Here is a 72,089-nt window from a genome sequence, read left to right as displayed (position 1 = left end):
CCAGAGATCACTTGAAGAAATCGGTATTGTTAACTTGTGAGTCCACTTGAGATGTTTGATCCGACATGTTTACGATGGTAATGCCAATCTTTGTCTGCGAATGTGATGGTGATGCTGACATTGTTTTTGAGCATTGTTATGGCAGATCGTTCGATGTTTGTGAGGTTGTGTAGCTTGTAGTGATATATATTGTTTTGCCTGTCGTGTTACATGTATAAATCGATGTGTCTGTTACATCCATGTTTTTGTGATCCATTATGTTATGTCAGGATGTGTATAACGTTTTGGTGTGGGATCGTGTTCGGGGAGATCTCTGTTGGGTTTTCTAGTTTTCGCGTTGTTATTCTATCTATATCTTTTTCTTTGTCAAAATATAAGTCCAAAAAACAGAAGTTTTGGAAAGGCCAATAACTGTCAGAACGTAGTGATAACTTCTCTTCCGATGAATTATAGTTAAACAAGTTGGCGTTTGTGGTATTTTGAAAAGGATCGTTGATGTTTTGTATTTGACGGCCATCAGGTGAAACGCTGAACATAATGGGTGCATCCATGTCGGTGATTTATTGCAAGAAAGTCTTTTATTTATTTTATCGTTTGTTAATTTTAATTATATAGTATATGATGTTTAAGGCGTCTAGGACTTCTTAGGGGAGTAGATCTCGCAGGTGGAAAGCAGTGATGTTGCAAGATATAGAACGACTGTGTCGTTTGATGTCTGCTGTTTTGGTGTGAAGATTGCGTAACTGGAAATAAGTGGAATTACATATGTGTTGGGCTTAAGTGTTTTAGGTGGATTTGGGTTTCCGTAGAAATGATTATTTATTCTGAGGCCTTTAGTTATGAAGTTGCCGTACGTACTCTACTTTGCCTGGGATTAATAAAGCAATTGAGTGGAGGTAGTTTCCAAAACTTTCAATCATTCAATACATGAAGATTTGCTTAGAATTTTAAAGCAAGAAATAACTTTCGATTAGACACATTAAATGATTCTTTTATTGCCTGGCATTATTTTTATTGTTATATTTATAATTTTTATTATTATATTTATAATTTTTTTTGTTATATTTATTATTTTTAGTTTTATATTTATTATTTTTATTGTTATATTTATTATTTTTATTGTCATATTTATTATTTTTATTGTTATATTTATTATTTTTATTGTTATATTTATTATTTACATTGTTATATTTATAATTTTTATTGTTATATTTATTATTTTTATTGTTAAATTTATTATTTTATTGATATATTTATTATTTGTGTTGTTATATTTATTATTTATATTGTTATATTTATAATTTTTATTGTTATATTTATTATTTTTATTGTTATATTTATTATTTTTAATGGTATAATTATGATTTTTATTGTTATATTTATTATTTTTATTGTTATATTTATTATTTGTAATGGTATAATTATTATTTTTATTGTTATATTTATTATTTTTATTGTTATATTTATTATTTTTAATGGTATATTTATTATTTTCATTGTTATATTTATTATTTTTATTGTTATATTTATTATTTTTAATGGTATAATTATTATTTTTATTGTTATTTTTTATTATTTTTAATGGTATATTTATTATTTTCATTGTCATATTTATTATTTTATTGTTATATTTATTATTATTATTAAATTTATTATTGTTATTGTTATATTTATTATTTTTATTGTAATATTTATTATTTTTAATGGTATATTTATTATTTTTATTGTTTTATTTATTATTTTATTGTTATATTTATTATTTTATTATTAAATGTATAATTTTATTGTTATATTTATTATTTTTATTGTTATATTTATTATTTTGATTGTTATATTTTTTATTTTTATTATTAAATTTATTATTTTATTGTTATATTTATTATTTTTATTCTTATATTTATTATTTTATTGTCATATCAAATATAATTATCATTTCATGTCTACACACATATAATAGTATAAGATAATATATAATATTATATATATATATATATATATATATTATTTTTCGAACGAAACAAATAGTTGTTGACATTCAAAGTATGCATAGCGTTACTCAAAGCAACTTATAACCGTTAGATTTTAAATGATAGGATGTCATTATAATATGAGAAGACTTTTTCTGTTCTCTTTTGGTATAATTATAATCGGTGAATATAATTATAATCGGTGAAATTCAAAATATTAGATATGTATTAAAGGAAATGCTTTGTCTATATTTATTTATTGTTTTGTTTTTATTATATATGTATATATGTATTACACGTGTGTGTATCTGCGTACATTATATATATATATATATATATATATATATATATATATATGACGCACATAAACAGATACAAATATTAATTAATAAATCTATATACATATATATTACACAGCACCTTCTCATTGGCTATACCTTCTTCTCCTATCACTTCCGATTCTGTACACGCTCATTCCCTTCATTACACTTTCATTACTTCATTACACGAATAAATAAATATATGAATAATTATATATATTAATATATATAAATATATATATGGATAAATACATGAATATACAGGGTGTGCATAAAGTCCGTGTGCACTTTTAAAAAAAATATAACTTTATTTGTATTTGCAATAGAAATGATCTGTAAAATGGATTTGAAAGAAGTAAATCTATTTTTTTAAGCTTTTATTGAAATTTTATTTCACTTTTCACATGCCTTCCATCATTAGCAATACAAAGGGTAATACGATTTTGCAGTTCACGAAAAACATTTGCCAAATGATTTATAGTAATGCCTGAAATCATATTAGTTATTCTAGCTTTCAAATCTTCCAATGAACTAGGGTTGGTTGCATACACAATTGTTTTCACATGTCCCCACAAAAAATCTAATGGGGTCAAATCTGGCGAACGTGGAGGCCAATAAAATGGACCACCCCTTCCGATCCATCTGTTAGGAAATTCCTGATTTAGAAACTGTCTAATACGCCGAGCAAAGTGACAAGGAGCTCCATCTTGTTGAAACACTGTATCATCTTTTAAGTTTAATTGTTCAAGTTGCGGAATAAAGTAATTTTGCAACATATCTAAGTAGCTGTCATTGTTAATAACACGATCTTCTTATGGCCCTATGATTCGATTTATTCCCAAAGCACACCACACATTAACTTTAAGAGAGTCCCTTTCCTTTTCAACAGTTTCATTTGCGTTTTCAGTTCCCCAAATTCGGCAATTATGCCTGTTGACCTTGCCACTAATGTGAAATGTTGCTTCATCAGAAAACAGTAAATTACTCACAAATGCATCATCATTGCAAAGGTTTTCATTGAACTGGTGACAAAAAAAGTTAGCCATGCATAATAATCCTCTTCTAACAACTGTTGGCGTAATTGAATTTTGTAAGCTTTCATATGAACTTTTGCCCGCAGAATCTTATGCGCAGTAGACTTTGGCAGCCCGAGCTTCAATGATGCCCATCTTACAGACTTTCTTGGACTTGCAGTAAAGGATTCTTCTATGGAAGCAACACTTTCGTCACTGACACATGGCGTTCCAGACCGTGGTTTATCATGGACAGAGCCTGTCTCTTTAAATTTTTTCATCCATTTAACAATGGTGTTCCTATGAGGCGCTTTTTTTTATTGTATTCAATTCTAAACTTTCTTTGTACAGCAATAGTAGATTTCAATTCAGCCAACCAAAGGACACAGTTTACTTCTTCCTCAATTGAGGCCATGGGATCAAATTGATTCTGAAAAACAAAAGAAAATATTTTTTTACTTATTTTTTACTTATTTAAAAATTGTTACAAATTTTTTGGTGAAAAATTATTCAATAACTATACTTAAAACTAGATACATGAAACTTTATAACATTGTTTACAGATTATTTATATCGCAAATATAAATGAAGTTATAAATGTTTTAAAGTACACACGAACTTTATGGACACCCTGTATATATATATATATATATATATATATATATATATATATATATATATATATATATGCATTTATATATAAATTAGTTTAATTACTATAACTTTAGCTATATCATAAGGCGATTGTCTAACACAGATTTTTCAATAAAATAATGAAATATAAATTCCCATATGAATAAAAACTGTATTTAAAATTATGCTTCTCATTTAAAGTCAAACAGAAACTTAATAAAATACAAAATTCATGACATAATATTTTGTAATCATGCTTCAAATATTTCAGTACAGTAGAACCCCAGGATACGGCATTAAAATATTAATAAAATACAGTATACACATGTATATAACCAAATAACGTTATAAATAACACCGTAAGGCGGTGCAAATACCGAACCAGGAACCGAAAAAAAAAACATTGTATTACACATCGTAACATTTTAAAAATGTCTTAGGGTCACCGTATCCCGGGGTTCTATTGTATTAACAGTATTTGTCTTTGTGTGCATATGTTTCAAATGTTTCAATTTATTATCTCTTTCACATTGTAGAAAATTGGCAATATAGGAAACAAATCTTTAATGTATAAATCCTATATAAATTCGGTACAGGCAATAGTCAATGATGTGTTTTTCATAATTACAAATACAAAATTATAACAGAGTCCAGAAACTTTTCTTTTCATTATAACAGGGTGATTAAGTGAATAAATATCAAAATATATTTTATAGAGTGAATTTAATATTTACAAGGGTCAAAGAACGCCAAAAAAAAAAAACGTTTTATAATAGATTTTTATTCCTATAAAACATAACTTAATTTCTTAATAAATTAATAAACTTAAACTCAAGAGGTTTGCATTATTAAAATTGAAACACAACTGGTTTGCATTATTAAAATTGAAACACAACTGGTTTGCATTATTAAAATTGAAACACAACTGGTTTGCATTATTAAAATAATAATGAAAAAATATAAATTAATTCAAACACAAACGGCTTACATTATTAAAATAATTATTAATGCAGAGCAAACATTGTTTGTGGTCAGGAATTTCAAGCAATGTGACGTTGTTCGCTTACCAGGAAGTATTCACAATATATAGAAACTTAAATAAATATATTTTCTTTCCATTTCATAAGGTTACCTCAGAGTCCGAGAGTCAAAGACGTTGGAAGAATATATTGCTACCTTGTATAATGGTTAAAATCTCTGTGCTGCATCTCAAATGATTGTGTTTCTCGGCGTGCCTTGAAAACCTTTCCTTTAAAAAGTAACTCAGCCCTTTTTGACCTCTTATCATTCCGAATAATATCTGACAGAAAGGGTAGCCTCTTTGGGAAATGTTGATGATGATGCCCGCATCGGTCTAAAGTGATACAAGCCGCGCATAACAACGCGCGTGGAACCCTTACCTCGGCGACAGCGGCGGTTGAAGGCGGCTGATACTTTGCTGCAAACATAGACCCATTTAAACGAAATCTAACCGTTAAATCAAAAAGTTAAAAATCACCGATTCGAAAGTGATTTATGCGATGAACCGTTTCTAAGGGAAAAGCTTCCAGATAAGCATCTATTGTTAAATCTCGACGAAGGTTTACGAAATATCCATGCCCTCTTTCATTCTTTATGTTTTTTTTTCTTTTATTCGTTCTTTTTTATTTTTCTAACCTTTTATTCTGTCTTCCTTTTTCGATACTTCTTTATTTTTCTTATACAGATATTCAGTGTTTTTATGCTTTTTTGCTGTCTTCTTTTTTCATATTCTTTCTTTTACGTTCTTTCTTCTCGTGCTACTTTCACACTTTCTAGTCTACTTCAATTCATTCTGACTTTTTAATTATTTCACTTTGCCTTACATTTTCTTTCTTTCTGTGCTTTTTTTATTCATTCTGTCTTTTTTTTTTTTTTCGTTTTGCCTTTCTATCTTTTTTACTTCCTTATTTTTGCAATCATTTCTTTTATCCGTTTCTGTGTCGTCATTTCTGGCCGTCTTTCACTCGTTCTATTTTTCTTTTTGCATTCTTTTTCTTTCTTTTCCTTTAATTCATTTTTTTTTTTGTGCTTCTAAAAAAAAGTAAAGAACGATGAAAAAGAAAAGCAGAAACATGAATGAAACATGTTTCCTTATTCCATTTGTTTTATTGTCATTTTTTCAAATTATTTTTATATTTTTGTTTATTTTCGTTTCATAACAAAATATAGAAAATTTCTTGACTTCATTCTTTTTAATTCGTTTTTTTTCTTGCTTTGTTATTAATAAATTTCAATTGTTCATTTTTTACATCTAGTTTCATTATTTATTTCAATTCTGTTTTCTTATTTATATTTTCTGTTTTTTTCATTCATTCTTATTTTAATATCTTTTAATCTTTATTTCTTCTTCCTTATTTAAAGTTAATTTAATCATTTGTTCATTTATTTTTATTGTCTTTTCTTTATTTTTACTTTTTGTATTGTTTTTGCTGACATCGACTCATTTATGTTGCATTCTTTTATTTATTATTTCTATTATTTTAATTTTTTTGTATTCCTATTGTTCTCTCTCACTTTCTAGAACCATCACCAACATGGTTTCCAAGAAACTTTTCAAGCCATATAAAACTCATTTATACCCGGGAAGACTTGCAAAATTATTTATTACTAGCATGGAGGGGGGGGAGAGACTGGCCTTGTCTGGTCGTAATATATGCTTAAATATACTTTAATTCATGCAGATTTTGTATTTATTATTAAAGAGACAATTCTCTCTCTCTCTCTCTCTCTCTCTCTCTCTCTATATATATATATATATATATATATATATATATATATATATATATATATATATATATATATATATAAGTGAAAATGTGTGTGTGTGTGTGTGTACATTTCCCTACCAAATAACTCTGTCAATTTTTGGTCTAGAGACTCGAGATTTGACATGACGAGTATTGAGATTTGGGAAAATCTTTTTAATCGGGTTTTGGACAGAAATTTGACTGTCAAGGAGTCAAAGTTCAACTATTTGACCTTTAAAATCTTTACCAAACTCCTCCGCCAATTTTGGGTCGAAACACTTGAAATTTTATATGTAGGCTACTTGGACATGGGTCAAAATTTTGAATTTAATTTGATTTGAGTTCCAAAAATAAATGTTAAGGGGTCAAATAAAAAAAAAAGACCTCTGCGGTCTCTACGAAATTACTCAGGCAAATTTTGGTCTAAACATTTGAAATCTTACATAAATTGTATTCACACGTAGAGCAAGTTATGAACAGTACATAGGGCCCGAGCAAAGCCGGGCTGAATTGCTAGTATATATATATATATATATATATATATATATATATATATATATATATAAATTAGAATGTGTGCACTTCTTAACCTATACACTCAACGAATTTTATCTACAAGTTTTAAATTTGATATAGAGGGTATTCACACATGTGGAAAACTTTTTAATCGTGTCTTATCCTAAAGGGTTAAAATTGTAAAATTCGTACGGGGGGGGGTCGGATTTTTATTTGTTTGTCAATTGTTTCACGAATGCGCATGCGTAAATCGTTCACTTGACAGATTACTTATGATAAGAATAAATAGATTTGTAAACACATTTTTAAATATGTGTCAAGCTGGCCTAATGGTTATCGTACTTGACACACTGTCTTTAGGTTTTGGTTTCGATCTCAGTTCGAATATTTTTTTACTTACAAGAATTATTGAATTAGTTTGGAATTATTTTAGAGATGAGTAAATCGTACAATTTTTATTTAATCATTTGGACTATTATTCTCATCTTCTAGTTCTTGTTTTCACGACGTTTCGGCCAATTATTGATCTGGCCTTCATCAGGTTAACCGCTACGGGATAGGAATGTTGAATCCTTCAACTACATCCCCAGCAATTGTTGCCTTCAATAGCTGTTCTAATCTCACCATGGTTTGGTCAACTAATCCTATGACCGGCTTTGGTTGGGATTGAAACCGCTACCTCAATGCTCTTCTGGAATCGTAGATATTCCGCATCTCTATCCACTGCACCACTTGCTCAAGGTCGGATTTTTTGGTCTTATAAATCCAATTGTTCTTCCAATTGTTGGGTTCTTACCGATTGTTATATTATTGAAATAGTTTGGAATTATTTTGGAGATGAGTAAATTGTATAATTCTTATTTAATTGGAGGATTCGACATTCCTATCCCATCGCGGTTAACCTGACGAAGGCCAGAGGAATAATTTGTCGAAGCGTCGTGAAAACAACCACTAGATGAGGATAATAATTAAATAATTAAATAAAAATTAAGAATTGAACTGTTTAGAAAAAACATAATACTTGAATACACATGTTTCAGTTTATTTCCGTTTTGCTTTTTTTACTTCATTTTTTAAAAAGGAATGTAACGTTACGTTATTTTATTTATTTATTATAACGTTGCAGTATTTCTGGTTATAATAAATAAGAATTCTGCATTAATTAAAATATAATATCATGCGTATTTTACGACCGGACAACGCTTAAATCGAAACCAAAAACATTTAGCGCTCCAGCCGTGTTTCTTATCGTTTGAGCTATCGGCAGATAGATCAGAAAGATTGAAAATTAATTCACTTGAAGCTATAAATGAATTTGCGTATGTGCAAAAGCAATAAAAAATATGTCGACAAGTTGAAATGAACATTTTGCATTTCAACTTGCCGACTTATTTCTGTACGCGTTTTCATCCAAACAAAGATTTTACTTGTTATAAACCATCCTTGTTGTATGATTAGTAATTCCCGTTAATTTTAATTTTATGTAACCAGCAGTTTAGGAGTTTATCGGTTAAATATTTATACACATGAATTTACTGTTTTAGCTATATATATTAAATCTTGTATAAAAGCTATTGCTAAAATTGCTAAACAAAATTAGTTCGATCGTTCTAAGTATCTGACTCTGATGCATTCCTCTATCTTAGAAGAGTCAAACGAAACTTCCAAGAAAACAGTTTTTCATCTTCTAAGAACTTAGAATCTGACGAATACATTACGAGATCATTATCTACAAGGCTACAACTTGGTTGTATTCAATTTTAACGTAAAGTCTTGTTATAAACTTTCGCGTTAGTAGTCAAATTGTGTTTTTTCATTCATCATATTATATCCTCTCATAATATTCTTCATCATTCCACGGATTATCCATCAAACTCAATTAATTTCATTGTTGAGTGGTTTTTGACATTAATAAATGGTGATAGATGTATAAAGAAAAATTATTAAGATAAATTCCTTAAAAAATTAGGCTAATGAATGCGCAGTTAATACTTACATAAAACATATAATTTTTTAATAATGTAGATTCATAAAATAATACTCAAGCATTTACTTTAATCATTTTAACTACGATTTGTAAGTGTTTTAGTACATTTTTACCAAAGTAAACTATTAAAATCATTTAACTAAATTATTTTCATAAGTGTTTTTGTTTGTGCAAAATTCCTAATAACTAAACTATTTTTTTAGCAATGAAACTCTCAACAAAACAACAACAAAACGCGTATGTGACACAACTAGATTGTAAATAAGTTTTCATAAGTTTAAGCTTTACTGAAAGATCTAGCAGCAGATGTTACTGCAAATTCTCAACAATATTCCCAAGCTAATACATTTGGGAATAATTCGCACCATTTTTATTCTGCTGACAAACTTAAACATTCTAAAGATTTCATTGATTTTCCAAAATTACTTTTTTAAGCAAAAGTTTCATTACTTTTGTAATATCTTCGTTATCAAGATCACATATCAAAACGATTATTTTTGGTTCTAATTTGCTTTCACAGATTGCGGGACATTTCTATAGAAAAACAGAATTTTTAAGTACATTTTAACAAAAATAAACTGTACAGTTAATCCGGCAACCAAAACGTAAAACATTTTTTTTAAATGAGAATCAGCTGTAGAATATTCAGCGTCACTCTTTCCCGCCATATTTGTTTCAAGTTTAAGTGTGTCATCATTAGGGTATGATATATATATATATATATATATATATACATATATATATATATGTTTATGTATATATATATATATGTATATATATATATATATATATCCAAGAATCAAAACAAGGAAAAATATATGCTGTTGTCATAGGCCTCGTCATCATACACTGAGTTTCATGCGCAAAATTTGATTTCAATTTTAACATGTTATACATACTCTTTCACCTCATTCCAGATTTTTCATAAATTCACAAAATCTTCAAGAAGCGTTCCCATATTAGATACTTCCACATTAGTGTAGAATTTTAATTACTTTGTTGCGTATATTCCTTGCAGCCAGAGTTCCATACCAGACCTCTGAAACAAATAAAAGTTTTATAGTTTTCTAATTATCTTCATTTCTTGTCTTTGCTATTAAATTAATCTATAACAGATGTTGAAATGCTTACAATGGATATCTTAAATAGAATAATAATTAGTAGAATACTTGTATGCTGTTAGAAAAATATCTGACTTGGAGGAAATACTCTCATTTATAAATAACATCGCTTTATGTGTACGAAAATGAAAATATCGAATTCATATTACGAATTCTGTGCACTTAGCCTTCATATTCCCCACGAGCATGAAGCACAAGTGCATCAGTGTAGCTTAATTGTTATGAATATACTTTCATAATTTACTCTCTCTATATATTTTCTGGTCGATCCATGAGAATATGTTTTACATTGTATATGTTAGCAGTAGTTAATAGTAGTTTTCTGCCAATTTGTATCATGATAAAAAGTGAGGGGTTACTTCTTTAGTTTATATCGTACGCCTGTTTGACTGAAGTAAAATAAACAGCTGATCATTGCTAAATGCTAACTTTTTCTACAGTATTGGAGTAGATCGATTTCCATCTTCATATAAATGTTTCCGTTTGTATGAATTTTTTTTTAAAAAATGAATTTCTTTAAAAAAAACGTTACTTAATATTTGCATGAAAGGGTAAATAATTATGAGAACGGTATTTCTGTATTATTGTTTTTGACAAAAACATTAAAAATAATGTTTGAAGCAAAAAATGATTTTCAAGCAAACAACATATACAAAATTCCACTTAAATCATCCACATAGTGTCGTTCTAAGGTGACACAAGGTTTCAACGTCTCTCTGACAATAAGATGCCTTTTTATAGAAGGTTTTGTCTGTGGCTCTAAAATTTGATCCAGAAGCTGATATCATTTCTTCATTCCAAATCTTTTTGCTTAGAATTTTCTTTTGACTTTTGTATAAAAAAAACAGTAGTCAATGGAGCCAAATCTGCAGAAGAGGGTGGATGTTGAAGTAATTTCAAGAGCAAACCATGTAAACTTTTTCAGCGATGCGTTCTACTTCTGATACAATGCATTTTCTTCATTTGTGATAAATTTGAGGTGATTCCTTCTTTCAAAGAATGCTACACATGCTAATTAATATTCGTTAATGATTGTTTCTTTTTTTATTGAGGTAATCGATAAAAAATATCTCAAAATACGAGACCCAAATTATATATGCGGATCTTTATTCGCTTTGAAGGCCTTTCATCAGTTGATTTAACTCTGAAATGAAGCCGTAGATCTATGTTTTATCCATCATCATATATTCACACGAAACTCATTTTGATACGTAAATATACTGACAAACAATGCTTTGAATTATCAACGTGTTAATTTTGGTCGATTGTGAGCAAACGCAATACCCGCTTTGATAAATATCCATGCAAAATATTGACTATTGTTTTCTCATGTTTTTTTAAATTATTTTTTTTATTACTCACACTTCAATTTATGATTGGTTTGTGAAACCTTTTCGTGTTTTTTGGGGGGACGACTACTAAACTTGAGTGCATTCAGCGTTTAAAATCAGTGAAAAACTTTTCAATCGTTGTTTCTGATGGAACAGAGTTAAAATAAAACTTATCAAGTCATTGCTTTAGTTAAACAGTATTTTCTCCATTATAAAGCAATGCTTTGTCAGAACGAAAAATTCAGCTTTTTACATTATTTTGAAAATTTACAACAGTTGCTTCCCTAAAAGAATTTCTAAACTGATAACCTGATTGGACTCAAATTTTACATTTTTTTTTTTTACGCTTAATACTTTATAAAAATCATATTTTGTATTAGTTGGGCCATTTCTATGTCAGTCTCGGGACTTGTTGAGCGTTATTCCTCACATTAATGAGCGATGTTTCTATTAAAGGAAGAAAACTGCTCTAATCGTCTATTGTTTTGAATGCGTAATTATATGGAATACTCGTCATCATTACAATGTCAATCCATCTTATTAAGAACTATTCCTGAGAGTTTTTAGTCTTAATAAGTGTTAACTCATTAGTAAAAAAGAAGAATCATATAAATTACTGTAAACGCATTTAATTTGTCTATAGTGTTCATACTTAACACTTAAAAAATATCAGGCTTTACACCAAGAGTAATAAATGGTAAACAACTATTGCGATACCACAACATGATTTTCAAATGTTATCGAAATGTCATAGAAATCTGGAGAGACTTAACTATTTGTGTAAAAAATTCTCATGATTAAACAATAGTAATAATTTCTAGAGTGTTGAAGACAACTCAGATTGCCAAATAACACTGTCCAATTACATGTACATTGAAATAGAATAACACCGTATAAAAAAAACTAGAAACAAAGGCATTGACATTACTAGCTAATAAGCTAAATATAATAATCTGATCTCTCCCTTCAAAAAATGTGGTAATAACAGCAGCGGTTGTTGCTATGATCATAAAAAAACAGGGACGTTAGAAAGGAGAGAACCGTCCAGATCTCGATTGGAATTGCACGAAAAATACTGGCATCTAGAGGAAGCTTCCGCCTAGTTTGCCCTACGGATAATAGGATACTAGATGAGCTAGTGTTTATATATAAAAAAAACAAATATGAGAAAGCAAACAAACGTCAGTTACGTTTTAAAGATTAATGTTTTCCTTGTCGATCATTATTGACATTTAGTGTAAAGGAAACAAGGGCCGTACTCAGCTCGGTTATAACTGGTAACAATAACAAAGTAATGGCTGCGACGACACAACACTTCACCTCGTTGAAAATTGTAGCAATTTCCAAATAACTATATTACATGACAACGCAAACATAAATATTTTGTTTATATTGCTGGTGATGTAAAAGAAGATATGACGAGTAATAACTATAAACAACGATAAATATTACAAATTGATTGTGATACATGCACTTATTTGACCTATAAGTGATAATACACATAGTTACAGAGGTCGACAAGTCCAAATTCGCGTTTATTATTATTATTATTATTATTATTTTATTATTTTTTTTTTTTTAGCTTGATTTTTTCTTGAACATCAGGTCAATTTCTTTGACTTTAGACATTACAGTTGTACCTTAATACTTTCGTCGTTCTTAACAGGCAAGCCCTTTGCAAAATTGAAAATAAATTGTCTCGTCTATTAATTATTATGATTAAGCCATTTATGGTGTTTTTTCGTCATGATCCCAAGCGTTCTTTACATTTCCCGAGTCTAATTCCCATTTTAGATCTTAATATTTTTTTCATTTTCTTTCTTTTCCCCTTTGATATCGAAAGGACAGGCTATGTCAATGTTTGAGCAAGTTTTCTTGTTTTTGTTTAGAAAAATTATGTAAGGTTTGGAGCGTTCAAGGACGTCTTCGGTTTGTATGCTCATGTCCTAAAGAAGTTTAACATTGTTGTTTTTCTGTACCACTTCTGATTTATGCGCATGCCACTTCTCATTGTGATCTAACTCATATAGTTTGCATTTATTCCAATGTAGGAGCTGAGTGACTTTGTCGTGTCTCCATTTTTATATTAATGTTGAGCTAGCATAAGGCATTCTGATACAATATGCGTTAATGCTGTTTCTCTTTTATTATACAATCTGCACATCGGTAACTCTGCAGATTTTTTTCGATGTAGTGTTTGATGAATTTCATGCGAGTGGCTTGATCCTTGGCTACCATTAAATTGCTTTCAGTAGATTTTTTATGATCACCTCTGACCAAATAATTCCAGCTGTTATTAACTTTAAATTCAGTAATCTTTCCAAATAATTCCCCCCTTTAACTCTTTTTCACCTCAAGTCTTCTTATCTTTTCTCTTTTCACTTTATGAAGAAAAGTTTCATTACTTTCAGAAATATATTAGACTTAATTCCGCTTTATTTCCTACGTATTTTTAACATTAACTACATTTTTTCTAAGTAGATAAAATGATCTACATTTCATTTCTTAATTCTGAGCAATTTACGTGTGTTGCATCCAAACATGCTTATTCATCTACATTCTAGTCAAGTATGCCAGCGGTATATCGAATGATTGCTAATGCCCTGGCATTGATGGCATATATTGTATTTTCACTGAGAAGGTGCAGTTTAAAAACAATCCCAAATCTTCTGTTGTACTTGGCTGTAACCTGGTTTTTCATTTCCATGTTTTTAATTTTATCGGCTTCCAGTATATTTGTAGACTCCCTCGCTGTTAACATTCTTTTTCAGATCTGTTGTTGGAGGTTCAAGTCCATCTGAGTAGACGAACTCGCCTTTTTTAATCCCAAGAATAGCACGTTTGGTAGTGCCAACTTCCATCCTAATGTAATTACTAAACAATCTGAGCGTATTATTATGCTGGTTCTTATTCCTTCCAAAAGTTTTTTAAGTTTATCCATATCTTGTTTTCACATTCTGCAAAATAAGAGATCAAGCTCAGGCAAAGGGAAAAGACTATCGATCTGGGAGATTAATCACTTAATTTTCATATTGCCTAATGCAACTTTTCCTGAAGTTAAATTGATTTCACAATTCTTCATGTTATTCTTTATAAATGTTCGGATGTTGAGGGCAATTCCAAAAATTTCCAAATATTTGAGTACCTAAAAATGAAGCATCACTCAAAATGCCTTCTTATAATCTATGCCGCTCATGACATGGTTAGTAGATATTCATTTGTCGTTTCTTAGGATCATTTTTCTATCAAGATCTAATCCTTGATGCCTCGTGATCTTCTTCGGCAACCTTTATGTGTTTTAGGCAGCAAATTGTTTTTGTCTAAGTAACAATAGATACTTTCAGAAAAGGTTCCACATAACTAAGAGGCAAGTGATTGGTCTAAAGTTTTTCACTTCATCCCCTTTTGTCATATATTTCATGATTAAGACAGTGGTGCCCTTTGTAAGTCACTCAGGGAAGCAATCTGTCGGCAAATAGTCATTTAGCATTTTTGCAAGAAGTGAAGTGGGAGAAGAGTGTTTTTAAACCAGTATCCATGGATGCCATCAGATCAAGAAGCTTTCCAATTTAAAAGCTTCACTTTCAGCATTTAATATGTAACTGTTATGTGCATTTGACACTCTATTCTAGAGGATAACTCCGTTTCAATATCGTTGATCTATTCAATATTATCTTGGAATTTTACTTCCCTTTCCAGTATAAACGGACTTGATCAACATCAGGTATAAAGTCTTTTAGGATTTTGTGTTCTTCCAGTTGATTAAAAGGAAGTTTCTAGTTACTCTCCAACAGTCTATTCTGCCTATACTGCTCAACGCTATCATTTTTACGTTTGACTTTGCCAATTATTGTTGTGAGACGCTGTTTCAGTTCTTAAGTCGCATATTTGAAAGGTTTTTGGTGTTTGTCGAATTTAAATTTACGGATTAGTCTTCCAAAAAGAACTCTGACATTTGAATTTGCCACGTCAGCTTGTACTTTACTTAATTTATTTCGAAGTTGTTTTAGTTATCTCTTTAAACTTTCCGCCACCAGGGCTCTTTCTTTACTTCTTTTTCCCATTTTTCTATTCTGAGTTTTGATACAGTATGGGCAGCGTCTTTAATAAATTTAATTCACTGATCTAAATTATTTGTCGATAAAAATAGAAAGACTTCATTTACTTTGGTAATCTTTTCCTATTGACAAATTGAAGGTTCGGCGTTTTTCTAAATTGACAGTTTTTAGCTTCTCATCTAAAAATCTGAAAATATCAATATCTTCATTTGTCTTACGATATTAGATTATTAGGTTGACAAGAAAGTTCTTGCGGTTTTTAACTTTTCAATTCAGGTTCACACAAAAATTTATCGATCGACAAAAGAACCATCAGAATCAACACACCGGTTAAGCAACGTGTGGTCCGGCATTCTTGTGGAGGATAATTAGGCCTTTTCTGTTTACTGATGCTGGGTGTTGTCGCAGTTTCTGGTACATTTCATCCATTGGTTGACAGTACTTTTCTGTCGTAATGGTTTCACCTGCATTAAAAAAAACTGTAATGGATGAGACCGGTCGCAGACCACCAAATGATCAGCATGACCTTCTTTCAATGCAACTCTGGTTTCGGGAAGTGTCGTGGAGCTTCGTCGGCGTCTAACCACTGAGCTGTGCGTTGTCGGTTGTTGTAAAGAACTCACTTTTGTTTGATTTCTTAAACCATCACGCTGTACGTTCAGTTGTGGTTTCTGGGCCAAAAGCTTCGTTGATACCGCGAGCTGCTTCATCAGCTTTTCAGCCTAGCTTTAATTGAAATAAGAAAATTGCGTGAATTTGTTTTTTTCCATCCAACGTTCTGAAAATAATTGTTTTAAAACGATTGTAATTTAAACCATGCTCTTTAAAATATATATATATATATATATATATATATATATATATATATATATATATATATATATATATATATAAAAGCAAAAATGTGTGTGGACACTAGGAACAGTTTTGATTGGCTAATCTAATAATCAAAACTCCGCATAAGCGATGATTCCAATCGTCTTAATTTCAGCATCAAATGAAAGACAATAATTTATTGTTCATCTTGGGGGTGTTTATTTTTTCTAAGTGACCATTTAGAAAAATAAAATTATACGAAACTACCCCCAAAAGACATTGCATATACGTAACTTGCCATTTACATCCAAATCTTACGCTAAATCAACCGCCATGTTGCTATGGCAACACGCACACAAGAAATATTATTTTTAATTTTGAACCTCTTTTGCATTTAATATATTTTTTTTTACATTTTTTACTTTTTTAACAATTACCAATTACCATTACAATTTCAAGCATTAAAAAATTCGTTAATCTTGAAGATTCGCCTTCCTTTGTTTACAAAACCATTTGGCGGAAATGACGCCCGGCATATTTTTAGCTACGGATGATCAAAACTGTATAGAATGAACCTTTTTTTATTAAGTTTTATTTAAACATTCTTTCTTTGAACTTAAAGGACATATTTTTATTAGATTTATGAACTGTTTTCCCCCATTAATATGTTTATGAACGTTTATCTAACTTTTATAATAAAAGTTAGGTAAACGTCGACATGGAAAGTTTGAAATTAAAGTTAGTTTTATTTACAAAACAAAAAAAAACGATGTTTTTTTTTATTACATTATAAACTTTATTATAAATTTACAACAAACTTTTACTTACATAAAAAATAGACTTTATAGATAATTTATAATAATTTTTTAAAAATATATTTAACGAAAAGTTGTTTTTTATTTGACATTTCTCACGTATTTAATCAAATACCATAAAAAAAACTGTATCCATTACAGGATATTCCCCAAATAATTGTTTATTTGAACTTTTTAACAAATTTTTGCATAAAAAAAGACTTTATTGATTTTTTATTACATAAAATTTTAACAAGAAAAAAATTATTTGGAATTATTACTTCCGACATCGATTTTTTATGAAACGAGTAGAGTTATTTCCTCTGATTAGCTTTTTTATATGTTCCAAAGTTCGAAAGATAAAAAAAAAAATCCTCCCCAATAAATTAATTTGGTAATCGCAAGACGTTTCCAGCGTGGAAAAATAAGTTCGGGTAGACAGAAAGATGTTTTGCTTTATTTTGAAATATTCGATACTCTTGCATAATTTTATCTGGATTCTCGGGATTTCCCGTCAAGCATGGATCGGGCGAGACCGACAATCATCGGTTTAAGCCGATCATTGTTACACACGCTTAAAAAACAAACAAATTGGAAAAAATACAAATGTAAATAATAAAAAATAACAATAACCAACCTTTAAAGGACTGAAAATATTTTTTTATTTATTTCAGTTTATATATATAGTTTTCTTATATTTTGCTAAATATTTATCAACAAAAAGTTAGGGTTTTTTTCTTTCAAGAAAAGATACAAGTTTTACTTTTTTCCACCGTAAATTCTTAGGTGTAATACAAGTTTTTTCTTTTCTTTTTACTTTTTGTTCAGTCAACTCTTTTTTTGGGAGGGACACAGAAATTTTACACACACACACACACACACATGTATATATATATATATATATATATATATATATATATATATATATATATATATATATATATATATATATATATACTTTAAAAGAAAATACGTAAAAATGTGTTTACGAAAATTGTAAATTGTTAGATGAAAGTGTCGCGGTGTGAAAATTTAGTTGTTTTTTTTTTTCAAGAAAACTTAGTATCTTTATTTTATTTTATTTTATTTCTTTCTGCTGTTCATTGCCGGTAGAAGAATATTCTCGAGATAAGGATATTTCCTTAGGAATATTTTACTTCGGTCGACTGTTGAATGGTTATCGACGGCAAAGAGGGAGGCGATATCGTTTTGTATTTTAATCTCAATTATGTATTGTCCACTTGCTGTCGGTTCAAGTTTCCATGATCTTATTGCATTTTCAATCAAATTAATTAACTGGTATTTTGTGCATTCTTAGGCATTCTAATATTCATGCTTGGGGGATCCTGTCGTCCGTTTGTTTTTGTATTCAATTCATGCCATGACTATGTTTTTTTTTCTTGTTTTACCTCCTCAAAGTCCTTTGGTCATGTGTTTCTCTTTTACCTTTATTACATCCTTTTTCTTCCTCGGCAAGTAGTCTACGATTAGAACGAAGTTGTAAATTTGTTCTCTCAGTTGTGTTGTTAGTACAATTTTCTACATTGTAGATAAGCATGTTATAGGCATTTAGTTACAGGGGATATTATTATTATTATCATTATTATTATTATTATTATTATTATTATTATTGGCTCACAAAGAGCTTTCACACAGGTCTTCAGAGCTCTTTCCCTGAAAACAGCCTGTGGTGTTCCCTGGAATCTGAGTGACAGGTCTCCTCAGGTGTCCAGTACTCTCCACCTCTTTCGATAACATTTGCAAATAAATTTGCATTATCGCAACAGCTGCTTGCCATTGATTTCTCGTTGGCAGCAGCTATTGTTCTTTGCTGGGATTTGAGTGACAATAAGCCTTCCCAAGGTTCCAGTTCTCTTCGCACTTATTCGACTGAGGTCTGGTCCTTCCTCTTTGTCTCTACTTGGTTATTTGGTTTGGCTCTTTTTGGGGGGAAGTGATGTGGCAATGGGGGTAGGGTTGGGCTAGAGAACTTATAGATATGCGGTTTCAGTGTTCTTGGTTCCATGTAGTGTTTCATGTTTTGCCTTCGCAGTAGTTTGTCTGGCCTGCATTTGTTGCTCCTGTGTGTTAGTTTCTACATTCAAGAGTTTTTCTTATTATTTCAGCTTTCATGATTGTTGTTCGTAGTATTTTTCTATTCATTCCTTTGATTCCAATTTCTCCCATTCTTTTTTCAAAGTTTTTGGGGATTGTTCCTAGTGCTCATATTATTATAGGTATTATTTTGATTTTCTTCATCTTCTATATCCCTTTTAGGTCTCTGGCTAGCTCTGTGTATTTGCTCCGTTTATCTTTTTCTTCACCCTGTGGTCAGCTGCAACATGATTCTACAGGATTCTTCTTTCTTGTAACTCTAGCATCCGGTCTTCTTGCTTGGATGGGTGTATCAGTTTGTATATGCATGTGCCATAGGATTTGTGATTCTCGTTTTCAATTACTGTTGCCGGCTTATCTTTGTACCACTTGTCTGTGCGTTCAATATTGTTTGCATAATTCCCACTTGGTCGTGTCTGTTCTTCTATTCCTTTTGGGCCAGTTTGCTACATTCACTTATTATATGGTTTATCGTCTCGTCTTTTTGTCCACAGAGTCTGCATTTGCTGTTTTCTTATGTTTTGTCGATCTTTGCTTTGATGTGGTTGGTTTTTATCGAGTTGTCTTGTGCCGTAATTATTAGGGATTCAGTTTATCGGCTTATGTGTGCTTTTGCATCCATGTCCAAGTGTTTTCGTTGTTTTCATCTTTTGTCATCCTTATGAATCTTCCGTGTAGTTGTTTCTCTTCCCAGTTTTCTTTTCTTGTCTTATTCTTTGTCTCTCAGTTTTTTGTTTTATTGATTTTTTCCGTGTCTCTCGCTGCTATGATTATTCTTTCAGTGTTTTGCATTATGTATTTTTCTGGTTCTTTTTTGCTGTCTTCTCTATTAACCAGTCCCCCTCCCGCCGTCTTCCCTTTTTACGTAGAGTCTGTCAATATCGTCCTTTGGGTGTAGTGCATTATGCATGGTCATGAGTTTCCTGGTTTTCTGGTCGAGCTGTCTCAGTTCTTCTTTTGTCCAACCTATAAACGGTCCAGAGTATCTTACTAGTGATGCTGCTCATGTATTTATACCTTTTATTAGGTTTCTACTGTATAATTTAGTTTCCAGGAGTTTTCTTGTTCTCCTGAGGTATTCCTTTCCAATTTTCTCTTTCATTTCTGTTGCTCTGATGGTGTCCGCTTCCATAATTCCCAAGTATTTATAGTCGTCTTTTTCTCCTAGTGCCCTCATTTCTGTTTGGCTGGGTAGTTCCATGCCTTCTGTCGTTTCCAGTTTTCCCTTTCTTATAATATCGCCCTTCGGATGTAGTGCGTTGTGCATGGTCATGAGTTTCCTGGTCTTCTGATCGAGTTGTCTCAGTTCTTTTTTAGTCCACCCTATGAACGGTCCAGAATATCTCACTAGTGATACTGCCCATGTATTTATGCCTTTTATTAGGTTTCTGCTATATAATTTGGGTTTCTTTCTTCCATAATCTATTGGCGTCGGTTTTATAGTTATATATTTTTTTTTAATTTTAAATTTTGAAACTCTGAGTCTTAAACGCTCATTTAACGTTTTTTTCCTTGTTTGTTCACTTTGCATTGGTTCAGTTTTTCATTGTCGCTGACGAACTTACGCTGGGTTTTTTTCCAACCTCTTATGGTTGATTCAGTGTAACGAAACCAATGGTACGACCTTGAAATATGTATATATAGTGTCGTAATAAATATTGTATCTTCAGCTCTCACATCCACGATCGAGCACTTTATTGGATTTTTTCATCATCTCTTGACACGCTATACAGCCCCCGTGGTTCCGATTTCTGTATCGTTTTGACATTGGTCTGTTACGCGGTTGAGCACTCTAGAAAATAAATCTTGTACTATATCTACAACTAAAGAGGAACAATTGGAAGATGAACAAACAAGAACTCAAATACTCTCCAAAAGACATTCCGACACCCAGCAACACATTTTACCTGAAATCGCTTATCAGCAAAATGGAAGTGAAACGTATGAGGTGGAAACATTATCTTTCTACTACTACGGAAGACCCAAATCTAAATAACCACTATGGTCTGAAATTCTACAAATATCCAGACAAAGTCCCTGAAATGGACACCTTTGAGAACGACCTGCTGGATTTAATTCCCAAAATCCGTTTCACACGAAATAACACCACCTTCTAAAGAAACTTAGCCGCTGACATAAAAAACTTAAATCTAGTGAACACGCTCTCACATTGTGAGATAAAACCAGAAGCATCTACAAAATTAATAACAACAAATAGAAAGACCTTGCCTTAAACAAAATCACAAAGCAATATCAAATCGCATCACGCCGCACCTTATCCAAGATTAACCACGAAGCCTCTAACCTTGCAACTAAGCTGAAAATCGATTACAGAGCCGATCAACTAGCACAAAACAGCCTTCAGGACCACAAACCCCATTTTCAAGACACCAACTTGCAGACTGATTAAACCAGCTAAGAGTGAAATGGGTCTAGCAAGTAAATATATTGTCAAGAAAATTAATAAATATATTAAAAAAAAAAACAATTCCAACCTAAGACTTTGGACTAATTTCCAATAATCTATCCAATGGTTCAAAGCTATTCCCAATAAAGAATGATGTAAATTTACTCAATTTGACATTACTGACTTTTATCCTTCCATTAGCAGGGAAATCCTTGCCACCTCCCTAAATTTTGCCAAATCTCTCATGGAGATCAGTGATTTAGAACTCAAAACTATCCTACACGCTAGAAATTCGCTCCTGTTATTTGACAACAAAATGTGGGTTAAAAAATCCAATCCTGAGGACCCCTTTGATGTTCCAGTGGATAGTTTTGATAGTGCGTATGTATGTGATCTGGTAAGCCTCTTTATTCTCCACTCCCTGCAGAACATTTATTTGTTTTTGGACAACTTTTTCGAATCTGTGTATAGTAACCCCCCCCCCATCACTCAAATATTAATTACTAACTCACATTTTTGTTACAGAAAAAAACATTTAGCGTGTCAACATTTTTGCTACGTTCAGCTTTATCCACTGATTGTTGGTCGAGCCCAAGCCATGATTGACGGTAATCCCGAAGATCAGGATCCAATTCTGCAAGAGTACCATTTTTTTTTCATTTTCGCCTTTTTTTTTTACTTTTTGGAGTGGGTTGCTGTACTAAGAATATAAGAAATATGCATTTTCTCTTTTTATTATAATTTTCCATTACACCAAATTGAGCCACAGCAACGCGTGGCAGGGTACAGATTGATCGTATAGGGATGCATTTATATTTTAAAACAAAAGAAACACAGATGTGTCATAAATCCTGGGATAAATACATATTTTAATGTATTTGTAATATGAATTGCACTACAAATATTTAAATACTGAATCGATAATTATGAATTAAAAAAAAAATAACAGTAATTTAATTATTACCGAAAGTAATAATAATTATGAATAAAGTAAATAATGAAAATAAAAATGAGTAAAAAGTTTATGATTTACCGGAAGTATACAAGATTGTCGCTCTGTCGTTAATTTGGTATTTTTACTAGAAAGGAAAATACACGAAATAATGAAAAGAAATTATTTAAAAAATATGAGAAAATGGTTTGTTATAAATAATTATTTATTATAAGTACATTTTGAAATAAGTTCTATCTATCGAATGTAAATAACTTAAAGAAAAACAACTATAATCAACGTAAATTTTATGTGTTAAAATAGAGTTAAATGTTTTCGTTTGAATTCAAGTGAAAAGATGTATGTATAAATTAAATAAATTTCAGATGCATTTTAATTTTTCGATCTCAGTGTATGGTATTATACACTAATGAAGCTTCTACATCAATATTTTATGTAGAATAATTGTATTCATCGTATGGGTAAAAACGATCGCCTGTCAGTTAAGTGTTTTAGAAAGAATATAGACCGGTTCTTTAAATTACTAAGGTTTATATATATACTAGCATGAGTGCCCGGCATTGCCCGGGTGTTTCGAGGTTTGTGTTGAGCAAAAAAAAAGTGATAGTAGGAAGGCAGGCTAGAACCCGTACGGCGAAGGAGGAAAAGAACGGGGAAAAAACGTGACGTCTTTGTTATTACGACTACCGCCAAACCGAAAGTGACGTAGGTTTCAATTAAAGCTAGACAATCGAAAAGAGGAGATAACTTTCGAAAATATTGGCAAAAAACGACCCCTCCCTGTAGAAAAGTTCCCAGTTGAGCGTGAGGGACTAATTTTTTTAGCCATTTTTTTCGGTATTTGTCGTCTGAAGGGTCGAGCTTCAAAACGATACTGATTCTGTGAAAATCCGTCGCCTCCATCGAAAGTTTTAGGCAGATATGCAAACGTACATACATACATTTATAATGGTAACTCAAATTTTCGACGCAAACCGATTAAAAAGCTTGCCCTTTCTCTGAATACACTTTATATGAAATTTCAAATGTTTAGACCAGAAATTGTCTGCGTAATTGTGTATAGACCGCAGAGGTCACATTTTCTAAACTTTGACCCCTATTATTACCCTTAAACATTTATTGGTTTGGGCTTAAATTTAATTATAAAGTTAGATCCATGTCCAAGGAACCTATATCTAAAATTTCAATTGTTTAGACCCAAAATTCACGGAGGATTTTCGTAGACTTATCAAAAGTTTAATGGTTGAACTTTGACCCCTTAATAGCGAAATTTCTGGCCGAAAACCGATCACAAAGTTTTTCCTAAATCTCAATATCCTATATATCAAATTTCGAGTTTGTAGACTGAAAATTGACAGAGTTATTGTATAGGGAAATGTACACAGACAGACAGACACCTTCACATTTATAGATATATAGATATATATATATAGATATATATATATACATATATATGTATATATATATGTATGTATATGGTATATATCTATATATATGGTATAAATATAAAGTATATGTGTGTGTATGGTATATATATGTATACATGGTATATATATATGTATATAAGGTATACATGTATATACGGTATATATGTATATATGCTATATATATATGTTTATATGGTATATATATATATATATATATATATATATATATAGTTTATATAGTATATATGTATACATGGTATATATATATATGCATATATATACATATGATATATATATGTATATATTGTATATATGGTATATACATATGTATATATGGGGTATATATATATATGTATATATGGTGTATATATCCGCATATATTGTATATATATACGTATGTATGTATGGTATATATATATATATACATATATATATATATATATATATATATATATATATATATATATATATATATATATATAAAATTCCTACCCTCTGATGAGAAGGAGATTATTTCTTCGAAACTCCGCGGATTAAGGACTATCCATTTATCTAGTGTTTCCTTTTCAGATTAAATATGTTTTTAACTCATTTCAAAGTGTTTTTTTAACATATTTCATTAACTGTTTGCTCATATATATATATATATATATATATATATATATATATATATATGATACAATCTTTAGAATTGACTGAACAATTTGACAGCAACTCCGAAAAATAAATTGTAAATTTCAAATTAGTTGAAGAAACTTTATTTTCTGTGTTGATGAAGAATCGCACAGCAGTGATGAACGAAAAATTAAACTGGCATTACTACTTCAATTGCATAATATGCTGGTTATAAAAACTAGGAACAAACTAGCGATTCAACAACTACATAATAATTAAGATTATTTAAAGTCCTGTCCAAAAAATATGTAAGTATAGAATGATTGCTTACAAAAATAAAACAGTTTGTTCACAGAGCAAACTTAAGGACAAAGTTGAATTTCAGCAAAATAATCCTTACGTCAAATTTACTCAGGCAAGTTTTTTCTATCAAAAAAGGCAAATTCTCGCACAAAAGAAAAGAGAAATCACATGCATTAAAAATGCCAAGCATGTTTTCTGTCTGAATGATAATTTTTCTTTTATCTCCTGCTAACACCCATAAATAAAAACTCGACTTACTTTCAAGCACTTACACAAAAGAAAACGATTGTCTACAATTACAAAACCCTTCAGCGAAGAACAGAAAAACCCTGCTTACCTGCATACACTTTAGAAAAACTGAAAGAAAAATCTGTTGACCATCAAAAGTTTTTTCTTTATACTTGGATCATTTTTTTTTTTTAGCTATCAAAAAAATAATTTATAATGTGGAAAAAAATTTAATGACTGCAATGAAGTCCACGGACAGTATTTCAGTTTAACTAATTATCGATTTCTGTTTTTGTTCACAAAAAGAAAAAACTGTCTAAATTTTCTTATGTACCTTCCCATATTACACGAGCCTTCAATGCAACTAGAAATGCTGACACTTTCTTCGTTGTATGTGCCTTGTTCATTCCCTTTATCTTACATATTATAAAACATCTGTCATATTTTTTCTTATCTACATATTGAAGATTTTAAAAAACTAATCGCCCAAATGCTAAAAGGTCCACATGGATCAACAAACAAAGAAAGGCAACAACTGTACCGTAAAAATCAGAGGAATACAACGAATGTTTATTGACAACTCGACTGAAACATTTGAATACATACCAGAGAACGACAAAATATTTGAGGCCTTTTATAGGGATTATGAAGATATTTTAACGTAGACTGCGAACAATGGTCCCAGTAAAAAAAGGTACATCTACTATTAAGAAAATGGGAACTACCGAACATAGTAGGTTCGTGGATTTCATATTATCCAAGAAAATAACAAACTTAAATTTTTCAAAAACTATTCGAGCCGAACACAACCTTGTTCCAAAAACGCTGGCGTTTGCAGCATCGGTGAACAAGCCCCGTAATGATTTCAAACTAGCCAAGCTGACTACCGAAGATTTTAAGTGCTTAATATTTGTACAAGGTCTAGTATCAACAGAAGACGCCGAAGTTAGAGGATGGGTACTGACTAAACTTGAAAATGAATTAGGATTGACTCTCTAAAAGTTGGCAGAGGACTGTTAAAGAGTGATTTCTGTACAAGTGTGATTTAAAAAAGGACCGAGGGTTCAAGTGTTGCTCAGATCAGAAAAATCAGAAGCAATTCAACCGCCTATTTCTCTCAAAAAGACAAAAAGGGAAATTCATGTTCTAATTCCCTCGGTAAACAAAATACGAACTGGTTAAAGGAACTATGTTACCAAGTACGAATATGCTGAGATTTTTAGGGTTAAACGATGCCTTACACGATCCCCGTTGTCCTCCCCCAATCCCTGAAGCAACAAATTAAATGGTGGAAAAATCTTCTACAAAATTGACCTCTCAGGCGCATACCTTCAGCGAAAGATGGATGAAGAAAGTTTCAAATTGCTATTCATAAACACCCCTAGATGATTGTACAAATACAACAGACTGACTTTTGTGAGCCAAGGTTGCACTTGCAATTTTCCAGCGGTGATGGGCACCATGCTGGTCAACCCTGACTACGCAACAACATATTTGGATGATGTGACCAGTAATACTACGACGGAACACCGGAACAATATAATAAATAGATGTTCCAAAAAATACGGGTTAAAAGTTAAGGAGGAAAAGTGTTACTTGTTTTTACCAGAGATCAAATACTTAGGTCACATTATAAATCGAGACAGTCGTAGGCTAGATCCAGAAAAAGCCAACGCGATCAGAAACATGCCGGCCCCAGATGACGTTGAAGACTTACAAAGCTCTCTTGGCCTATCAAACTTTTACCAAGGGTTCATTAAAAAAATGCAGAATTTGAAAGGACCTCTCAATGAACTCCTAAAAAGTATAAACCATGCCAAACGCATTCGAAAAGATAAAAAAAATCAGATCTCTTCCTCATCCACTACGACCTTAGTCTCAACATCTTAGTTGCAAGTGATGCAAGCTCATACAGCATCAGTGCTTACATTTTCCACAAACTGCCAGATAGTTTGCGAAAATCGGTAGCACGCGCTTCTAGATCCCTACTACCAGCTGAGAAGCAATAGTCTCAAATCTAGAAGGAGGTTCTAGGAATAATATTCGTTGCCATAAAATTCCCCAGATACTGAACATGGAAGACGGTTCATACTATAAACAGATCATAAACTCCTAAAACAATCTTTTCGTCCAAGAAAGGTCTGCCAGTTTATACTGCAAATAGATTACTTCGTTGGGGAACGATTGTCTTAAACTACAACTTCAGAATCGAGTTCCTAACATCTAAAAGTATTTGTCATGCGGACAGCTTATCACAACTAATTCTCAAAAATACAGAAGTCTTCGATACACTTATTCCACGGCAAGCGAAGGTCAAGAAAACCATATCGTTCCATAAAAAATTCTGTCCGGACGATAAAGTCCTTTTCAAGGCCTACTGAAATCAACATTACTTTCTTGGAAATAGGAACCATCAAATAACGAATTGACAAACTGGTCTTTATCGTCCAGGAACCAAAAAAAAAAAAAAAAACACCCACAAACGTAATATGAACCAGTTCAGGAAATCCCGTTTGAGTGCAATATTATGATGTGAAATAACTCAGGGAGCAGTATCCTAATACTGTAGAATGTGTAGGAGTACTAGTATTACACAGCGCTTACGACTATTCATAATGAACACCACCGGATAGTAAGCTCCTCTTACCCTTTTTTTGACCTTGTAACCTATCTTTCTTACACCTTATCTGTGTTCTGTGTTATCCTTTCATGGTCCCAACATTGAATTCAGATCAAAAATAAATTTTATAATACAACGGTATAATAAAAACAGTTCAGTTGTGTATAGGAATTATGATATGTGAGTTAATGTAAAAACAATTTTAATATACAATTACAATTATTGCTAATTATTGCTTGTCGTTTCTCCCATAATGTATTACTAAAACATTGATAATGATGTTTGTTTACGAAATAAGAGATTCTTATTCTAAACTTACTTTATTTGAAAATGTGTATCCCAAAATCAGGTGATGCACGCAGTTCATTGTTTGAATTTGAATAAACGGCGTCATGCCCAGCAGAAACAGTAGTTTACTATTGCTGGATTAGTATTATTTCTACACAGAATTTTAACAGTTGTTTACCAAATGATTTGTATGAAATTTTTAGGTAAATGCAGGTGAAATAAAATAAATCGGGCGTCATTTTTTACGGCACGGGCGCAGTATGTAGTTTAAATATATTTTTAAAAGTGCGAATTACTCCGCGTTAATATATAACGGTTAAGTATGAAGAAGAAAACAAAATGTGTTAATCAAGGATAAGGCAAGGTGGACAGTAGTAGCGAAAATGGAAAAAGATGAGTCAATGACGGCGTGTAATTAGGTCTCACGCTGACATTTTTAGATATGAATTCTATTTCTCTCGATTTTTAATTGTATTTTATTTTCAAACACTTTTCGTTGTTGTTGATCATTTCGTCAAGTTTGTTGATTCTTATTTTCTACAGTAAAAAACTCGATTTAATTAATCGGATCTTTATTTTCGCCTTATTAAAATATTTTTGCCTTATTAAAATATCAGAATAAACATTGTCAATACAAACGCACAAACGCCAGCCTCAACACATTCGATCCTATGTCTGCGTTGGCATTTTTGTAGTAACTCGATTTTTAGATCTTAACAAAAATAACCTAATTAAAATTTTATAAATACGTAATTCAAACTTCATATCCAAACGTGTAATTCAAATTTAATTTACAAAAACGTAATTCAAATTTTATGTATAAAACCATAATTCAAATTGTATGTATAAAACATAATTCGAAATTTCATATCCAAAAGCGTCATTAAAATTTTATATACAAAGCGTAATTCAAATTTTTTATCTTAAAGCGTAACTCAAATTTCATATAAAAAAGTAATTCAAATTTCGTATAAAAATATAATTCAAATTTCATATACAAACGTAATTCAAATTTTATATATATATATATATATATATATATATATATGTATGTATATATATATATATATATATATATATATATATATACGTAATTCAAATTTCATAAATAAAACCAAAATTAAAATTTCATATATAAAAGCGTAATTTAATTTCATATACAAAAATGTAATTCAAATGTATTATAAAAAAATCTCATTCTAATTTTATATATGAAAACGTATTCTAAGGTTGGTATCTAAAAACGTAATTCAAGATTGCTATCTTAAAAGAAAATTCAATTTCATATACAAAAACGTAATTCAAATTTCATATACGTAATTCGTATATGTAATTCAAATTTCATATCTAAAACTATAATTCAAATTCCATATCTGAAAACGTGATTCAAATTTCATGTCTAAAAACGTAATTTAAATTTCATATTAAAAATGTTATTAAAATTCCATATATTAAACGTAATTCAAATTTATATCTAAAAGCGTAATTCAACTACTGTATCTAAAAACATAATACTACCACAGAACACCGGAACCATATAATAAACCCATTCGAGATGTTGCAAAGAATACGGGTTTAAAGTTAAGGAGGCAAAGTGTTACTTGTTCCTACCAGAGACCAAATACTTAGATCACATTATAAATAGAGACAGCCGTAGGCCGGACCCAGAAAGAGCCAACGCGATTAGAAACATGCCGGCCCCATTCCAATTATAGTGCTTAAAAAGTATCAACCAGAACTAGCTCCCATACATAAAGCTGTTTAAGCGTTGTCTTAAGGAGAATTGCTTTCCAGCAGCCTGACAAATCTCATCAGTATGCCTCGTATTTATAAATTCAGGTGATCGGTCATCTTCCTCTAAATACAGACCAATCAGTTTTCTGTGCGTCATGAATAAGTTGCTGGAATCTGTGTTAAATAGAGACGTAGTCAACCACCTTAGCAAAAATAACTACCTCAGTGACATGCAATATGCTTTCCGTTCTTCTGGATCTGCAGCAGATGTGATAATAGTTATAGGATGAGTGAATCTCATAGTTATAGGATGAGTGAATCTCATAGTTATCTCATAGTGAATCTCATAGTTATCTCATAGTTATCTCATAGTTATAGGATGAGTGAATCTCATAGTTATCTCATAGTTATCTCATAGTTATCTCATAGTTATAGGATGAGTGAATCTCATAGTTATCTCATAGTTATCTCATAGTTATCTCATAGTTATAGGATGAGTGAATCTCATAGTTATCTCATAGTTATAGGATGAGTGAATCTCATAGTTATAGGATGAGTGAATCTCATAGTTATAGGATGAGTGAATCTCTCGAAGGAGGCTTCCTTTCTAGGATAATTGCTCTTGACATATCAAAGGCCTTTGATAGGGTATAGCATAAAGATCTGCTCCACAAATCTCTGGCTACGGCATAGCTGGAAAAATCTTTTCAATTATTAAATCATTTCTCTCTGATAGGTTCATAAGTGTAGTGGTTAATGGGCAGAAATAAGAAGCTCACAGTATTAATGCTGGAGTCCCCCATGGGTCAGTCCTGAGCTCAACTCACTTCCTGATCTAAATAAATGATCTCCCAAATCATATCCTAAGATCATTCGTTGACATTTATGCTGACGACACTACCATCTATAACAACACTTCAAAAGTCGTAAACGACCAAGTTCTATCTGATTCTCTCTCCTCTGATCTTAATCACGTGGTGCAACGAGGAAAGAGATGGCTGGTCAATTTTAATGCATCTAAAACCAAGCTTTTATCTTTACATCATCAACGCTCTGATCCCGTTTGGTAGCAATTGAAATGAATGGATTTCGTTTTGTTTTGACAAGCTTTTGTGTTTGATCTTTACTCTTGATTTGAGATGGAACACGTACATCTAATCCGTTGCCAAGTCTGCGTGAAAAATGGTGGGATCGTTCTACTACTTCAGTAGATGTCTCATTACTGATGCAATTCCTGATAAATATAAGAGCCAAGTACTCCATGGATGAAGTATTGTTTCCACATCTGGTTGCGAGCCTGTCCTTGCTTTATCGCTATTTTCATGACAAGTACCCGTCTGAGCTCCAACCTATGTGCTCTCTTGCCTGATTTTTACGAAAAACATTCATCTTGCTGAAACCATTATCAATAATTTCCCCCACTCTTTATTTGTGCCTAAACCTAAACGTAGATTCCATGAATAAAGCTTCTTTCTTAGAACTGCATGCCTGTGGAACTCTGTTCTGTTTTTCCTGCTTTCCAACTTATTTCAATATGGTCGTACTTCAAGTCCAACGTGAACAAGTTCTTTATAATCCAATTTACCAAATTTCCACTATTTACTACGATATTGTCCCGTTGATTACTGTACACTCATTAACCCCTATCCTAGAGGTGCCTCCGGGCCTTGATAAGTGGTGACTCCTTTGTAAAAAAATTATGTAGATGGTCAATTGAATGATGAAGAATATTATGAAAGGAATAAAAAATATTAATAGGATAAACAAAAATTGATTTATTATGAGATGTTTTATAATTATTGGTTGGATTTGAGGACGACCATGTTGTAATCTACAGAGAAGCAATCCCGTGTTTATTTAATCATACAAAATACATGCAAAAATATTCCTAAGTTTGGAGATTGAGATAAAAAAAACTTCCATTGTCATTTCCAAGTAACTCACCGTTTCTTACTATATTTATAATTCTCACTGTTTTTATGCTTGACTAACACTCAGCTTATCACTATAACCTCTCTATGTCCCTCTCCCTCTCTCTCTCTTTCTCTTTCTTTCTTTCTTTCTCTATCTCTGTCTCATCTCTCGCATACGCTCTCTATCTCTTTCTCTGTGTTTATTAACAGTCGAGAAAAAAAACAAATAAAAATATTGTAATAGTAATCAACACAAAAGGCAACATCGGCATCAGTAGTATTGTTGGTTGGAGAGTGAAAACAGAGAGAGAGAGAGAGGGGGAGGGAGAAAGCGGAGGTGTAATAAAGGGATTAATTTTGTATTTTGCTATTTTATTTTTTTACATTTCACTGATTTTGTAAACCAAGTGTTCGAGTAATCGAACAAAAGTCAAATTGTAAAGTTTGCAGATTTATTCAGTTCTGAATTAACAATTAACAAGTATTTCAGTTTTGTCTTGTGAACTACGCACGTGAGTACACAACAAATCATTCGATCCATAGACAGAGTTTTGTTTTAAAGCATGTGGTGAAACACCTATAAATGTGCACGTAAATAAGTTGATTTTTAAACAGACTCAGCTTAATTCGATAAATGCTATTTGTTTGTAAACGAATTATTTATTTTTAAATAGTGAAATAGGGATGCGTTTAATGATAAAACGAAATAAATTGTCCGATATTCTAAAAATATTTTTATAGGTAAAAATTGTATACAAATATGTATATACAGGACTTTAGTCTTTTAGTTAGATTATTTCAAAATAATTTTATTAAAAATAATGTTTAGGTCATTAATCGGAATAAAAAATGGAGTTTGAAGGGAATTGGTATCCGAGTAAAGTTGGCATAATTACCGATTACAAAACTGATATTAATTTTTCTAAACTTTCTTGTTTGTTTAAAACCTAATTTGCCATTGCTAGTACTAAATATAGAATTATAAATATTTATTGTTTTAATCTAACAGTAACACTAAAATATAGAGTAATCTGGGGTAGTAAACTCTAGCAGTCAGGTATCCTTCAAAAACTTCTCTATATGATTATTATGGCACTTGTATGTTAATAAATAAACTTGTCTTATTCCTGACAAATCAAAGGCCTTGCTTCTCAATTTACTGAGGCATTTTGTGCGAAGATGAGAAACTCTTTTCCATTTTGAAACTAACTTCAAAACTTTTCATTCCAAAAATACAACTGCACGAAATTTGTTGCATTGTTAAAACCACTGAACTTGCAAACTATTCCTGTATTAATAAAACGCTGAAATATATAAGAGTTGAGTGTTAATTTTTACACTTGATTTAATTCAGATTTTAATTTTGCAAACCTTTAAAGTGTGTCAAGCTAGTCTTCATCCGCAGACTATAAAATGCGATCATAATTTCCACATATTTTTTAATTGGATGCTAAATTCAATTTGCCATGTTTTTGTGAGCTCTTCGAAAACGTTAGCCTTATTTTACTGTGCGAACAAAGCTCTCCACATCTTTGTGCACATCAAGTTCACTATTGTATTACTCACCCACTCCAGTACCGTCAAAATCAGCCTCCTCTCTAGGACATTCGTCCTCAAACATGTGTATAGCTTTGTACTAATACTCATTTAAGCAACATGCATGTAATTGTGTGTGTAAAAATTTGCCCAAAAATGTTTTGAGTTTTGAAAAAAATGTGATACTTAATGCCAATCTCTGTATTCTTCAAATTTAAAAATCTCTTATAGTGATATAAATTTTGATAAACGTTATGATATTAAGCTTGAACTATTTATATTGTTGAAGTTATATAAATCCAGAAATTTGTAACAACAAATAGTTGAGTACACAAGTGTTAAAAAAATCTTTTTAATGGAAAGTAGATGATATGATATGATGACATTTTGCCCCTTTTTGACCCTTAAAAACTATTCTAAACAGCTAAAGACCCATGAAAAAAACGATCCATAAAAAAAACTAATTATTTAAGGCCCGTAGCGCTGCTCTGAGACATTTAGTTTCGGAAGTGATAGAGTTTGAAAATATGGAGGCAAACAGGCAGACATAGTAAGTTTTATAAATTAGATTAGGTAGTCATGAAGAAACAGATGCATGTAAATCAAGTATTTTGAAATAAACAAAAGTCATTGGTCTTGATTACGTTTGAGGCAATCCATATCAATGAACATGTTGGAAAGCAAACAGTTCTGTCTGTGATGATGAAAATTAATTTGTTCTGTGTATCAAGGTTTTTTGGGATAGGAACTGTGGATTCACTTCTTGGTCAAATTTTCCTGAACTCACCTAGAATCAATAGGGAAAGAAATACTTTCCCGTATTGATTATGTATATTATATATATGTAAATCCTTCAAATCAGAGGTCGCCGAAGCAAGATTTAGTGGCAAGGTATCTGTCTGTTCTGTACCGAAATGGTCATTGTGAAAAGTCGGCCTCGTGTCACTGCTCAAACAGAGTCCTTCACATCTTCCCTCACATCAGCTTCTCCAGTGTTTGCACTGCCTCATACTTCAGCCTCCTCTATAAGATATTCTTCCTCAGCCATGTCTGCTTCCTTGCTAACTTCATCATCTTCGTTTGACTTATTTAAAGAATTCTTCCTCAGGCAAATGACTTTTCGATTTCAATTTTCAATAAGGAGATGAGCTAGAACACAACAATTTTGATGTGGGGAAAGACTCAAGGCACATAAAAGTATCAACATGGAGGTAGTTGCTGCTAAGGATTTTGCTACAGCATTCAGAGGATGTGACAGGGGCAAAAGAAATGAGAAATGCAGGGGTAAAAGTAGACCAGGATAGGAGAAATCATCACCACCACAATCGGGGGATACTGACACTGTTAAGTATTTTTGTATCATATACAGTACAACATCATAAATAGTTAATTTAAAGACCTCCAAAATGAGGACTAACTGTGTGATTATTGCGCATAATATTCCCGGTTATTAATTTCCTAAGAGATGGACCCAGGTGACTGAAAGTTATGGAAAGCTAACCTTGATTTTAAAGCTATTCAACAAAATATATATTTTTCTCTGGTTTAAGCAAGATATCACTAATATATTTTGTCAATGATAGTAAAAACATAAATAAATTTTATAAAGCTGAAACATAGAATTATTAAAAATAGTCATGCCAATATATTAAAATAATGAAATTTGGTAAAGATGGCACTGAACGGAATGTTGCGGTAAAAATAACACTTGTCAAATTGGCGCAAGTGGATAAAGACAAAAAATGGTACGGCTTAAAAATATCGAAGAAATCTTGAAATTAATTTATTGAATCACTATTTTCAATCAATTATGAAGAAAACATTTGAGAAAAATAGTTCCAAAAACCTATTCATGAAATGTATTTTTGTAGAAATTATCTATACAAAATACACGTTTTATGGATATTAAAATTTGAAACTATTACTTAATCAATGATTAAAAAAAAATCAGTAACTGTGTCGATATCGGAAAAATATTGGAATCGTACCATCACTACTAAAAATACTGCTCGACACTATAAAACACATTTTTTAATATTAAAAAATGTTTCCGACATATAGAAATGTATTTGTTTATAAAACATGATTCTATATTTCTCCTGCCTCCTTTGTTTGCGCAAATAGTATTATTGAACAAATTGTTTAACTAATCTGCAGGGGTGGATATAAACAAAGAATAGCACAAAGCGATGCCGTACGAGTTAAATTTTCGTTTTGTGGTATTCTTTCTTTATTATGCGTTTCTTTAGTAATATTAGCCGCGAAAATAATAACATCAACTATAAAGCAGTATAAAGCAAATAAAGCTAATAACATCATAATATAACGTATAGCAGTATAAAGCTAATAACATCAACTATAGAGCAGTATAAAGAAAATAATAAAATAAAAAAGCAGTATGAAGCAAATAACACCAACTATTAAGCAGTATAAAGCAAATAATACTATCAACTATAAAGCAGTATAAAGCAAATAATATCAACAATAAAGAAGTATAAAGCAAATAACAATATTAACTATAAAGCAGTATAAAGCTAATAACAAAATATAAAGTATTTTAAAGCAAATAAAAATATTAACTATAAAGCAGTATAAAGCAAATAATAAGATATACTACGAGCAGTATACAACAAATAATAACATCCAATAAAAAGCAGTGTAAAGCAAATAACATCAACTATAAAGCAGTATAAAGCAAAAACTTACGTCAACTATAAAGCAGTATAAAGGAAACAATAACATCAACTATAAAGTAATATAAAGCAAAACATAACGTCAACTATAATGCAGTATAAAGCAAATAATAACATCAAATATAAAGCAGTATAAAGCAAAATATAACATCAAATACACAGCGGTATAAAGCAAATGATAACGCCAACTATAATGCAGTATAAAGCATATAACATCAAATATAAAGCAGTATAAAGCAAATAGCATCAACTATAATGCAGTATAACGCAAATAATGACATCAACTATAAAGCAGTATGAAACAAAAAATAACATCAACTCTAAGGCATTATAAAGCAAGCAATAATATTAATTATAAAGCAAATAATAAAATAACCAATAAAGCAGTATAAAGCAAAAAAATCAACTATAAAGAAGCATAAAGCAAAAAATAACATCAAGTATAAAGCAGTATAAATCAAATAATATCATCAACTACCAAGCAGTATAAGCAAATAAGATCAACTATAAACAATATAAAGCAAATAACATAAAATATAAAGCAGTATAAAGGAAATAATAAAATAACCTATAATGCAAATAACATCAACTATAAAGCCGTATAAAGCAAATAACATCAACTATAAAGCCGTATAAAGCAAATAATAACATCAACTATCAACCAGTATAAAGCAAATAACATCAACAATAAAGCAATGTAAAGCAAATAACATAATATATACAGCAATATAAAGCAAATAATAAATATAAAGAAATATAAAGCAAATAATTACATCAACTATCCAGCAGTATAAAGGAAATAATAATCTCAACTGTAAAGCAGTATAAAGCAAAAAATTACGTCAACTATAAAGCAGTATAAAGGAAATAAGACCATCAACTATAAAGCAGTAAAAAGCGAATAATAACATAAACTAAAAAGCAATGTAAATCAAATAACGTTACATATAAAGCAGCATAAAGCAAATAATAAAATAACCTATAAAGCAGAATAAAGCAAATAACATCAACTATAAAGCCGTATAAAGGAAATAATAACATCAATTCTGAAGCAGTATAAAGCAAATAATAACATCAACTATAAAACAGTATAAAGCAAATAACATCAACTATAAAGCAGTATAAAGCAACAAATAACATCAACTATCAAGCAATATAAAGCAAATAATATCACCTATAAAGCAATATAAAGCAAATAACATTATATATAAAGCAGTATAAACGAAATAACAACATAAACTAAAAACAGTATAAAGCAAATAATAACATGAAATATAAAGCAGTATAAAGCCAATATCATCAACTATACACCAGTATAAACATAAAATAACATCAAATATAAAACAGTATAAAGCAAATAACATCAACTATAAAGCAGTATAAAGCAAATAATAGCATCAAATATAAAGCAGTATAAATAAAAAACATCAAATCTAAAGCAGTATAAAGCAAATCATAACATTAACTATAAAGCAATATAAAGTAAAAAATAACATCAACTAAAAAGCAAATAATAACATCAACTATAAAGCAAATAATATCAACTATAAAGCAGTTTAAAGCAAAAAAATCACATCAAATATAAAGCAGTATAAAGCAAATAATAATATCAACTATAAAGCAGTATAAAGCAAATATCATCAACTATAAAGCAGTTTAAAGCAAAAAAATTACATCAAATATAAAGCAGTATAAAGCAAATAATAATATCAACTATAAAGCAGTATAAAGCAAATAATAATATCAAATATAAAGCAGTATAAAGCAAATATCATCAACTATAAAGCAGTATAAAGCAAATAATAATATCAATATAAAGCAGTAAAAAGCAAATATCATCATCTATAAAACAGTGTAAAGCAAATAATAATATCAACTATAAAACAGTGTAAAGCAAATAATAATATCAAATATAAAGCAGTATAAAGCAAATATCATCAACTATAAAGCAGTATAAAGCAAATAATAATATCAACTATAAAGCAGTATAAAGCAAATAATAATATCAAATATAAAGCAGTAAAAAGCAAATATCATCATCTATAAAACAGTGTAAAGCAAATAATAATGTTAACAATAAAGCAATAAAAAGCGAATGCAAATATCTTTGGTTTTGTTTACATATCTCTTTATGGCATGATCACAATGACAAACCTGTAATCATTAGATGACCGAAGTTGAGCAACAATGGGTCAGGTCACAATCACATGGGTGGCACCTTCTGCCCAAACTGACGTGATCAAAACTAGAATAGGGAGATGACAACCTGCAAAATAAAAATGGCTAATTTTGATCTCATGTAATCTAGAGAAGATTTGACCCACTAGATCACCCATTGAGCTCAGGTTTAATTGTATTTATCAAACTGTGTACAATTTGTTTTCAAAGCCAGTTAAATTTTAAAAGAAAAAAAAAGAAAATCCAAAGTAAGGCTTTCTGTTCGATATTTCACCCTGTGTGTGTCTGTTTGTTTGCCTGCCCCCCCTCTCTCTCTCTCTCTCTTTCTCTCTCTCTCTCTATTTCTCTCTCGTTCTCTCTCTCATTCTCCCCTATCTATCTATCTATCTATCCATCTATCTATCTATCTATCTATCTATCTATCTATCTCTTCACTTACGTTTTAATTTATTAATTCGTTGTTTTGCCATTCTTTTTATTGAATGGCCTATTTCAATCTTCTGTTTTATAGTTTTTTGGTAAGAATTAAAGATGTACGTCTAATTCCCACAAAATTATATATATATATATATATATATATATATATATATATATATATATATATATATATATATATATATATATATACTAGCATTTCAGCCCGGCGTTGCCCGGGTGTTTGGAGGTGTATGCTGAGCAAAAAAAAAAAAAGAGTACATTTTTTTTTAATTTGACCCCTATTATGACCCCTTAAAATTTATAGTTTCGGGCTCAAATCACTTTATTAAGTTAGATCCAGGTTCAAGGAACCTATATCTAAAATTTCAAGTGTCTAGACCCAAAATTGTCGGAGGAGTTTGGTAGAGTTCTTAAAGGTCAAATCGTTGAAATTTGACCCCTTAACAGCCAAATTTCTGGCTGACACCCGTCACATCGATTTTCCCAAATCTCAGTACCCGGTATTTCAAATTTCGAGTCTATAGACTAAAAATTGACAGAGTTATTGCGTAGGGAAATGTACACAGACACACAGACAGACAGAGAGACACGTTCACTTTTATATATATATATATATATAGAGAGAGAGAGAGAGAGAGAGAGAGAGAGAGAGAGACAGAGACAGACAGACAGACAGACAGACGGACAGACAGGGAGTTGCAAATAAACGTCATAAACAATGCATAAAATAAGAGCAGAAGCAACCAACATGCAGTTAGAGAGGAGGAGAGTAATAGGCAGAAACGAGTTATTTCGTGAAATATTTGCAATTTACGACGTATTAATGGAATTTGTAAAGCATAGCTTACAAAATCAATGTGCATGTGTGTATGTGCTTTTCTCGTTGGGTGTGTTTTCTTCCACAAGTTTGTGGTAGTAAAAATTGTACTGCTAGTATGACGTCATGGTTAAACAATTCTTTAATTACAGCAGATTGCTTGCAACAGAGTGTTGTCACGTAAACAGCTAAGTTTTGTTGACCCTTCGTAGGTAGCAAGTCTCTCTTTCTCCTCCTTTTTTTTCTTTTTTGTTAACAGCCGTTGTCATAAGTGTAGTGGAGCTATAGCAGCAGAAGTTTATCTGTTTTTCTCTTTCCTAACAATATCCTCGCCATGTTCTTTTATGGGTTTATATTTACGACACACACATTGCATAAGCTTATCGTCTCCAACTCTCTGGCCCGAAAAGATGAATTCGATCTGCTTACCAACCAAAGAAGAATATTTTGCTATGGTTTTAGCTTTGTGTCACTTCGAACTTCCTTCTTTTACTTCTAAAGGAATTTTCCGCCTTTCTTACCTAAATTAGAAATTTCAGGTTTTAACACATCCACAAAAGGGCCCGTGGCGTAGTGGATAATGTACTTGGTAAAATTCAGTTGTAAGTCACACTTTTCTGGAGGTTGAAAGTTTAACCCTCAGTACGGGCGACATTCAAAATATAACTGCGAATTACTTAGGACTTCTACTAAATTATGGCTGATGGAACAAAAGCATGTTATCCTGTAGATAAAATAAAAGGTTCCGTTCAAAATTCCCTTCATTCACAAGTTCGATAAGATAAACCTGAAGAAAATCGATTATGTCGACTGAAACGTTATGAAAATAATAATTAAGATGAAAACAGAAGCTCAAAGAATCCAAATTCTACAAATAACTAATACTCGTCTCCAAAAGATTCAGAAATGTAATCTACGTTAAAATATTGCTACACTGAAATAGTATGTGGCACGAGTCCACTTCCGGATCAAACACGGCCAACTAACAAATGTTCAGGTCTCGTTTTTATGATGACAAACACGGTCAAAGACGGACTCTTTCATTATTGGTAACCTATGTTTCCTATACGTTTTTTTCTGATTGATCCAAAAATACATAAATTAAATATTTGAATCTTCACAACAAAGAATCTTTTGTCTTTGTCAAGTAAATGCAAATATCTCATTAAAAGAATAGAATTACGCCCACTTCAATATCTTCCAATATTTTTTCCATATTATGAAAATCACCATGAAATAGAATTAAAAATCTTTACATGTTTTAATAAAATCATATTGATTTTTTAAAAATGATATTATTATATCCGCTTTGATATCTCCAAATAGTTATTTGCCATTATTTACCCTATAAAAATGTTGTCTTTTTAAAGGCAAGTCGACGAGATCAAATTGATTTAATTTAAAAAAAAAAAAAAAAAAATGGCGACGTGCTTGAAAATGAATACATGAAAAATTATTTTTCTCCTCCCATTTTATATGAAAAAAAAAAAAACAACAACATTATATCTCTTACAAACAATTCAAAAATTGAAAGTTAATTTCATTTCTCGGTTTTCATTAACCCCGAATGTTAACTTTTTTCAACTGCTTTTATTTTGTTTTTGTTTTGTTTTTTGTTTTTCTTAAATTTACATTTTTTTTAATAAATTCAATTTACCGTATAGCAAATTTGGAACAACGATTCTTTACAGACACATTCAGTCAGTTTTTTATTATTATTATTTATTTTTTAATTCTTTCTTTAATTTACTTTTTATGCTTTTTTTTTGTCTTTTTGTTACTTCCTTCATCACGTTGATAATCAATTTCAGGAAGTTTATTCATTTTCTTGTAAAGAGAAATCCCGGCGAGCGAATGCTATTAGCACCATCTCCAAGGTTTAATTCTTTACACTGGCTTTTCTGTGTAAAAATGCCCGTTGCTTAGTGCTGATTATTCAAGAAGATGCAATAAATAAATGAATAAATAAAATAAAATAAATTGAAGAAGAAGAAGAAGAAGAAGAAGAAGAAGAAGAAGAAGAGGAGGATGAGACATCATCGAGATCATCCGGTCAATGACGAAGTAACCCGGATGAGAAACGAGATAACGGTATAAGAAGACGAAGCCCTTATAACATCGCGGCAGTATTTTAATGCCAGCTGAATAGAGACACATTCGTGGCCACACAAACACGAAATGTCCTCATATAAATTGCAATGAGAATATTTATGTCAAGATATTGAAATAAAAAAATGTAATAATTGCAAGTAGCTTCATCATAATTTGATAATTCTGTCTGAAACAACAACAACAACAACAACGTCGACGGCGACGGCGATAATAAAAACGATAACGACGATAACAACAACAAAAACAATAGTAGTAGCAACAGCAGCGAACCAGAAGAAAAAGCTGCCAAATCGTACACTTCGCTGTTCCAGCAGTTCACAGAATGAAGGTCAAGGAGACAGAAAAAATGAATCAAATAGATGTAATGTCATAATACCAATAATGAAGCAGTGTGAACAATAAAAAAAAACTTTAAAAAATAGAAGAAATTGGAATCAAATGGAAGATTTACACTATACAATAGACGGCAATGATGAAAGCAGCTAAAATCTGAAGGAAAATCCTCAAATGCGGAAAACAACCCCACAAATCACGAACGCTTACGAACTACATAGAAGGTGGCACAGAAATTGGAAAAATTAAAATATAGAAAGAACATCCCATAAAATCAAAGGAACTGAAACTGCAGCAAATCAAAAGAAGAAACACATTTGTGATGGCATCAAACTTGGTTAGTATTACAAAAATGATTGTTGAGAGTCGGGGGAAATAAAGAAAAAGCACTAACCAGACTTACACTGTGAGAGTATTAATAGTATTGGGATATTGAGCTGGTTTGTTTTCATCCAAATCTTGAAGGATTAATGGTCGTTGTTATCGCGAAATCAATAGTAAGAGGCTGTTGAGGTAACGCAAAGCTATTTGCAATTATTTTCCAAAGAATCAGTGGTCCTGGATATGACCTTAAACTATATCCGATGGTGAGGCCCCAGTGTGGAACAACCCTTTAATTGCCATTGCTCCTAGGTTCACTCTGACCTGGAGTGGTATTACCTGTTAGGGTCCTAACTACGGGTTAAATAGAAACCGACTTGAAAAAAAAAGTATATATACTATTTAAAAAAATTTCTTCAAAATCACTAGATTTGGCATTAAATAACCTTAAAAAGGGTTGATATGTCGTAAAAAAAAAAAACAACCAACCAAAGAATCAGAGAGTAATAGAAAACTGGCGGTGGAGTGGGACTTTTTCACTTAGACTAGTTTAGTGAGCAATCACTGATGAGGACGTGTGTGGGAACTAATAATAATAATAATAATAATAATAATAATAATAATAATAATAATAATAATAAACATAAGCCGGCAACAGTACTTGAAAACGAGAATCACAAAATCCTATGGGACATGGACATACGAGGGGCGTGCAATAAGTAATGCCCCTGGCCCACTTCCTATAGCAATAGAGCAACAAACTTGGCAGAGTTATTAGTTTTCCTCTACATAGGAATCACCCAGAGTTATGCATTTCTGGAGATCGTTTTTGTAGAACACCTTAAGTTGGTCCCACAACGACGTGACTTCAGAAAGCAAGGCTGCATCATCTGGGAAACGCTTTCCTTTCAAAAAACAACTTCATGGCTGGGAAGAGGTGAAAGTCAAAGGGTGCAAGATCAGGAGAGTAGGGAGGATAGGGAAGGATTTCATAACCACACGCCCGTGCTTCTGATCTGGCAACATGCGAGTTGTGGACCGGAGGGTTGTCCTGCAGGAGGAGGGTACCTTTGCTGATCTTGCCCCGCCTCTTGATTTTGATAGCTTCCCTTAATTATTATGAAGCATAATAGGCTCCTGTAATTGTGGTACCCTTTGCCAGGAAATCTGTCATTACTACTCCTTCGTGATCTCAGAAGACTGTGAGCATGACCTTGCCAGCGGAGGGCTGCAGCCTTGCCTTCTTTGGAGGTGGTGAGTCCAAGTGCTTCCACTGCATTGACTGGGCTTTGGTCTCTGGATCATAGTGATAGACCCAGGTTTCATCCTGTGTAATCAGTCTTTTGAAAAACTTTGACTCATCTTCTTGGCACATCTCCAAATTCATCCTCGAGCACTCGACGCGTTCTCGCTTCTGGAATGGTGTGAGTAACCTGGGAATTCATCTGGCAGACACCTTATTCATATGCAAATGGTCATGAATGATAGTTTCCACAGAACCTGTACTAATCTTAACATCTTGGGCTATTTGGCGAATAGTAATGCGCCGATCTTCCAAAATGGCAGGCCTCAACTTGACGGACAGATGTCTCATCAATGGCAGAAGGGGGCGACCAGGTCTGGGAGCTGTTTACACAGACTTCCGGCCATGTTTGAATTCACGATGCCAGCGTTTTACAAGGTCATATGATGGGGCATTATCACCATAAGTTTCTTTCATTTCATCAAAAGTCTCCTGTGGTGTGCGTCCTTTCCAATACAAAAACCGGATCACTACTCGACATTTAACAGGCTCTATTTCACACCTGACTCAGTTCAAACACCTGTAAAACAGAAACCACAATTTGTTCAGAGCTGTAATTTGCCACATAAGCCGTAGAGATATAAATATTTGCACACCCAAAATCAGATCAGATTACTGGAAGTGGGTCAGGGGAAACCCACCCAAGCAAGAAGACCGGATGTCGTAATAATTAACAAGAAAAAATTCTGACTTTACTGTTTCAGCTGACCACAGGGTGAATATCAAACAAAAAGAAGAAACGGAGCAAATACACAGAGCAAGCCAGAGAGCTGAAAGGGATATGGAAGATGAAGAAAATCAAAATAATAACTATAGTAGTAGAAGCACTAGGAACAATCCTGAAAAAATTTGAAAAAGAATGGAAGAAATTTTAATCAGAGGAACGACTGGAAAAATACAACGAACAGCAATAATGAAAATAGCTGAAATATTAAGGAACCTCCTTGAATGTGGAGACTAACACACATGAGCAAACGTGAGCCAGACAAACTGCCGGAGAGGCAAAACGAAGCGCTACATGAAACCAAGAACATTGAAGCTGCATACCTATAAGTTCTCTAACCCCACCTCTATCTCCCCATTAGTACATCAGTGAGACTGAATAGCCAAGTGAAGTTAAGGGGAAGGAAAGACCGAGGAGAAAGCACTGACCAAACCTCCGCTGGATAATTGCTAAGAGAATTGAGAACTTGGGGAGGCTTATTACCACTCAAATTTCAGTGAAGAATAATAGCTGCTGCTAATGAAATCAATCGTAAGCAGCTGTTGCGAAAATGCAAATTTATTTGCAAATGTTATCGAAAGAGGTGGAGAGTACTGGAAATCTGGGGAGTCTTATTGTCACTCAGCTTCCAGGGAACACCACAGGCTGTTTGCAACAAGAGATATCTGATAACCTGTGGGAAAGTTCCCTGTGAGCCAATAATAATATCCATAAGAAAGCGTACAACAAGATTCCTCAAGCATGAATTATCATTGTCAGTGCTTGAGAATGTGCAAAATACCAAACAAGAATATCAATTTGATTGAAAACACAATAAGATCATGAAGGCTTGAAATGATCGCTGTGGACAATATATAAGTCAAATAAAAATACAAAGAAGTATCTACCAAAATGATTCCTTATAATTACTACTGTCATCATATCCATGATGTCTCATAATAATATACTCAGCAAATGCTAAGCCAGATATAAGTTTACTAATACAGATGAAAGAATTAACAACTTAATGTACATGGACGACCTGAAACTTATCGATAGAAAAAAGAGGAAGTAGAGACGTTAATAAACACAATCAGACTCTTCATGTAGGCTATCTAAAAGGAGTTTGGAATGGAAAAGTGTGCACTACTAGTTAGAAGCCTAGAAAACTGAGAGCAGCAGAGGGTATTCAACAACCCAACCAAGGAAAGATGAGGACGCCAGGCGAACATGACATCTACAGATAATTAGGAGTTCTGGAAGCAAGTAATATCAAATCAACAGAAATGAAAGAAAAATAATGGAAAAGAACAAGAAAACTCCTATAAAACGATAAATTAAATAGCAGGAACCTAATAAAAAGAATAAACATATAGGCAGTTTCACTAGTAAGATACTTTGAACCGTTCATATGTTGAATCAAAAAAGAACTGAGACATCTCGATTAGAAGATCAGATAACTTATAACCGTATACAATGCCCTACGTCCCCAAAATGATGCGGACTGGTTCTAGGTGAGAAGAAATAGGTTGGAGGGGAGGGCTGATAGTATACAAGACTGTGTGGATGACACAAAAAGAATTAGAAAAATACATAACGCAGAAAACAGAAAGATTAATCACTGCAACATAAGACACCAAAAAAAAAAATAACTAGACAAAGAAAAGAAAGGCGATAGAAGACGAGAAAAGAAAATTAGGATAAACAGCTACATGGACGATTCATAAGAATGGCAACTCACGAAAACACTCGAACATAACAACGAAAAGGACAACTAAACAGAAAACTGAATCACTACAGAAACCATCTACAGAGAATAATGCGATTAGAACCAACTATATCATAGCTAAAATTGACAAAACACAAGAAATCAATAAATGTAGACTGTGTGGAGAAAGAGATAAAAGGATAAATCACATAGTAATCAAAAAAGAACATAAGAAGAGGCAGGACATTATCCTTAGATCTACGCAAACAACTGCATCTTGTAAAAGCAGACAAATAGCACAAACACAAACTTGAAGCAGTACTTTAAAGCAGAAATCATAAACTCTATGGGGCATTGAGGTATAGATAAATCCATCTAAGTAAGGAGACTGGCTGTTGTAAAGAAGGAAAAATCCTGTCAGATTCCAGATTTCGGCGTCCAAGCAGATAAGAAGGTGCACATCAAGATGATCAAGTAGCAAAGTAAATATGCGTAACTGGCCAGATAGTTAAAAGGGATTTCATGAAGAAAGTCAAGAAAACAGCAATAATAGTAGGAGTACTAGAAGCAATCCCGAAAAACTTTTAAAAAATGAGAATAAATAGGATCGGGAGGATAGCTGAGAAGATACAACAGATAGCAATAATTAAACGGCTGAAATCTTAACGAAAATCACTGAATTTGGAAATCAACCCACATAAACTGCGAACACGAACTAGTAAGTTGAACACTGCAATAGAAATAAAATCAACTGCAGAATATGACCACAGGAAACCAAGAAAATCAAAACAGCAAAATGTGAAGTTAAATATACCCCCTCACATACACAAATGAGGGTGTCCGGATAGCTAGATTATTAACCAGCCTCCACTGGAAACGTGTGGAGAGTACTGGGGCCTTAGGGAGGCTTTTTCGGCTCAAACCTCAGGGAGCGTCAATGTTGTTGCGTAACGTGAAATCACCTGCGATGATTATCGAGAGAAGTGGAAAGCACTGGATATATGAGGAAACTTGTTGTCTCTCAGATTCAGGGAACCTCACACGTTATTATCAATGAGTGATCCTAGTGAGTGAATAATAATAATAATAATAATAATAATAATAATAATAATAATAATAATAATAATAATAATAATAATAATAATATATATGCATACATACTAGTTCAAAAAATCCACAACCTTACACGAAAGACTAGCCCAAAACCTGAAAAGATGTATACAGGAAGCAAGCGTACCAGACTGGATGATAAAAGGTAGAACTACACTTCTACAGAAGGACACGGAGAAAGGAACTGTCCCTAGCAACTATAGGCCAATCACGTGCTTACCAACTATGTGGAAGATACTGACAGCACAACTGAGGGAACAAATCTACCACTCACTGAATAACCGTGGACTCATCCCCGAGGAGCAGAAAGCATGCCAACAAAGAAAAAGAGGGACACATGACCTGCTATATATAGATCAAAAGATCCTAAAGGAGGTAAAAAGGAGGAGAAAGAATTTAGTCATGGCATGGATCGACTACAAAAAAGCGTACGACAGGATCCCCCAAGCATGGATAATAGAATGCCTAAAAATGTATACATTTTTAAATACCAAGTGGGATCACCAATGTAATAGAAAATGCAATGAAAACATGGAGACTGGAATTGACAGCTGATGGACAACACATAACAGAAATTAACATACAAAGAGGTATCTTCCAAGGAGACTCACTATCACCACTACTGTTTCATCATAGCCATGATGCCCTTGAACAGTATTCTGAGAAAGTGCCAAGCCGGATACAAGTTCTCCAATACAGAGGGAAAAAATTAACCACCTGATGTACATGGACGATCTGAAACTTTTTGCAAGGACCGAAAAGAAGCTAGAGACACTAATTAACACTACCAGGATCTTCAGCCGAGATATCCAAATGGAATTTGGAATAGAAAAGTGATCACAACTAGTTATAAGAAAGGGAAAACTGGAAATGACAGAAGGCATGGAACTACCGAACCAAACAGAAATGAGGGCACTAGGGGAACAAGACGACTATAAATACTTGGGAATTATGGAAGCGGACACCATCAGAGCAACAGAAATGAAAGAGAAAATTGGAAAGGAATACCTCAGGAGAACAAGAAAACTCCTGGAAACTAAATTATACAGTAGAAACTCGGCCGATACGCTGCCCTAAAAAATTGCCTTACTCCCCACCTATCACCTCCCTTACCTCCTTCTCGGTGGTTTCCGGGTAAACTTCTCTTGCCAGGAATAACGTCCGTTCTCGACCAAAGTGGCGCATTTCATGCGCTGGCCATCCTTTCCTTCTTCTTTCCCAAAGAGCGAAGCAGATACGCCCGGTACGTTTCTCTTTTTTTTTCTTCTTCTTTTCTAACCATATACCCCACAAGGTCATGTATGAATACCAGGAATATAAAAGTTCAAAGATCAACCCTGGGTCAAACTTGCATTCATATGTTGTTAAACAACTTAGATTTTTCTCTTGTCTAGGAAGAATTTTATTATGTTGAGTATTCGTACAGAAATACCATAGGATTTCATTTTCATGAGAAAACCTTATGAAAGGTTTTGAATATATCAAGTTCTAGTTTTTCCTGTCTATCCAGTGCATAGTATATGCGTTGAGAGATTACTGTTAAAATATCCGCAATAGAATCGGTTTGCCTACACCCACACTGTTGGTCAGAAAGAAGCTTAGCAAGATGGTGGACTAGTGCTTCATTGATTTAATACTCAAAGATTTTAGCGATAATTGAGCAGGTTAGTTCTTTCGCCAGAATTCTTGAAGTCAGCGGGGGCAAATTTTCAGCTATCGTTATGGCAGGGATGAGATCAGCTCCACACGCCTTGGACGTGCTTAAATTTTTTTATTATATCCCGGACATGAGAAAGGAAGATTTTTAGATTTACAAATGTGGCTTGTCCGCAAAGGAAAATTTAGGAGCGATTGGTTTGGGAAGTGGTATAAGATAGAGTTGGAGGCCAACTACCGGACAAGCAGATCAGCTTTCTCGGTTGCCGTGCAAGCAACCTCATCATTGTTGGATAGCGAGAGAATTGTTGTTTCCATTATTCATCACATTATTATGAATTTTCTAAAATCATGAGATCCTTTCGTTACGTTTCCTGATCACTTTGATATGGTTTCTATTGGTTGCGGCTATTTAATTCTTATAATCATTTCTACTTTCTATAAACTTTGGTTTACTTGTACTTGACTTGTGATGCTTCCTTTACGTAATATTTGCTGTGCAAGTTGAAATGAACCAGAGTTTGCTAGAGTATTTTCATGTGCCTTCGCCTTCTTCGCGCCATTCAGTTGTCTCATCAGTATACTGTTCAGCAAGAAGATAAATAACGTTAGTTTATGAGGCATCTCTGATGTGTTCTCTGATGGCTTTCCAATCAGTATTTTGGAGTATCTTGTCATTTTTTAGCAACGGCTCCTCTGATTGGGGCCGATAACTTAGGGTTTTGTCAACCAATATCGTTCTCGTCAGATCACCGAAGTTAAGCAACGTTGAGCTTGGCTAGTACCGGATGGTGAGCATTTGGGAATTCTATACGCTGTATGTGCTTTTCACTTATCTCGGCATTGTTTCCAGTCGTCCTTAACCTCCACTTGCCACTCGTATTCAACAGTGTCGACTCAGGAGAGGTGTGGTTGGAGATTACACAACTGTTGCCACAAAATTTCACGCGCAGTCATCCTTACAGTGGGTATTCATAGTCAAGACTGAAGGAAGCCTATATGTGGACTACGGGCATTTGTCACACAATCCTCGAGTACTGTAGTTAGGAATAGATCTAGAAGTGAGGCTCGCTGATCTACACGATCTGAGAGGCCGATCGAGAATATGACTCTGTTTTAAGGAATGGCCTATGAAGAATTTGTATGTGTGTCTAAAAGCTTCATCTGTGTAACTTGTGAAACCAATCAAATACTGTAGTAGACATTAAAATCCCCCAAATACATGCACATGGGCGTTAGTATCTAATGAAAACGCTGCATCTTTTCGGTCAGATATGGTTGATTAGGGTACAGTCCTTATTTAAGGGGGAACGGTAGAGAAAAGGAGAAAGGAGGAGAGTGTAACGAATGTAGACTCCCAAATTCGTATGTATATATATGTCGGAGTTCTTAGGCCAGAGAGGGAGATATCCTGTTATGTTAAAGTAATTAGAGGGTATTAAGGAGTCTAAGTTGGTTTCATTTAATGCTAGGATGCCCAGGGAGTTTACTAGGAGAAAAAGATTCTACACCATCTATGTTACTTTTAAGCCCATGGATATCTGTGAATATGAGACTCAAGGAAGGGTGTGAATTGATTTTGTTTGGGTTATTGTCTGATTTAAACGTGTTTTTATTTTTTACTTTTTTGCTTTGCATGTCATTCTATTTGATCTTATTTTTATTTAGTCGGAGGGTAGTCTGGGTTAGGCGAATTTGGTTAGTTTGATGCAAAATATGTACACAAAAGTAAACTATTAGCCGTATCTTATCAAGATGGCTGTGATCTCGAAAAAGTCCATCAGAGATAAATGTAGGTTTCATTTCTATGCGCGACATAGCAATACAACCACTCGATATTATACAACTGATGCTACTAAGCGATACTAAATAGCTTCGGTTTCTTTACTGTCAGTCGAAAATAGCAACCCGAAAAACCTATGAAATGGTTTGAAAATGACTTACACTAGAGAGCATTTTATATCTTTACAATTCAGTCATGCATGGAGTTTTCTTTCCACATCCCGTCTCTTACTGGATCTGAAAAAAGAAGTTAATTGATCCTGCACTGTCGACCAAGATCGAATCTTTGTCCCATCGTCTGAATGTCACATCACTGTGCATGTTTTACTTTAATGAAATATGCCTTCATGTACTCATATCACTTGTGCCCCATCGACGTACATACCTTCGACTAAACCGACAAAATCCTAGCCTTTCACTGTTAAGGTCACTAGGTTCCAAAAACATTTTACTCATATAGTTCTTTTTTCTCGAACTGCTACACTTTGGAATTTCCTCCCTTTTCTGCTTCTCTGGCTGTACTAAGCTTCAGAAATTTAAATGTAATGTAAACAAAAATCTCGCTGCTCACTCCGCTTTGTTCCAAAACGTAAACCACACCCGAATATCTTATAAAAAACGAATGCAATCTTGACTCTCTTTTCAATATCGCTCCTTTTTTGTATGATGAAGTGGTCTCCTTAAATTGGGATTCCACTTAAACGTGGGTGCACATTTGTAAGCAATAATGTTTGTATAATAAACAGACTATATGTATATATATATATATAAAAGCTTTTTTTATCTGAATAGATTTATCTTTTCGTTGAAAACTTAATTCTTCAGGTTAACTTTACCACTATATGTGTGTGTATTTTTGTTGATTTTTTAAACGATGATACAGTTAATTAGCGTCTTCAACATTGAAGATCTTTTTTCTTAGAAAATCGTCCATATTTAAAAAAAAAAAATAAATAAATAAATAATGATATATATATATCATTATTTATTTATATATATATATATATATATATATATATATATATATATATATATATGGCTGTTTTGTGTTTTGTTATTCATATTAAAACCCTTTTTTTCTACTGATGTTTATCTGCTTCCCTACGAAAGCAAAATGTGACACGAGGTTGTTTTTAAAGAAAGGCAAAAAGTGGCACTTTGGCAGTAGCCAAAAATAATAATTGTCTCAATATGGAGGGTTCCCCTCCACTAACCAAGGACAAATTAACTTAAGTGTAGCATCAGGACAGATACTACACTTTGATCGCTGACCGAAGGCCGATGACCTTTTTTCTATTTATTTAAAAAGAAAATACAACTTTGTTATATATGGCCAGGGAATTGCATTCATCTGCAAATGATGTAGCTAAGCTGCATATAATTTAAAACATTCATTCATTTTAGGTTTTTTCGGTTTTCTTATGGGATGATCATCTTTAGTTAACTTATTACGTGTAATTATTTTCATGCAGATATTCTATATAATTTATGCTGGCGTAATATTTGCGTAAAAAGGTTATAGTAAACACAAACCACTTTCTATATATATTTATGTATGCGTATATATATTTGTTTTAAAAAGTTTGTATACCAAACTTCTCTCTCGGTTTTTGGTCTACAGACATGATACTTAATATTCGGGATATTCGAACCCATGCGAAACTTTATATTTGGGTTTTAGCCGGGGAAAATCGGTGCAAAAGTGTGACAATTTTTTAAATGGAATTTGCTAGGTGTAGATCGAATATGCATGTGAACCTTATAGCTATTGGTTAATGTTTTATTTTTTAGCTTTGCACCAAACAGGTCTTCATAGATCAGGCATTAACGCCAAAGGAAAATTTAAATGATAAGCTAAACGTTTTCGTTTCGATACTCGGTAGTGGTGCACAAGTCATATTTTTTTTTAACTTTTTAAATCATTACAATAGATTGGGTCCAATATAATATAATAAATACGAAAATTGCATTAATTAAAATATCATATTTAAGCGTATTTACGACCGGGTAGTACCGGGCGACCTGCTAATATATATATATATATATATATATATATATATATATATATATATATATATATATATATATATATATATACTTGTTTATTGTTATATAAACATGCTCACATCCCGCTGCTACAAATAGCCACTTGTTTCAATCAAACAACAGATATCATCAGGCAGCGACTTGACTATTCAAAAGTTCAATGAATAATGCTAATAATAATAATAGCATTATTCATTGAACTTTTGAATAGTCAAGTCGCTGCCTGATGATATCTGTTGTTTGATTGAAACAAGTGGCTATTTGTAGCAGCGGGATGTGAGCATATTTATATAACAATAAACAAGTATTATCAGCTCTTTTTATTGAGCACTATCTAACAACCTCGTTGAATTCATTAGTCCATTACTTTTGAATATAAAAAAACCCGAGTATATATATATATATATATATATATATATATATATATATATATATATATAGTCATCCACATACAGTACTATTTCGCTGTTTCACAGCTAATCAGTGCGACTAGATAGGCAAATTCCTCAAACCAAAATCGCCAAGGCTTCTCAGCATTACGCTATACGGCTGCTGCTGTGTGGGTAATGAATTTTAATGATGTTTAGTTTTGACATCGTATAAATGCCTCCGCTCGATTTGTTTACACAAAGAGCGTAGCTTTATATGGTGATGGAAGTTTATATATCACTTCCCGAAATTCTCAAACAAAGATAGGGAGCATTAGAGAATTACAGAAGGTGCACACACACACACACACACACACACACACACACACACACACACACACAAATATATATATATATATATATATATATATATATATATATACATATATATATGCATCTTCTGTAATTGATATTAAAATTTTAGTTATAATAAATATATACTCATACACACACGCACACACATATATGTATATATATATATGTATATATATATATATATGTATATGCATATGTATATATATGTATATACATATATATGTATATGTATATATATGTGTATATATATATATATGTATATGTATATATATATATATATATATATATATATATATAGCAGAACTGGTAAATAAGGAAAACTTGAAGAAGGTGCTCAATACTATTGCAGAGGAAGTATATATTTTTTTATTTTATAACCGTTTTATCTGTTTAGTTACACATGTTTCCGCTACTGAATCGTATTATCGATCCAGTAACTTCGTCAGAGTCCAAGTCTGACGTAGTGTAACTAAACAGATAAAACCGTAATAAAATAAATAAATAAATAAATACATACGTACATATATATATATATATATATATATATATATATATATATACACACACACACATGTGTGTGTATTTATATATATATATACATGTGTGTATATTTATATATATATATATATATATATATATATATATTTATTGTTATGTCTCGGGAGTAGAGTGAAAAGCACATCTTATTTTTCTTTTATTAATATTATTTTTTCCTTGTACACATTTTTGTGAATTATTCCATGGATTTCTGCCTTTGGATTATTATGGACCATCTTCTTCCAATTACGGGATTTCCTTGGATTTTACTTGTACAAATGGAAATTCTTTTAACTTTCTTGAAGTTTTACATTTGGATTTTACCGTCACTGGATTTTTTATCTTCCACCAGACTATCCATTCATGTGTAATCACCTTTTTCTTTACCATATTCCCTCTGCTTAACTTATTTTGTTTTCAAGTAAGATCTTTGACTTACTTGTTGTTTCATCAAATACTTCTGCATGCAAAATCCGATCCTGCATTTTGCTAATTCCTACCCTCTGATGAGAAGGAGAGTATTTCTTCGAAACTCCGTGGATTAAGGACTATCCATTTATCTCGTGTTTCCTTTTCAGATTATATATGTTTTTAACTCATTTCAAAGTGTTTTTAACATATTTTATTAACTGTTTGCTCATATGTATGTATGTATATATATATATATATATATATATATATATATATATATATATATATATATATATATATATGGGTTTGTTTATATTTACATATTTTTATGTACAAGATTGAATCTTAAACTAATTAACTGATTATTGTGAATTTGGAGACAGTTGTTCAGTGCAAGGAGACTCAGTGTAGACTATAATTTACTTTAGTTTTATACATTGCCTTCTGATGTATTTTACTCCTCTGCTATTTTTAATTTCAATGTATGATCGAATTTGTGAAGATTTGTTGTTGTTTCCGGGCATTTGCTGCCTTTCAGCGACTTGAATGTACAGTATATGTTGTATCTGTATGACCTCGTTTAAAATTAGCATAATCATTGTTTCCAACAAAGTCATAATAATAATTATGAAGCCATCGCTTTGTTTTCTATCAGAAAGTAATGTTTTATAAACACGTAGAATTCTAATTTTTTCTTTGTTTTCAGCAATAACTTCACACAATTTGTAAACTAAAGATAACTTTTTAGCATATGTTATTTTAAATTTAGTACTTTATAAAAATCATATGGACTTTTTTATTAGTCAGCTTTGCGACTTATTGAAGTATCTATTATGCATCCATATATACAGAGACGTATCTCCATCTATCTATCTTTTTATTAGAAGTAAATTATGAAAATATGTATGGCAATTAAGGTATACAGAATTTTCCTCGTTTTATCCCCGTAAGGATTCATCAGGCTATATATATATATGTATATCAAATCGAATCATAATTTGGTAATTGTATTAGAATCGGGAATTTAGTATGAAATCGATAATTGTATCGGAACGAGGAAAGATTGGAATCGTTCTTCTATCCATTATATATATATATATATATATATATATATATATATATATATATATATATATATATATATATAGAACGATTCTTTAAGAAACTTGTTTCTTATCGTTAAGCACTTTACAGTTGAAATAAAGTCGGTCAATTTAGCTCGCATGCGCAGATGATCACATAATGATTAGATCACTCTGACAGATGTTACAAACATTTAAAAGTAAATGTTTAAATTTCAACAATATTTTTTGCGCTTGGCGGTGGCTCAATGGATTTGGTCTTTGTTAATGGAGTCAGAGATGTCTTCGTTTTCGGGCTCGAATCTCTCGACTGGTGTTGATCGTGACACCCTGCATTGATAATTCCCGAAAGGATGAAACACTAGTGTCTGTAGGTATTTAATAATTATCATAGTAAATAATTTATATTTATATATATATATATATATATATATATATACCCAATTTCTTTTCGAAATAAGGTACGATTATGAATATCCCCAGTATCAAATAATCATTATACATTGCGAAATTTACTTTATGTATGAAAACCAAAGAGAGGAGATATAACATATGAGAAATATTTGAAATCAAGTCTCCTCTGGCTGTTATTTCAGATCATTTGAAACTAAAGCAGCAAAATGTTGCCTCCCCTTCATCAAGGCCAAAGGTTTTATGGAAATATCAAGTATTTTGTAATTCATATGCTAAACTAGGAAAACAAATGACTATGTATTTGTAAATTCATCCTCAAAGTTCCTTCAAAATTCCATGTGTCCGAGGGTGCTGAAAACAGAAATAACGTTTAAAATTCCCGGAAATGGGTAGTATCCAAGATATGAAGAAATTATAGTTTTAAAAACTGGGAATCACTTTTCGATATTAATTTAATGTAAAATGGACACCTACTTTATAGCTACCTTTTTGGCGGGGTGGGGGAGCGTCTGTTTTTTTTTGTTTTTTTGTTTTTTTTAGCAGTAATTGTGGCCCGGTAGACCAACACAAAATCTATCTAAAAAAACTTATTTTTGTATAGGTTTTTACTGCACTGAAAACAAATTTCGCATTTAAATTTTCCACAAATAAATATTTTCTTAGTATTAAGCAATGTAACTCTTTATGTTATAAGTGGTGGCCATTGTTGTACGCGCAAACGATCATATTTTTTGCTTAATACCCGAAAAATACTTATTTGCGGGAATTTTAAATGCGATAATCGTTTCCAGCAAATATATAGAAAAAAAGTTTTTTTTAAAGGTAGGTTTGCGTTGGTCTATTAGGCCATAATAAACAGCACCCCTAAAAAAATAACAGATGTCCTCAAAAATGGATCCATAAAGTGGGTGTTTATTTTACGTTAAATTAATATAGAAAAGCGATCCCCCATGTTTGAAACTATTTCTTCATTTCTTGGAAACGACTCGTTTCCTGGAATTTGAAGCGTTATTTTCATTATCAGCACTATCGAAACCTTCTAATAATTTTAAAGGATTTTTTAGGGTGCAAAGATACTGCACCTTTATATTTATATTTTATGGCTGCAAAAAAGTGCCAAACATAGGTTCTGGATTATGGATGATACCCTTAATGTGCGAGCTTAAGGCAACTTTCACATAGCCTACTACACAATTCAGGTCATTAGCTTTTCAACGAGCTTTCATTTATTAAATTCTGATTAATAGTCGCTGAGATTTCGAACTTATAAAATTTCCCAAAAAGATGGTATATCTATATCTATTTATCCATCTATATATATATATATGTACATATATACACACACATACACTCACACATACGCGCGCACACACACACACACACACAGATATATATATATATATATATATATATATATATATATATATATATATATATATATATATTGCTAGCCGAATTGAATATTGAAATGTTAATATATTTGATTCTATTGGTCGAAACTAGATGAAAATTTGCAGGCTTTTTGAAGATTATAATACTATTCTATGGTAAAAAAATTGACAATTGGTAAAAAAAAGAACTTATATTTTAAAACTAATAAAATATGCCCAAATTTGCCGACATTTGTATATATAGTGTCCTAGCAGGCCACTTTTGCTGCTTTGGGATGTATTTTGCTTGTATTTTTTTGTTTGTTTTGTTTTGTTTTGTTTTTTTGGGGGGGGGTGCTTGGTTGTCTTCCCTATATATAAAACACTTGCACTCTATCAAAGTATTAAATATTCGTTACTGCTTATAGTAGCAATATATGAATGCTATTGTTCCGGTAGAGACGTTCTAACTAAGGGCAAATAAATAAAGAGAAGAGGCGAGACCACTGAAGTAGCCAGCTCTTTGACAAGGAAGAACAACGATGAATAATTACATCATTACTGAGTCAAATAATAATCAATAGACGCCGGTAGCCCATCTCTGATATTGATTGCTGAAATGGCTTCATCCTCTTCCCGCCAGTGGCCAAATCAAAGCCCCTTTGTTCCCCGTCCCCCAACTCGCACCGTATTGTTTCCGCTTGCACACCCTCGGCAGCCATCCATCACCGTTTAATAACTAATATTGTTACAGATATTTGAAAGCGTCTATTTGCAATAAGCAACAGTCATTTCTACATCTTATATACACTTTTTATTTTTATTTTCTAGGCTCTACTGCTTTCATGGCCGCTATCGATCGACGGCCGCCATGATCTTATAACTAAACGCCATTAATCTTTTGCCGACGCTACACGAAGGTTGGATTTCCTTCATATTCAGTGAGCAGGCGTTGACAACCAACACTAATTACTTGGGCCAGTTACCACTGAAATCAAATTAATTTGACACACAAATATGTTTCATTTTAGCAAAATCATTTAATCAGTGGCGTTTTATTGAAATCCCTTCCCCCCAGCTCCAAATAATCAAAGGAGACACGGACTTTTCAGAGGATAAAATGTTCTGGATGTTTCTTGGAGACGCTTAAGGAATGCTGTAATTATAGTTGCTGTCAGGAGGCGACTCTGTCCGTTTGGAATAGAGCCCGGTCGATTTGATCAAATAATACCACGAAAAGGGAAAGCAAGCAGAAGCTCTGTCAAAGGACATAAAGGCGGTGTAATATAGTGGTTGGCTTCGTGATTTGCGCATGAGAAATTTAATTTCAAATCTGTTGTCTGGTACAGATTTTATTTACACAAGAAATTCGTCGGCAGCCGTTGCGGTAGTACCTCGCAAGATCTGATGTGGGGCCAAGCTCTGTGTTTTGTTATTTTTGCTGTATGAAGTGAAATCTGGCAAGCTAGTTCAATAAACTAATGGATTTTCCTCTCGGCTATTTATATTACTTTTTATGCCTCAAAAGAAATTATCTAAGATCTGTAAATGTTGGTGTTCTTTTCGGCGTTTGGTGCTGCTAGATATTAATAACAGAAATAGTAACGAATATTCACGCGAGCAGAAAACGTTGTTACATCAACGTTTTTTATATGAGTTTTCATATCGCAGCAGTAACAAAAATAACCACGCCCTCATTTAATTCTTCTTTTATTTGCTTCTTAATTATCGAAATGATAGAATTATAATTTGATTTTTTTCTTTTCTTTTTTTTTTTACATTTATTCAATAATTTCTATATTTATTATAATTAATTAGTATTCAATACAGAGTTTCCCGGAAATATTTTTTGCTTTCATAAATAATTCATTTGATTGGAATAAGATTGCTTCGTCTGAAAGAAAATGTTATTTGCGATATGAAGAAAGGTAAAGGCGATTTTGTGCCTCCGCGATCATTTATTTTAATCAAGATTATAAAATATAAATAAATAAAAGATGTTATATTTTCTTGAAAAACAGAAATATGCTATTAATAAGCTAAACAAAACTTAATCAGGTTCAATCGATTGTAAATGATTGTGTTTTAAATCGATTGTAAATTATTGGATTTGGTTCTAGAACACAAATCAGTATTTGCTCTATCTATCGAATAAGAATTTTTCATATACTTTTAACCATCAAAACTGTTTCCATCATTAAAATATGGGAAATTATGTTTACTTTATATAAAAAATAGATGTTTTCAAATTTATTATTAAAAATAACGGAAGTTTAACAATTGACGCTTGTGTCTGATTTCTTCAAGTGTTCAGCAATTTTTTCTCTCTTTATGGCGTTGCTTTTGTATTAATTTCTGGTAATATTTTCAAATCAAGTTTTATGGCATTAGAAACAACATCTCCAGGCCGCTGTCAAAATAATATACGGGGTGAAACGATAAAATTGTCGCCCTAGAAAAGACAACATGATTCTATTTCCGTTTGATGCAAACCGGTTTACTTGTTTTGTTGCAGACCATCCAGTTGTGTACAAATTCCAAAAGCGATAGGAGCCTTCTACCATTTCTGAAAGTCACACAATGTTCAACGAGCGTGATCGGAGATGCACCACTATACAACTCATGCTCTGTACCGATCCAAGTTATGACAACAGGACCATTGCCAGCACCCTCTAAATGCAAATCTGGATGATAAGGACGTGCACAGGATGGTGAAAAGAAAGGTTGCAGCAACGGTTATGGTCTTTGGTGCGGTTTCAAGTGAGGGCTACATCATGTTACCTCACATCTTCGAAGTCGACTTGAAAATCAATAGCACATTGTACCTGGATGTGCTGAAGAGTGTGATGATCCCCTGGTGTAATCAGGTGGGCGCTGGTAGACCCTGAATGTTGCCCACAATACAAAGAAACCCAAGCTTGGCTTCAGAAGGAGTACTACGACTTTGTACCATTCTCTCACTATCCTCCCATTCCTCCCCTCGATCTGAACTTCGTTTCGTCATACGTCAAGAACATCACCAACATGACCTCACACAACACCAAAGTCAGTTTGATCGCAGCCATTCGCCGAGTATTAGCTGATCTTTCGCCAGCACTTGTGGAAAAGGCATGCTCCCAGTTCCGGACTCGTATCGTGGCGGTGATTGAGGCTGAATGCGGCTACATTGAATAGATGTCAGCTCTACAACATAATAAAGTTACCTGAATTGATTTTTTTCAATAAATTTTTTTAAATAAAGCTGTAAAGCTGTTTTCTTTAGGGTGACAAATTTATCGCTCCACCCTGTGTAACATGTGGTTTTTCTTGCATTCGGTCGATGAGTTCCGGGTTTGCATTCTATTTTTTAATCATTTACTTACGAGTTACTTCTTATTAAGGCTAAACGTATTTGTTAATATTTGATTTCAAAACGACATAGTTGCATCTCACAGGGAAGTAATCTCGTGGTATTGTTAATTTTATTTATTGCGGACTATTATCCTCATCTTTTTAGTTATTGTTTCACGGCGTTTCGGCCAACTATTCCTCTGGCCTTCATCGGGTAGTAACAGCAACGGGATATGAACTCCGAATCTCCTAACAGCATTCTCAGCAACACCAATTATGGATGGCAGTAATTGCTGAGAATGCAGTTAGGAGATTCGGAGTTCATATCCCGTTGCTGTTACCACCTGACGAAGGCCAGAGGAATAGTTGGCCGAAACGTTGTGAAGCGACAACTAAAAAAGATGAGAATAATAGTCCACAATAAATAAAATTAATAAATAATACTCATCTCAATAATGAATTCCAATTAAATAATATCGTGGTATTGTGTTTCACAAATGCAATGAGCTTAGATACAAAACTTTGTTTATAGAAATCCCATTTAAAAAAAAAAAAAAAAGTATGGTTTGTTGCAAGTTTTAACCGTGAATATCTAACAAGCAGAAATCAGCCATAGAAGTTAAAATTTATTGGAAAGATAGTTCAATTATATTTAGTTTGTTTGTGGTGTGTATATGAATGGGCTACTCATCGAAATTTAACGCCCTACGATTTATATCTATGAGGTTACCGCAAAGTTAATTTCAACCAAAACAATCAAGAAGTCAATTACAAAATCAAGACAATGTGTGTCAAAGTTTTTTTTTTATTTGCATAACATATGTATGATTATCCATAATTTAAACAATAATATTATTTCCATGTGGATTTCTATTTTCCTTATTAAACACAACAGATTCTGCGTATTCCAAAATCAGGGGGGGGACTAAAAAGAAATGTAATAAAATAAAACAATTTTTAAACCAACGTTTGCTAAGATGAAAATGGTATATTATAAATAATTGAAGTTCAAAGAAAAGTCGGATCTAGTTGGTACTAGCTCATATCCACCGTAAAGTAGAGTAACCTATTTCGTGTAATAAGCATAAGTTATTTTGCTTGTTAGAAATTATCTCCCTGTCTTAAAACTCTTTAGTAAATATATTGATAGTAATTTATGTAAGTGATGATTCATTAACGAGGCCAATAAGTCTCCTGTGCGTCATGAGTAAGTTGCTGGAATCTGTGTTAAATACAGAAGTAATCAACCATCCCAGCAAAAATAACCTTCTTAGTGACACTCAATATGGTTTCCGTTCTGCTAGATCTACAGCAGATGTGCTTACAGTTATATCTCATAGGATTAGCAAATCTCTCGACGGTGGCAATCTTTCTAGGGCAATTTCTCTTGACATATCTAAAGCCTTTGATAGGGTATGGCATAAAGGTTTACTTCACAAGATCTCTAGCTATGGTATAGCTGGAAATGTCTTCTCAATTATTAAATCATTTCTTTCTGAAAGGTTCATAAGAGTAGTAGTTGAGGGGCAAAAATCAGAAGCTCACAGTATTAATGCTGGTGTCCCTCAGGGGTCCATCCTGGGCCCAACTCTTTTCCTGATCTACATTAATGATCTTCCAAATCACATCGTTACATCATTTGTAGACATTTATGCTGACGACACTGCCATTTATAGTAGCACATCTAAGACAGTAAACGACCAAGTTCTCTCCAATTCTCTCTCCTGTGATCTTGAACACGTAGTACAATGGGGAAAGGAGTGGCTGGTTACTTTTAATGCATCTAAAACCAAGCCTCTCTCTTTACATCATCAACGTTCTGATCCATATCTGGCATCAATTGAAATGAATGCCTCTCGTCTTCAGGAGCCCCAAGTTTTGACAAGCTTCTAGGCTTGGCCATTACTCCTGATCTTAAATGGGACACGTACATCAAATCTGTTGCCAAGGCCGCTGGAAAAATGGTGGGATCGTTCTATCGATCCAGTAGATATCTCACTGCTGATACAATTCTCTATCTATATAAGAGCCAGGTACGTCCAAGGATGGAATACTGTTGCCACATCTGGGCAGGAGCTGCTAGAAAGGACTTGTCCTGCCTTGATAGAGTTCAAAATAGACTTCGTAGCCTCGTAGGGATGTCCTTTTTTCTTCCCTACAACCTCTATCTCACAGAAGAGATGTTGCGAGTTTGTCTCTGATGTATCGTTATTTTCATGGAAAATGTTCGACTGAGCTGCAGTCGATGGTCCCCCCTCGCCAAACTTTCACAAGAAACACTCGTCTAGCAGAAAACACTATCAATAATTCTCCCCACTCTTTATCTGTACCTAAACCTAAACGTAGATTCCATGAACAAAGCTTCTTTCTGAGAACTGCACGCCTGTGGAATTGTCTTCCGTTTTCCTGCTTTCCAGCTGACTACAATATGGTTGTGTTCAAGTCTAACGTAAATAAGTTCTTGATGAGCCGTCCCATATAAGTTATCAAATTTATCGAATTTTCATTACTAATGATTACTATATTGTCCAATTTCTACTGTACACTCTTTAACCCTTATCCTTGAGTGGCCTCTTGGCCTTGATAATGTGGTGATGTGTAAAAAAAAATGAGAAAAAGAAATGTTTTATGCGTGTTATTGGTGCAATATATTGCGCCACGCCCTTTTATTAAATTTCTAACTTTACTTGTAAAATATTAACAAACCAACGAGAAGTGTGTCACAAAGATCAGACGTAAGATAATCGAATTCAAAATGGCTACCAACATAGGTGCGGAACACCGAGGAACAATAAGATTAATTGGTTCATTTCGGATTGTATTCGATATCCGCATCTCTTTCCTCTCGTTCTCCTTCTCTATCTCCTCCTCCTCATATATATATATATAATGTGTGTGATGTATGCGTGTGTTCTTGCAGACTTCTGTTTTCCTTGTTTTCCTTTAAGATTGATTTTATCAAAAGTGGGTAGAAAAAATGTGAAGGCGACGAAGTCGCTCTTTAGATATAATCGCTTTGCATTCAAAGACATTACACAAACTGCAGATTTATATGTATGTAACAAAACTACGTTCGCTGTTGAAAGACATTAATTTTAAGGTTGATTTCATCCGCCCATGAACATTATATATTATTGACTGGGCGAATGTAGGGTTTGAATATATAAAACTAACGAATTAAACTGATGTTGTCCAGGATCATTAAATTTTTCCTTAAAAAAATGAACAGCGATAAAAAATATTAACTTCAATATTTTTATCTCTGTTAATTTTTATCTTTTTTCTAGTTTTGTTTTGTTTGACTTCCTTTCTTATGTAGTATTTATTAATAACTTATTTATTACTCTATAATCTACATTTTATTTAATTACTTATAAAACATTTTTGTTTATATACAAGCTGCCTTTTACTGTGACATCTTACAGGCAGTTTATATAAATATAAATATATATAATTATTACTATAATTTTTTTAATGACAATAATTATTTTTATTTCTATAATTATTATTATGTATGCATATATATACACACACACACACACACACACACACACACACACATATATATATATATATATATATATATATATATATATATATATAGCTATGAAAAGGGGAAGACTGAGTTTCTTTTTGTATCCATGATAAAAAGAAGGACGGAGGGAAAATATTTAATGAAAAAAAAATAGATAATGGGTTAGAGTCCGTCAACCAGGTTTCGCCCTCTCTTTTCAAAAGCCAAATCGATGGTTTTCTTTTTCTTATTAGTACAGGGAAACGAATTTAACTGTGGGGAGCAACTAAAATACAATCAATCAAATTATGAGGGGGGGGAGAAAAAATGAGAGGAACGACTAAAATACATCTATCGTTATGATATGGGGAGAAAACGCCTTAGAGACACATCACGTCCAGACCTAAAAGACAATCCTTCTGCTTACAGAGAGAAGGTCTCCTTAACCGGACGTGAATAGTCTCCAAGACCTTCAAATAAAATAACGAGTGAGCGGGACTCAGGATAGAAAATGAGACACTGCTGAAATTCATTGAACATCGCGGGGTTTTAAGCAAATGATCCGTTATAGCGGAACCATGCGTATTGCTCAAAATGTCCGTTGGTGGGTAGATTCCATTCCGTATTTTACTAGGTACGTGTTATTGGACGCGACCATCTAACCTGAGGATTGTTCTGCCTATGTAGTTGGCACTCCAACCACATTTAAATTGATAAATGACATTATTCATATCATGGGGGGGGGGCAGAACATCCTTTCGAGAGGATGGCAATAATGGTTTTGTCGCAAACACCACACGTATATTGGAGGTAAAATAGCAATGTTCTACAGCTGAGCTAATCTGTTTGAGGAATTTTTCACGTACTATCCGTAACCAAGGTAAACGAATGTAAATTGGACATTCAGACGCCATCTTAGATTTTATTTGGGAAAAAATATTTGTTTTCCTTTTTGTGACGGAGTTAATCACATCAAGAGGGTACCCATTATTAGACAAAGTATTAGTAATCATTTTTAGTTCTTCACCCAATTTGGATTGTGAAAAAATTCATGAGGGCAAATATGTAAAGAGGTGAGCAACGATTTTTATGCCTGGTTTTCATAGCAACCACGTTGCTTCAGCGACTACTGTCGCTACTAATTCACTACGGTCGCGAAAAGAGAAGTAACAAGTTAAATAGAGAATGAAAGCATGAAAGGGAGATAGTTGGGGTAGTGAAAGCAGACGATTGCCATACATTGTTATTACATATGTGTTTATGGGGGAAACAATAAGACTGAAATTAAAAAAAGAGCAAGTGGAAAAATTATGGATTATAATAGAAAAATGTGAGCATGAAAAGTAATATGGTTAAGATCAAACATGGAAAAGTAACGGACTAGTTGTTAAAACTGGAAAAAATGACAAGATAATCTAGTAAAAAATATAATAAATTTTTAACTTAAAATATTGCAGCCTTAAGAATTTTTTTAATCAATTTATAACATTATATAATCAATGCTCAACGATAAGAAACAAGTTTCTTAAAAAGACTGACATAATTATTTACTATAATAATTATTAAATACCTACAGACATTAGTTTTTCATCCTTTCGGGAATCATAAGTGCAGGGTGTCACAATTATATATATATATATATATATATATATATATATATATATATATATATATATATATATATATATATATATATATATATACTAATATTTTTTGTATCTAAAAAAAATATTGTTTCACGCTTACATGATCATCACTATAGGAAATGATAACTGCTGATTCTTGCGGGACGCGAAGCCAGTCAAAAAAGCTTTGTGAGTAACGTTCTTCTCCTAAGCCACCAGGAATTAACATTTAAATTAAAGCGAATTAAGTTATTTATGTAGCAGTATTAGCAGGCTTGGTATAATCATCTTCTATGCGATTTTTAATTTACAAGATAGGGCCCAACTTTTATATTCGTAAATGCGGCTTTATTATATCTATATATAATATTTTTTCAATACATATTAACAATTTTTAGTCGGTCGGTCTGTCGGTCTGTCCGTAACACTTTTGTGCTTGGCCTTTTTAGTTAAGATCAAAGGTCTGTTGTTAATAGATGCTGTTCTTAGCTTTTTTCTTACTATATGCTGTACTTATGTTTGTAACTTTGTGATATAAAGTGGGGGGTCGCTTTTCTGTATTGATTTAATGTAAAATGATCACCCACTTTACAACCAGTCAGTCACAAAGCCATTCAAGTCATTCTCCAGGTCATTCAAGTTGTTTTTGAAGGACTCCAGTTATTTTTAAGTATTCAAGTCATTCTTAAGGTCATTCAATTCATCCTTAAGTTCATTAAAGTCCTTCTAAGTCATTTACTTTTTATTTAAGTCATTTCAGCCCATTTTTCGGTCATTTTAGTTTATCTTTAAGAATTTCATGCCAATCCTACGTTCACGCATTCATTCATTACACGAGAGCACGCGACTAATGGCTATCGGCCTTGTTCATACTAACCGCCACTAGTTTTTCATGCTTACGAAATCATCAGTGCTAGAAGTAATTACTGCTGCTTTCGGGACTCGAACCCAGTCAACAAAGCCAACTTTGGCTTTGCAGGCTAACGTTTTTTCCATCAGTTATCGGAATTTATCTTTTAAACGAAAGTGAATATATATATATATATATATATATATATATATATATATATATATATATATATGTATGTATATATATATATAAACCTCCTATTCCCCTTACCTCACGCTTTTTTTTTTAACCAAGTAAGATCTGTGACTTACTTGTAGTTTCATTAAATACTTTTATATGCAAAATCCGATCCTGCATTTTGCTAATTCCTGCCCTCTGATGAGAAGGAGAGTATTTCTTCGAAACTCCGCGGATTAAGGACTATCCACTTATCTTGTGCTTCCTTTTTTTTTTAAATTAAATATGTTTTTAACTCTTTTTCAAGATGTCTTTTAACATGTTTTATTAATCATTTGTTCATATATATATATATATATATATATATATATATATATATATATATGTATATATATACATTGCGTATCAAATTATTAACGAGTTTACATTTTTAAAAATATTTAAGGAACGAGTAAAGAAAAATCCATGAAACTTTGAGAAAATACTTACGATACTATTCTGCTACTCCAGTCAGAAAATAAAAGTATTTAATGCAGTATTAGTGAAACTATGACAGAAGATAGGAATATCTGTTGATTTCAGTGTGTCAAGTTATTAACGAGGTTGAGAAAAAAAAACACAATATACCAATAACTTGTTTATTGGAATAATATTCAAATATTAAATGCACTAGGAAAAATGCTTAGAACTCAATAACTACAAAGCAATTTCTATGTTGACATAATTAGTAGGAGTTATGCGATCTTTTTTATGAATATGTAAAAGACGTTGATCCACAGAATTAGTCAAATTTGTGATTTCGTCAAGTTATTCCTCTCGATGCCTCTTAGAGAACATCCCACAACTTATCTTTGCTCTTAAATTGGCGCCCACTTGCATAGAGGCGTCGCTTCATGATATCCAAAGGTTCTCAATTGGGTTCAAATCTGGTGAATTTGCAAGCTACTCCATCTTCCGTCGCCCAGAGGACCCCAGTTGTTGCAAATACTCTTTGCTTTTGTTTGCTGCATACGAAAGAGCATAATCCTGCATAAAAATCATAGTTCTTCTGAACGTCAACCTTTGCTTCTTCAGCCACGGTTCAAAGTACTCCTTCAGAAAAACTATGTAAGCATTTGACGTCATTTTTACGCCTTCTGGGACTCTCCATGGGCCAACTAAAATACCTCTGATAATCCCAGCCAAAATCATTATCCTACCACCACCTTGCTGGCGCCTAAAACGCTGATGACGATGTCGTCCATCTAGGACCCATCCCTTGCTCCAGCCATCTGGGCCATCAAGTGTGACACGCACTTCATCCGTGCACAAAACTTTGGAAAAATCCGTTTTAATGTTGTCCTCTGCCCATTTCTATCGGTTTTGTATGTGATGTTGCTTTAATGGAGACTGTGTCACGGCTTATTAGACTTTGCCACTTATTTCAGAAAGCGACATCGAGTACTTTTTCAGACATTCTTTAATCTAGCTTGGTCAAAGACTTCTCGACTTGTCTACTAAGAGTTCTTAACAACTTCACGTTCAATTTGGATTAGAGAACGGCGTGAAACAACTCTAGATTTACCTTTATCGGCTCTCTTACGTACCTTTGTAGAGTCCTTGACAAAGTTCTTCACAGTTTGATGGTACTTCCTATCATTTTCGATATTTCGAGGGTAGTTTTAACTCTTGCTAGCTGTTCTGTAATAGTACTCCTTTTAGAACTACTCAATCCAACTTTTCGAACCATTTTATTGACGAAATAAACTGCCTTGTTAATAATTTGACACACCTCAAATACCGTGGATTCAGCAATTACGATGGCAAGTTGTTTACATTGCGCAGAACAGTACGAACGTTTCACAGTAAGCGAACATTGCCAACGTTTCCGGTTTTGATACGAAACTACCGGTAAATTTCTGAAATTGATCAAGAAATGTTATCTCGTTAATAATTTAACACGCAGTGTATATATATATATATATATATATATATATATATATGTATATATATATATATACTAGCGGGGGTACCTGGAATTGCTCGGGTGTTTGGAGGTGTGTGTGTGTGTGGGTGTGGGTGTGTGTGTAAGAGGTAAAGTAAAGAATAAGCGAAGTAATAACCTTGTTTAATTATTAAAAATAAACGATGTTAAACTGTTTTAAGAAATCGGAAAACCAAAAACCAAAAACACAGCGAACAAAAGTAAAACTTCTTTAAAAAAGAAATCGGAAAAATAAAAAACAAAAATAAGGGAAAAATGATGAACGTGTTCTGAAAAAGAACTGAAACAAAAAACACAGCGAAAAGCGAAAAAATATGGCATAAATAATCCTTCGATTCGGTTAAGTCCAGTAGAAAGCATAGAACGAAAATGAACCTTAAAATTCCATTCCAGTTTTTTAAGCAATTATAAAACTAAACAAAACAGAAATGAAGTTTTATATGTTTATTTAAAAAAAAATGGAAAGAATAATTTTTTTAGTGTAAAACTGTTGGGAAAAAATGATAATTAAGCAAAGTAAAAGTAAGTGTGGGATAAGAACTAATGTTTGTGATAATGTCGCTATAGGTTAATTCCATGGTGAGTTTCACCCAATAGGAAGCATAGAACGGAAAGACACGGTAAAATTCCATTCCAGGTTTTTTAAGCAACTACGTCGTACAGAAAACCGAAACCGGCGTTCCTTCGTAAGTGTCCCTTGTGAACGATCCCGCAACGGTGTGAGTGGTGGCGGGGGAAGGAAGAGTTTACTACTTCCATTGATTTTAACCGATTGTGGCATTGAACTCTTAGAAGAAAAATATAGGAATCTACGATTATTGAGGAAGTGGAGAGGTAATATGCCTATAACACACCGCAGTTTGTGCATATTACATTTCTATGAAATGTCTTGATTTTTAATCCTATTAAGGTCAAAATCATAGGGGAAAAATTAGTTAATTTTATATATATATATATATATATATATATATATATATATATATATATATATATATTGTGCGTGCGTATGTGTAAAAAATGAATGCAATTAGCTTTAGGCCTTCCGTTTCCTGGTTTTCAACAATCGTCATTAATGATGCCAAGATGAGATCGAAAGAAGTGAGAGTTATCTACTTATGGACTTTTTATTTCTTCATTTATATTAATATATATTTCTTATCCAATTCACTCTTTTTTCTAAGTATTCATTCAATAACAGACGGTTATGTTTCTTTATATTCGTCATAATCGTGTTGACACACTGGTTCTCGTCAGATCACCGAAGTAAAGAAACGTTTAGCCTGGTTAGCACTAGATGGGTGAGCATTTCGGAATTCTGAGCGCGGTATGTGTTCTCCGCTTATCTAGGTATTTGTGTCCATTCGTCCTGTACAGACACTTTACTTGCCACTGGTATTTGACAATGTCAACTCAGGAGAGGTGTGGTTGGAGATTGCGTACCTCCTGCCACAAAAATTCCACGCGAAGGAACCCCTTCATGGTAATCCATTGTCTGTCAAAGACTTAAGGAGCCTATATATGTTTCTTTCTACAATTTTTAAAATGTTACTTTTGTTTTATAATTGTAATTATTTGGATAATAATGGGTGATTATTTTCTAATATTCTCTATATAATACTAATTTTTAATAATCTATTTTATCTTTTTTATTACATAAGTTGACCTTAACTATTAAAGCGAGTTTATATGTATGAATTTAGGTATGAATTCTTATTTTTTATTAGTAATTTAGTTTTTGAAGTTTGCTATCTTTACCGTTACCATATCTTAGTTTTATTTTACACTATTGTTTTATACAATCGTCAGAAGTCATGTACGTTTCGATATCAAAGAATCAGATGAGACTTATTTATTCCTCTAAGGCATTTTTAACATTTTATCTTACCGATTTTTTAATTTTTTTATTTTATTGTACTGTTTTTTAATTTAAATTTAAATAGTAAAACAAGTATTTGTTTATACGATTGCATTTAGCTATGATTTTTTTTGTTTTATGGTTAATAATAGATTTATTTGTTTATATTTTATTTATAATGTGATATTTAGCTACATTTGATTTGTCTTAATTTAATTATCTTTTATTCCATATATCTAAAATGAACTCATTTTTCCCCTATGACTTTGACCTTAATAGCATTAAAAAGCAAGATATTTCATGCGAATGTAATATGCACAAATTGCAGCACAATATCTGAGGTGTGTTATAGGCATATGACCTCTCCACTTCCTCGATAATCGTAGATTTCTATATTTTTTTCTGTTGAGAGTTCACTGCCAAAATCGGTTAAGATCAATGCAAGTAATAAAATATTTTCTCTCTAATAAATTCCTCCTTCCCCGCTTTACACCGTTGCGTGATCGTTCAGAAGGGACAGTTAGGAACGAACACCGGTTTCAGTTTTCTGTACTTCGTAGTTGCTTAAAAAATTGGAATAGAATTTCACCGTGCCTTTCCGTTCGATACTTCCTATTTGGTGAAACGCATTACGCTTACTTTTACGTTGCTTAATTACCATTTATTTCCCAACATTTATACACTAAAAAAACAAGGATTCTTTCCATTTTCTTTTGCATAAACATATAATACATCATTTCCGTTTTATTTCGTTTTGTTCGATGTTTTTTTTGTTTTGTTTTCGATTTTCCGATTTTTTTAAAAAATTAACATCGTTTTTTTATTATTAAAACAGGCTTATTACTTCGTTTATTCTTTACCCCCCCCACACACACACACATACCTACAAACACCCGGCAAACGCCGGGTACCCCCGCTAGTTATTTAAATAAATTGTCTGCATGACTTTTTATTTTGATGATTCTTATTGCCTTCATACTATCTTTTTCAGTTAAATTGTACTGTCAATGCACACCCATTTGCCATTGAGTTATATGAATTCTTTGTTTTTCTTATTAATTTACTAATAAATATTATTATCTCGGATAAATAAATCGGATTTCCAACACCTTTTGAAACCGTCAATATCAATATGACTAATTGGATAGTCACGATTTAATATTAGCTATCATATAAGTTTAGTCCGTAATGTAAAATTACGGATTAAAGTTTTGTGTAAGCAATATCGCTTAAATGGGTCTCTAGTTAATTGTAACTGGCTGACCGAAATATGTCCATGAAAGTGTATCGGCATATAAGAACTTATGTAAAACAAATAAAAAGTACATCTTGCACTATTTCTGTATTGAGCACTTTTGCATTAACCTCGTTAAAACTACATGTTTACCTCTGAAAAATATAACCCTGGAATTGTATATATATATATATATATATATATATATATATATATATATATATATATATATATATATATATATATATATATATATATACCGAAAATGCTAATCTATATATCTATAAAAGTGAAAATGTCT

Source organism: Euprymna scolopes, chromosome 7 (assembly GCF_053919585.1).
Source record: "Euprymna scolopes isolate OS-2025 chromosome 7, ASM5391958v1, whole genome shotgun sequence".
Taxonomy (NCBI): Eukaryota; Metazoa; Mollusca; class Cephalopoda; order Sepiida; family Sepiolidae; genus Euprymna; species Euprymna scolopes.
Note: the sequence above shows the minus strand (reverse complement) of the source record.